Source organism: Fundulus heteroclitus, chromosome 1, assembly GCF_011125445.2.
Source record: "Fundulus heteroclitus isolate FHET01 chromosome 1, MU-UCD_Fhet_4.1, whole genome shotgun sequence".
Lineage (NCBI taxonomy): Eukaryota > Metazoa > Chordata > Actinopteri > Cyprinodontiformes > Fundulidae > Fundulus > Fundulus heteroclitus.
The window spans coordinates 11,136,557-11,208,645 of NC_046361.1; the positions used below are offsets into that span (position 1 = coordinate 11,136,557).

Consider the following 72,089-nt stretch of genomic DNA (forward strand, 5'->3'; position numbering starts at 1 on the left):
GTGGCCCGTATCAAAAACCTTCACTGTTTGAGCTTTTCTATGAATTATACCGAGAACGACTTGTTGTGTGTATTCTTTATTGTCAGTATGAACCTTGCTTTCTCCTCTACAAATTATCTGCCTCCCACTATATAAAAAAATCTGCCCTCTTGAAGATAGCATTAAATTGATATTTTTGAGAGCAGCTTTTCTATTGTGACCATTTCTATAACAAAAAGGAGAATTACGATACTCAGGTATACTGTCATTTATAGTACAATTTTGAGTGGTTTAAAGATGTTTGTGTGGCTGAATAGGAAAAATATTAATGAAGTGCCACAAAGCATAACATGTGTGGACTTAAATGTGGAAAAACAATTAACAGGTAACATACATAGTATAAAAAAATATTTAAAAAGCCTAAATAACCAGTTATGTAAACAACAAGAGATTGTAAAAAAATATATACATTCAACTGCTCAAATAGTATAGCATTTCTAAAGTGCTTCAGTTGTTTGGGGACTTGTCTTCAGTGTCTGTGTGTGTGTGTGCGGCAGACCCGTCTCAACATTCACCTTCTACAGCAGCTGCATCACTTTACCTGCCGCACGTATATTACTTTCATGTTTATCTGTACCTGCATGCCATTCAATTGCAGATTTACCCTGACTGCTTACATCAACATTGCATTGAGAGTGTGCAGAAGCCATGGAAGGGTTCTTGTTTACTTTTCGTTATAAATTCATACTCTTTCGTCTATTCAAAATTAAATGAGGTTTTGCGTTTTGACATGATGCTACCTGTCAATGTCGTATGATGTAGCAGCACGTGGACCCTTGTTTACTTTTTTTAACAAATGACAAAAAGATATTAATCTGACACCGGCACCAGAATAGGATGCCTCCTGGACGCCTCCCTGGTGAGGTGTTCCGGGAGGAGACACAGGGGAAGACCCAGGACACGCTGGAGGGGCTATGTTTCTCGGCTGGCCTGGGAACGCCTTGGGATTCCTCCGGAGGAGCTGGCCAAAGTGGCTGGGGAGAGCGACGTCTGGGCCTCCCTACTGAAGCTGCTACCCCCGAGACCCGACCCCGGATAAGCGGAAGAGAATGGATGGATGGAAAGTCAGGAAAACACAAGTGGGCAGAACTGCTTTCCATTTCAAGTCTTGGTTCTGCACAAATTATAGTAAATAACCAACATGTACAGAGGCGAATATGAAACGTACTCCCTGTTAACACGTTTTCTCTACTGCTTTAAGAGAAAATGCCAGGATATAGGCCAAAGTAAACATTGAAGTTCAACCTGAGGTTTTAAAAAACTAAGATCCTTTCAGAGGAAAGTCAGGAGACGGACCCAAAGCCCTATTTAAACACAGTAGACCTTTAAGAAGATTGGTGTTTAAAACGTAAGCAAATATCACCCAAAGAATAAATGAGAGACTGCTTGCTTTCTATTAAAAGTTTCAGGAATGAGATACTTGCTAAAATGTTAAAAACAAGAGTAACCCTAAAGTAGTAAGACTAAAGTAGACCCCATGCTGGGATAAACTAGGACTGAATGATAACATTTTTAAAAAAAATTATTTACTGTTCAACTAGGATATGTAATACATCCTGCTTTGTTAGTTTTTTTTTCTTTTTGTTTGTTTTCCTTTTGCCATTCTTTCCAAGTAATGCATGAAGAAAAACTTTGGATTTTCTTTTACATCATCGGACAACCCTGAAAATAACAAAAGACCACCAGCTCAGTCACGCTGTTCCAATTAAAATTCAACCACAACCCAATTAAACATATAACTATGTTTAATTGAGGTGGCATCAGAATGAAAAGCAGTTTATGATAGAATAAAAATCCTGCACAGCTCCACAGCTTGTATTTTCACTATTACCTGGAAGAGATAGGGCAGTGAAGCATTACCATATGGGAACAGCCCAGAGAAAGGCGACGTTGAGCAGAGGCAGCGATAAGGTAATGTGCTTCTGGCTGCTGTATCTCAACTCTCTTCTCCGGTCTAAAGCAGCCTTCCAGTCCTTCATCTGATTGTTTGCATATCTGTCTCCCAGACAAACAGACACTCATACTGTCGATAGAACTAACTGTGTTTTCAAGATGATTTTGTGGGCCTTTTATGAGATTGTAGCTACACTCTCTTCCAGCCCTCTAACACAATACCCACTCAGTAGGAATAATTTAATTTGCTGAGATTTTACCACACACATTATCTATAGAAACAACACTTGAGCAATCACTTAGTAATTTTGTTTAGGCTATCCAAAGGGATTAAGGAAATCATTTCTCAGTTGAAAAGTTAAAGAGAAAAAAAAAATAAAAAGTGAGACTCTGGATATTGTCACAGTGTGTGACTTCTCAAAGCTGCACGCTTAATTTGCGTCACTCACAAAAGTTGGTGGCGATTGCTGCTTCTCCACTCGTTCATAATGCCTCAAGAGGAGGGTGGTAATCACTGCAATTATGCTCTTCTAATTAAGGCTTTGCTTGGTAGTGCCTTAATGGACCGCACAATACTGACAAATTAATCCATCCCCGGATAATAAATCTGATTTGACAAAGCACAAAATCATTAACCTTCTGACCCACTGTGTCCAGCAAAGTGAGATGCATGACTGGTGGCAGATGTTGGGATCGGGACTCTTACTGGTGTCCTTCTTACCTCCAGTTCTTAATTAAAGTCTTTTCCCAACATTCTTTTATTCTATAGTCATACATTTTTCATATTTGTGTTTTGATAAAAACTCATTTACACAACAGATTTTTATACTGCGGTTCTTTCAATTGTGTAAACTCATAAATTATGAGCAAGAATTTTCCATCAAGTTTCAGTTTGACCTGCAGCATCTAGGGAAACTATTTATAACCTGTTTATTGTATTTTTTTGGGATTATATGTTATACACCAACAGAACATAGAGCATAATAATCAAATGGAAGGAAAATTAAGTTAAGTTTTTAAACAAAAAAGCTTTTTAATGTGATGTGATGTGCAGTTTTTGTTTTTCTCCAAATATGTTTTGTATGTGGGCTAAAACTTTAATTTTGATCTTGCTTGGCCAGAGCATCTTCATTGTGTTTGCTGTGTTTCCGCGGGGCTTGTAGTAAACAAGAAAATAAACTTTCTTTAAACAAATAATTATTTTGCTACCCATATTGTTGGAGTGCACCAAGAATAGTTGTACTATCAACAGATTATCCTGCCAGACCTGTGGATATCTGCATATCCTCCAGTGTGAGCCTGGGCCAGAGATACCCTGGTCCTCTTGACTGTTTCTCTAATTAGTGCTCTTCTGCCCCAACCTGCCATGTATAGGCTTGCAATGTAGGTGGCTGCACAGTTTTAATTGTTTCAGAGTAAAAGGGGTTTGAGCAAATATTCCAAAAAATGCTTTCAAATGCTTTTTTTTCTGTAAATGTTTTTTAAGGCCCTGGGTCATTCTTCCACTGTACAACTATATACGGCTCTATAACTTAAAATGACAAAGAAATGCATTACATGTTGTATTTGTAATGTGACAAACTGGGGAGAGGTCTAAGAGGTGGGAATACATTTGCACTGTTATGTACACTATGTAGACTACCTTCAACACTTGCCTATGATCTATGCCTCTAACGGCTCCATAGCCCTGCTCCCTCTTGGTCTGTCTCTTTGTTTTGTTTTTGTTTTTTTAAGTGTTTTCCACACTGCTTCTGTCGCTATTACTCCACCTACATGTTTTACAGCACAGATAACCCCTTTTTGCTGGAAGCTGTTAAAAACCCGTTCTGGGAAATATAGGAAATTGCAAAGTGATGCAAAACCTGGGAAAAATGGCAAGCTGGGTGGAAATAGATACATAATAAATGTAAATTACAACACCTACGCGATTGGTAGACAAATAGCAAAGCAGACAAGGCGATTTAGAACAAAGTCAAACAATCTCACAGAGAATTCGGTTAATAAAATACAAGATCATTTCAAGTTTTTGTCAAATGTCAGATGTCCAAGAATAACCACAACACTTGAAGCTTATTGGAATGTAAAACATATTGAAAGAAGTGTGTAATTATGAAGTGAAAAAAAAAAAGAAATATTTTTCGAACTTCTTTACAGATTAAATTCTAAAATGTTTTAAGTGTGTTGTGTTAGTACAATTGCAAGGTCAGTCTACCCAAATTGACTGAAGAAGAAGAGCATTACTCGCAACTAAAGGGCCCATGTTAACTCTGAGTGAGCAGCAAAGATCTACAGCACAGATCAGAGAACCTGTTGACAGGACAGCCATTCATCACTGACAATATAATTCTGGTCTTTAAGGAAGGCATACATAAAGAGTGCCACGGGTAAAAGAGAGCCAAAAGAGATTGTTGTTATAATTTGCAACAAATTATGAAGGGGACACTGGATATGAATAAATTGGAAGTTTTTGGCCAACACACAAAATGCTAGGTGTGATGCTGTAAACTAACACTGCACATCTGAAGTAAGCATCCACATGGTAGTGGTACAATTAGGGTGTGGGGATGCTTCAGCAGGCAAACTCAATCTGGTCAACATTAATGAAAAGATGGATGGAGCTAAATCCAGATCAAACCTGGTAAACCTGTTAGAGGCAGCACTGAGAATGAGGCAGAGGTTCTCAGGTCAACAGGAAAACAATTATAAAAATACTGCTAAATCTACAATTTAATGGTTTGGATCAAAGCAAATTCATATATGGGAATGGCCCAGGAAAAGTCCAGACCAATCTGGCAATACTTGAAAATTGCTATTCAGAGATGCTCACAATTGAAACTGGCAATTTGCACAAAAGCATTGGTAGGAAAGCTAGTAGAGACATACCTCAAAGGATAAATTGGAATGAAAGGTGGTTCTACAAGGCATTGACTCACTGGGACTTAATACAAAAGAAAACCACACAATTATGCACCATTTTGTATAGATCTATCTCATAAAATCCCAATAAAACACATTAAATATAGCAATAATCTGACAATATGTAAATAACTGTGTCATGTAAATCTGTACCTGTACCAGTCTAAGAAGCATCTCTCCTTCAGATGTTAGTTAATGTAGCTGTACCACAATGTATTATTTTTTTTAACTGTATCAGAGGTCTTTGGCAAAAAGGTATACAATGCAAGATTCCTCTTCAAGTCACAATAGATTGAGTTTAAGAGAAAGGCTTTACCTTTCCCACATCATCCCACGAACAGCTCAGATCACGATAAATTGCACAGAAATTGTTAAATTTGGCAGGGGAGACCATGTTTAGTGGTACAAAACACCCAAAGAAAACAGGTCAGCCTGAAAGAGAGATGAGATGCACACCATTCCTTTGAATGCCAAGTTATACTCTGCACAGGCAGATGAGTGGGAGTAGGAATTGTATGTATTTTACCTGGACAACCAAAGTTTCACTGTGGTGGAGAATATAGCACCCCACCACCACTGTGACATCAGACCATATATTGTGTGACATTATTGCTACTGGTTTTAGTAGAGGGATTCCTCATTAATCAACACTTAGTGTCCACTATATTAGGTAGGCCTACAAATTGCTAAAACCAGGTGGGAGCCTCTTTTGTATTCAGAACTGCCTGAAATTCTTTGCAGATTCAGCAAGGCATTTGAAACATTCCTCTGAGATTTTAATCCACATGACTTTAAAGTGTTTTGCAGTTGCTGCAGATTTGTCAGCTCCACATCTATGTTGTGAAGCTCTCATTGCCTCACATCCCAAAGGTCCCAAACCAGGTTGAGAAGGGCTTAGCCTTGTGACATGCTGCATTTTTATTGAATTAGCAGTGAGAAAATGAATAGTGTTCATAACAAGATGGACATGGTCAGCAACAAGTCTCAGATCAGCTGCAGCACTTAAACAATGTTCAGTAGGCACTAAAAGGCCAAAAGTTTGTCAGGGAAATATCACCCCATACCATTACACAACCACAACCAGCCTGAACTGTTAATACAGTACAGTATTTTTCAGACTATAAGGCACATTTAAAATCCTCAAATTATCTCAAAAAAACATGGTGCGGCTTACATATGATCACCGTTGTGCTTAGTGACTGATTTTATGTGGTACAATGTGCTTAAAAATCTGTTGAAATTTGTAAGTACGACTTTGATTAGCAACAAAGCCGCTCAATGGACATTGGGAGCATTATGGTACACTGTGTCACTACCCGAATGGCCCCCTGAGCAGTCTACAAGACCACCCGAATGTAATGTCTAAACTAGAAGTGCATTCATTTAATGCAGCCTGCACCAGAGTATGCACAACTATAGACCAAGTAAGTTAATTCAATATAAAAGTTGTTTATTTTGGCTTTATGTTAGAAACAGGACAGTGTAGTCCAGCTACTCTGTCCTCTCAACACAATGGATAGCTCTCCCTTTCAGGGGAGAGCTGTGTACACGGAGGGGCAGCGTGATATTACACACTTGGGAAGAATATTTAATGCACCTTATAATCCGGTGTGCCTTATGGTCCGAAAATTACAGTACATGATGGAACCATGCTTTGATATTTACACCAAGTTTGAGTGCTATCATGTGAATGTTGCAGCTAAAATTGAGATATATTATATCAGGCTATGGTTTCCCAATCATATGTTGTTCAATTTTGGTGGCCTTGATCAAATTATAGCCTCAGTTTCCTGTTAATGGACAAGAGTTGTACCTGGAGTCTTCTGCTGTTAAAAGCCTGTTCATGGCTCAATATGTTGTGTGTTCCGAAATAGTATTCTGCACACCTTTGACGTAATGAGTGGTTATTTTAGTTACTGTGTCCTTTCTATGAATCTCAAGCGAGTCTTCCCATTCTTCTCTGACATCAACAAGGTCCTTTTGTCCACACGACTGTCAATCACAGATCCTTTTATGTTTTTCAGACCTCTCACTGTAGACCCAAGAGATGATTGTGTGTGAAAATTCCAGTAAATAAGCAGTTTTGAAAACATTCTGCCGTGGTTGGTGGGTTGCTGGACTGAAATGCAGAAAAACCACATATAAAGATGTGAAAAATGTTAATGAAGAAGTGAAGGACTTACAATTTATGGCACAAAGAGAACAAGACATGGAACCAAAGTGAGTGTAGCAGAAGAATCCAGTACTGAACAAAGGAAGCCATGGTGTTTAAATGGAGATTTGATCTGTGAAATAGGAACCAGGTGAGTCTAATCAGCGGGATATTGAATAGCTCTGGAGAGGTTCAAGCAAAGAGACTGAGTAAATGAGATTAATTACACAGTAAGTCCAAAGGGAATTTAACCAAAAGACAAATTAACTACAAGACTAACACTAACATAAAAGATTAAGATGAGTGCAGAAAACAAATATCATAAATAAGTTTAAAGCTAAATACAAAGGAATGCAATAACATGAGATAACCTAAACAACAACAATGGACACAGAAAGGAACTAGATATGGAAGGGCATATGGAAGGGATATGGAAGTAAAGAAATTCCACAAATGATTAGAGAAGAAACACAAATGAAACCCAAACAGTCATGGATCATGACACATTCAGAAACAAAAAAATCTTGATCATGTTTCTGTAAGTCCCAGTTGTACTTTATCCCTAATATGGTCTGATCCAGAGTGACATCCAGAGTGAGCAGGACTCCACTAAAAACTGACTTTTTAAACACATCAGTCCTTTTACTCATAACTTGACTATTCGCTAGCTTTGCTAATGAATATGATAAATAAGAACAAAAAAAAGAAGATACAATATTTGAAGTTTATTTCATTTCATATTTGTATACTGTTAGAATTTTTAATAAGGCCTATATGGATGAACTGAAGGGAACATAAGCGATTAGTATTAATCTAATCTGCAGTGGTCTCACAGTTTTGAAAAAAAAAACACTGAAGTTTCACAGGGATTTTTAATACCTTATATTAATTGCTTACAATTGATTTTTTTAAGTCTTTCATGACATCTGGCCATGAAAGAGTTCAAGACCCAACACTAATGCTCATGTGTGAGCTTGCTCTGCTAGTCCTATTAAAAATTAGTTGATTAAAGAAAACATCACTGACGTATAGGCCAAACTGTCTGTTCCAAGTTATTAAAAGCTTTGTCAAAGGGATTTTTCCTCTCAGATTTCAGCTTTCGGATAATCACAATAACTAAGAAACCTATCACTCATTTAATCTACTTGAAAAGGAATTTTCCACTTTTTTTCAAAGCGACAAACCTTTCCACCTTCACATATGCATTCTTAATAATTCAATATGCTCCCGGGAGCGGAGGAATGATCTACAATATGGCCCATACTGGGAATAGCACTTAGACCTCATCCTAGATATTGTTTGTTTGGTGCATAGTCAATATGGTGGCAGCTCTATCTGTGTGATTGATACCGCCCTCTGTGCGGACCCCAGCTTTCCATTAGTGGAAAATGACTCCAACTGATTTATGGTGTCATGCAAGCTACTCATTTCCTCATGATGCTTTGATTTTTTTAACTGTAGTTACAGCTAGACCCCGCCTCTTCCTCAGCAAAAGTTCTTTTCAGTCTTCTACGCCTTCCTATTATCTTCAAAGAATCCTTTGATAAATCTTTCATGAATCAGTAGCTGTTGAGCTCCTGGGACCCATATGGTGCGTTGAATGTACCTTCTTCATTTCATTTATCTGCTGATTTGTGCCAAAGACGCCTCGCTGTGTCAGGTGGGCTTCCGTGGTCGTGGGCTTGAAGTTTCTCTTGGCAGAGGATCACGAGGGACAGCAGCAAACATCTGTTACTGAAGGAGTGGGTGTTCTCAGAAATGCAGACAGAGCCACCAGAGTTACACTGTGTGTATGTTTGTGTGTCGGCATTTATGCCCACTCAGTCACTTATCAGCCAAGAGGCCTTACTAAAACAGATTTATTCATTTTCCCAGAAATAGATGACCTCCAGCTGGCTGCAAATTCTACAATAGTTTCTATTAACTGCATTGGCTGTCCTTACTGTTGTTAGCGGAAACTATAACGCAATGCATTATTGTTGATAATCCGAGTGAATGGAGTTGTTCATTCACTCTTGTAGTATACCTCTTTGTCCTTGATTTTTAAAGGCAAGAACACTTTAGCACATGTGAGCAAAAGCATATTTAAATCAGAAATTTGTTTTAATGTGCTGGTGCACGTTTTAACTGACATTTCCAATTCATTGCGTGCATTTATGATTGTAAATAATGTGCAGTGATGCACACAGCAGTGTCCCAGGGAGAGGAAACAGTTCCCTTATGGAACCAGTGTTTCTGAGCAAAGGGAAGCAAGGCTAATTAAATTCTCCAGTCCAATGGTTAAAATGTGTGTGTAATGACCAAAGTGCAGCAAATACTTCACTTGTGGAAGGGGTCAGTTAAAGATCAGCCAACCAATTGGCAAAACAATTAACGGTAATTCCAGATTTCACATTTAGACGGTTCTGCTGTTAATAAAACATTGTAGCAACAAGTTTGCCCATACAGGCAAAAGGGAATGAAGACAGTATTGCAAGACAATGACATTTTTCATTTTGAAATTTACATTAATATGTTGAATGTTGATGCGGAGTCTCTTGCCTCATCTTTGGTAGAAAGAACCCATTTACCCCACTGGTATTGCAACTTTTGATGCCCCACATATAGTAGAAACAGTGAGTTTAAAGGGCAAAGCACTGAATAAACAAAGTATTGCATACCCTCACGTTGCCACAATCTGGGTTTGATATTGACAAGATCTTCTTTTTGAAAGCAGAGATGTGTTTGATTTGTTTTCTGACCAACAGCCTATTTACATTTCAAGGCAAAAACGCAAAGCAGTAGTTTTTCTTGTGAGCATGCAGTAAGTAGTTATTTTTCCTATATCTTTTGTCAATGGTTTCCATTCTTTTGGTTAAGGTGTAGAAAAGGAAGCAGGGCAGCAAGAGCTAAGGGATCTGATCTTACAGTTGAGAGCAGATAATGAGAATTTGCAGCAGGAGCAGGCCGCGGACGTGCCTGGCTTGAGTACTGCACCTTCTGCTTCTGCTGCAGCTTTAAAGCACCAAGCCCCTAGTGAGATGCCCAAAGCTAAAGTTGTGCTGTGTAACCATTTTGTTGATCATGTCATTGATGGTTCACTGCGCTGTGAGCTGAAATACTCTGGAAAGCACTGATCGATCACCGAACTGAAGAAATCAGATGGGAGTGTGCCTGAAAGTGTTAGGAGCCAGAGTCATTCTGTTCCCTTGGTTTCAGGTACACAGTATCCCTTAGTTGCACCTCATCCACTTTTGATATCTGAAATGAGGAAGATGTTAAAGCTACTGCAAGAGCAGCTAAATAAAATCTCCCAAAGGATTTGATGTCTGTAAAGTTCTCAGGTTAGTCGCTCCTTTCATCATGGCCCTGCCATGCTGTTAGCAGCCTGGTCATTTTGTTCCTCATCTCTAGTCCATTCTGCCTTCAACAACCTGCCAGGCAGCTCCATCATGCTACAGTCTACAACAACTGCACACCCACAGGTTGGGGGTTGCAGCCTCTGTCCCATGAGCTATTTCTGCAAACTCTGAAGAAGCCTCAAAGCTCATGCCATTTTGTTTCCCACTCAGATGTGAAAATGGGAGTTTTAACTTCTTGCCCATTAGATATTGGTCCCATGGTATCTACCATCACTGAAAGCTTATTTCACCAACATACTGAACTTTGGAGAATTGATAAGTTTCAGTCTTGTGGGTTGGCTATTCAGTGGGTTAGTTTTCCATTATATTGACTGCCTTGAGATTGAAGACGAGCTCCGATGCATAACTCAATGGCACAGTTTGGTGCGTTGGTTGTTAAAAGTTCCCCTGGTGGTGGTCCTCTCTGGTGTCTTGGGGAGGATTTGTTTTCTGCAGGTGTTACCAAGTGCTCGTGACAAGTGGATAAATAAATAAATAAATAAATATGCTCAGACATGATGTTTCTCTCTTGACAGTTTCATTGGCAATCATTTGTTGGGTTCTCTACAAAAGTTTGAAATATCACGCAAATAATCCTAGAAGGCTCTTCAGAATACTTTTTTCTGTCCACAGGCAAGTAAACGGGATAACAGTGCAAAACATTTTAATACTTTATTATTTTTTGTATAATTGCAGGATGTGCCATGTACACATTCAATCCCCCAAGCTTGCTGCAGGTATAATTAAGTAATCATGTATCGCCCACTCATTTCAAGACTCAACGACTCAATCATGAATCATTACAATATTCTATACTATTTTTTTTAACAAGATCAGAACCATTTTAACAGTTTTAAGCAGTTTTGTAAGACTTACTTGTGAATGAACAGTGTCTATCAGTTTTCACTGCCCATTACCCTGTTTTTTAATCAACAATATAATGACAACATCATTCTTTTATTTGACCTTCCCTTCCTATCCTAGGGCCCCAGAGCCTGGTATGCAGGCATTGCATGAGTGCCATCGGGGAAGAGTGAAGAGCCCACAAGGAATCACAGGAGTTGTCAGGGTGTGTGGTATGAAGGCTTGTTGCAACGCTGGAGGCATGATAAAAAAATTTGGAACCTGCTTCAAGCAGTATTCAAGCACAAATGTGTTGCTTGAGCCCTAGGAGTCTGGCCTACCTGCTGGACTGCTTTCCTCTTCTGGTCTGGTACGGGTACAAAAGGCCATAGCTTACAAATTGGTCTTCAATCAACATTTGCTGCTACAGTGAATTCTTAGTCTCTCTATTGTGTTGGATCAGCTGAAGGCTATGGTTCTATCAATAATCAGGAGAAAGGGAGGTCTCTTCTCACAATATACAACCTCATGTCTTTTCAGCTCATGATGGATGGATGGATGGATGGATGGATGGATGGATGGATGGATGGATGGATGGATGGATGGATGGATGGATGGATGGATGGATGGATGGATCCACATCTCCTACATCATCTTTAGTAGAACAACCATGTTTACCCTATCGGTACTGTTATGTATTTGTGTGAAATTACCAAGGTGTCGTCACCTGCCACTTCTGAATGAGAATTGTGGAAACGGTGAGTTCACAAGGCAAAGTATTGAACAAAGAACTGCAGCGCCACTTATGGATCCATGCAGAGTTCTCACAGAAGGTTTGATGTTTTGCAGCAGCGATACAGCGTAAAATCAGTCAGCAACTGAGGTGGCATTGATTAAAATTGTGTAAATAAAGAGAACAAAAAAAAAAACAACAGCAAAGATACAAGGGGGTATACTCAGAAGAACTCTGATCATTTAACATGTGCCTGAGATGAGGGGAAGTGTAAACAATTTACAACTAAAGTTTTTTTTTTTTAGATGGCCATGTTTCATTAAAGAAATATACTACAATAAAACAATTAAATAAAACAGTAAAAGCCAGGATATACTTGGTTATTGTTTTAGAGGAAGCAGCAAGTTGTGGCATAAACAAGATGGAGTGGATGTCTACACTCAAAAAGCAACAAATACCGCTATACTGCTATAGCGACACATTATACTTCATGGCTGGCATATCAGCTGAAAAAAGTTTGAAAGAGTTGTCACAACCAGCATATCAATTGTGACAGCATTTTCTGAAGGTTGTATGGAAATATAACTGCTTGCTATAATCCAATGGCACCCTGTTAACTCATGTCTTCCCTTAAACTGAAAAACCACTTCAACTCTTTTACTTTCAGGTTCCCGGTGTAATGTTTACTTCCTAATTTGTGGAACTACACCATTTCACTGCATTGAATCTTTATAATTGGAAGATGGGGCGAGTTTAATTTCCTGCACAGTGTGTGCACTATGACTCTTATTGCTGGTGTATAATATGAAAGAAATAATTCATAGCTGAAGCCTTTTTATAAAGTTTTCAGTTATTTCTGAAGTTTGACTCTGTATGTAAATATATCACTATTGAATATCTTGCAAATTAATATTAAGAGATCACTAATGCTTCACTCAGAAACAGCCTGGAGGGAGTTGTTCAGACCTTCCTCCTCCCATCGATCTGTCCTAGCACACATGTGTCCCTTGGATGGAGAATGAGATGGAAAGACAGATTGGCAACTTGTCTCCAGAACTGCTTTCACTGCTCTGGTCTAACCTGGTAAAGAAAGAGAGCTGAGTCCAAAAGCAAAGACCACAATTTTCATCTATGGCCAGGAGACTCGGATCAGACATCCAGAGTAAAAGCAGTTGAAAGGAGCTTCCTTCATTGTAGTAGCCTGACTCAGGTTCATAGACATGATGAGGAGCACTATGATTCAATGGATGGATGGAGGAAAAAAAATGTTTATTATTTACAACTATAAGATATAAATGTCAAGTACGTCCCATTTATTGATCAAATCCCTTTTGTAGTGACACTTTTGAGATGTTAATGGACATAAAATGTGATGAACTTATTTTCTTCTTCCAAAATCTCTTCATCTGGGCAAGTTAGTGTATATTTTTCCCATCAGTGCAAGAAAATAGTATCCCTGGAGGGCAAAGTAAGAATAGGAAAGCGTCCATGTTTTCTTTTTCCACTCACCAAGTGTGATATCAAGCCTTGCTGGAATCCTCTGTCCTTGTCCCAGGGGCAGAGTGTTGTGATGTTCTAATGGATTTTGCAACAAGGGCACATCTCTAGGTGGTCTGAGGATGCAATTATGCCAGTAATAGTAGTGCCACTGTAAAATGAAAACATCAGCAGGAGCAAAAATGAGCATATACAAGATCCCAGCAGTGTGACAAGTTTAATCGCGTGTCTCTAGTGCTAACCTCAAATAACATTCTAAGTGCACAGCTGGAGATAGACCACATTGCCCTGATTATGAAGACAGATATTACTTCAAGATTCATATTTCCAATTTCAAAATGAAGCTTTGTTCATAATAATGGCAGTGTTGGAGTAGAGGGAAATTAGTTTTGTCATACTGAAAGCCATTTATGGAACAATCCTCTTACTTAATCAGCATAAATCTTAAGCTTTTATTGTGAATTGCACTTTCAGATGATGAGCTTTGCAGTTTTAACTTCTTTAAGCAAATGTACTGAAAGAAAAAGGGGAAATAGTGATCAGTACTTCACTTGTCAGAATGTGGTTTGTCAAAGAATAAATAACTGCAGCAACTTTAAAGTTCATATTAATAAAAGAACCATGAAAGTGGTAAGAAAGGGAGCCATAACTCTCTTCTTATCAGAAATCATAGAGCTCATTGAAATGGGTTGGTTTCCTGGCACAGGCCTGGCTTTTCAGCCCAGACCACAAATTTTCAGCAGGACTGAGATCGGATCCATTTGATAAGATGAACTGTAGCTTGCATTATCCATTCCAAAACTGTATTCCAGGTGTGTTTTAGGATAAGTGCCATATTAAAAAACAATTGTTTTCAACTTTTAACCATTGAGATGCTTATTTGAGTTGAGGTTAAATAAGTTTTCGTTGTGGAAAGTACCAGTACCACTAGCAGATAAAGAAAAAAAAAAAACTCAGTATGATGCTGCCACCACCATGCTTGAGAATGGGTAACAGGTTTTTATGTCGTTGTTGATGGCTAGAAAAAGCTTGTGAAAAACATTTATCCAAATAATATTGGAGGTGTATATTAACAGTCATATTCAATACATTTGAATGTGCATTCAGATGAGGCTTATTTGCCAGAGTAAAGTACCTTTTGTAAATAACAACCCTTAAAACGGTATTAAACATACATTTCATTAAACCCCAGTTTGTGTTTTAACATTTTCCTATTGGTCTGATATATTTCCAATACATGTAAACAGAAAATCATGATAACAGAATTAAAGGCTAGAAAACATCATTCTTTGTGTAATTAATCAATGTAATATTTTCCACTACTGAAATAAACAAACTTGTTTTAAGACCGTACTGTATATTTGAGACTGTAGCTATAAGTTTGGCCCTCGTTTAATTAGAAAAGAAATATCCAATATAACTTTAAACCTTTGCCAACCTTTGAATTTTTTTCTTTAAGAATCACTAAAGATGCTTGTTGCATCACAACTTCACCATGTTGAAACACCTTAAATGCACAATTAAAGCCTACATTAATAATAGCATTCACGTTCATGATTAGCGCATGTAAACGTATTCCCGGGGCCGTACGGGAAAATTTTATATAGTTTTTCCACCTTCAAGATCACCTAGAACTTGTTTATCCATCTCAAAATGAGTACAAAGAAAGACAAAAGCCAAAGCCTATCTGTCATTCCGGAAATGTGTGCAGCTACACGTAAACACTTGTAAATGAGACAATATGCAGCCATTTATTGAGGCTTTGAAAAGAAGAGGATCTTTTCCACCAAGATATTTTCAGTAATTCCTACTTCAATTCTCAGATCTGTGGCATTTACCAGTAGAACATGTGTGTGGATAGGTGCCCTTGGGAAATAAAGGAAACAATATCCTTAAGCAATTTATGATGAGAAAAAGCGTTGAAAGTATAAGACTTCTGAGGAAATGATAAGGCAGAGCAAGGAAATACTTTGAGATAGGTTTTCAGTGTCTGGTTCTTCGCAGGATTCCTTTAAAAACTCGCCAAAAAATAGTAATGAAGATTCAAGATCTGCATAATCATATTTACAATAGGAAGCCAAAATTAATTTGAAGTATGCAGTGAGTGTATCTGAGACGACAGGTCATTTAGGGCTGCTGGGAAAGAGAAGGCAGTTTCTCCAATTACACTCATAAAGTTTTATAATCATTTTGTCTTAGAATGTTAAGCCGAAAATGAAGGAAAATGTAATATTAAAAACTCACTAACACGGTACAATACACAGTTTTTATGAGTTTTTATTTCACACTCAATCTGCTGAAAATGATGATGAATCCTGTTCTCAAATCGGCAGAGGACCAAGTTCTAGTAATTTAGTGGAGATATTTGAGAAATTAATTTTTTTTCTTGCAGCACTACTTAATGTTCCATTTAGAGAGATGCACTAACTGTTCTTTTATTGTTTGTCTAATGGTGAAAATGATGGAAAGTCGGCACTACACCCAGATAAAAAAAAATCCCAAAATGAACCTAATTATTTGAAAGTCAGAGAGGAAAATTGGCAAACTGACTTATGTAAATCCTAAACAGAGTTTTTGAGTGTTTTGAGAGTTTTTAAACAAAGTAGAGAGTTTTTAAACAAAGTAGATCTTAATATATATATTTTTATTTAGTATAATATTTTAAGAACTAAACTTGGAACAGGTCATCTCAGGGAATAGACTTTAAAATCCTTCTGTTAATCTATAAATCACTGAATGGCTTAGCACCTAAATACATCACAGACTTGTTATCAGTGTATCAACCCTCCAGACCACTAAGGTCTTCTGGCTCCAGCCTACTCTGCATACCTAGAACCAGAACCAAACACGGAAAAGCAGCATTTAGTTCCTATGCTCCACTTATCTGGAACAAACTTCCAGAAAACTGTAAAAATGCTGAAAGCCTGAGTTCCTTTAAGTTAAGATTAAAAACACATTTGTTTAGGATTGCCTTTGACTGTTCAAGTTAAACTGTTTTACTGAAACATCATTAGTTTAAGTTTGTAGTCTAACAGTTTTTAATATTTGCTTTTAGTTTCCATTTTCTTATGTTTTATTTTGTTATTTTTTTTCTACATTTTATTCCAACTTGCTTTTATTCCGTTTTTATTTTCCTATATTTTAACCATGTAAAGCACTTTGCATTGTCTTTGTACTGAAATGTGCTGTGCAAATAAAATTGCCTTGCTTTGTCATACACCCCCCTCTATACTTAAAGGAGGAAGAAGTAAGATATTTTGTGTAAAATCAAGCTAAATCATTATCATATCTCACCCAGGACGGGGGTAGCATTCCTTATAAAGAATCGGTCCTCTCCGTCAACAATGTCAAGTTTTTCTCCTTCCAAACCTAGAGGTACGGTCCAGAACTACTTCGGTTCAGTGTAGCCCGTGTCTACTTTCTGGTTCCTGAGCCAATCACATGAGAGTTCCCAGGGTTCCCAAGACAGAGTACAGCATTTTGTATTTTACTTTGGCAAAAAAAACAGCAGCCTGCAAACATGGAAGCCAGTAAGAGAAGCAGACCAGAAGAAGAACAGGATACAACATCATAGACCTATGATGTAGAAGTAAATATTCAGTGCAACATGTTATGGAAATATATAATGAGTTGTTGTATTAATCAGGTATTTTTCATGAAGCACAAAGAGTTACCTTGTAATCACGAAAACTGTGTGGCTTGGAGTCTACAAAGGAGGAGGTTTGCAGCAATAAATTCATTCAAGCTCTTTTAGATACCAGGCATGAAGAAGCATGGAATACGGTTTGAAAGCTTTTTTTATGGTTCTTAATGTTTATCTCGGTAAACTCCAAAGAAAACCAACTGGGCTATTAATTAAAAGTTAGTTCCTGAGTTGACACTTGAGGATCTGTTTTGCTTGTGGGAAGATGGGCACCTGGAGACTGTGTGCGTGGACCGCACCCCCCAGTCACTCTGTGAGGAGCTGAGCAGCCTATAATAGACATGCGATTGGGGTTTTTTCGGCAGACAGATGCTTACAATGGCCATGGAGGGAGACTTCAGTAATATAAATGAAGCTTTATGGTAACGTTGTGTTTGTCTCCCTTTGGAATTCCAATTGTAATAAAGATATGCATATTATGTGTCTGTGATAATTGGTTTCTTCCTTTGCTGCCAAATCTCCGAACCGGGTGAGGCGGGCCTCCATGAATGAGACAGGAAGAACTAACAGGCTGCCTCATTAAACAACAGACGTTGAGTAAATGGTGGGTCTCAATGAAAGGTATTTAGAGAAACTATAACTAATATTGAAATTTAGGGGTTAAAATTGGAACAACACATATACATTGCCTTTCAGCAGTGTGTTGATTTAATTGAAAAAAAAAAAGACGTAATAAACATACCCCGCCTCTCGCCCATTGAATGCTGTATAACTGCCAACGTTTGTAAACTGTACAAAGTGGGCAGCAAATTTCATGACAACCTGCATGTGATACATCTTATGGGGAAAGTGGACTGCACAAAAATTCTGTTCAGCCCTTTAACAAAATGCAAGGTTTGACCTGGAGAAGGCAATCGAGAAAAAAGGTCATCAACTTACCAAAATGGGGAGTTGGGAAACAGCATAAAGCCAGGAGGCTTTGTACAATAGCTCCCCACTCAATGCTTTCAGGGTGTGATTACTGTAGAAAGACAGCAGAAAAAGATTGTGTGATTGCCACCATCCAAAAAAGATACTTGGCTGCTAGTGGACAGGATGAGCACTCTTCATGGGAGCCACCAGGTAACTGGGTTGTTTTATTTATTTATTCATTTATGTTCAGTTCCCTGGTAATCATCAGTGCTTCCTATGCGAGGAAGAAATCTGGTTTGTTGTGTACACACAAAGAGCTCACTTGAACATTTTCAAGCTGAGTCACTTTCAGAATGTAGGGTTTGAAGGGTAACTTTGATGTCAACGTTTTTGGGACAATAACAGGTTACATACACACTATTATTTTAGGCTATCTCACACTGACCTACAAGGCATAAACATTGCATTGACAATGTTTTTTTTTTTTTGCCTTTTTGCCCTCATAGGAATGACTTTAAAATTACTTCCACCTCAAGGAGACATCCCAGTCTGACAGCCCCACCACGGACTGTACAATTACTGTCAAGGATGCAGTCAGAGCTGCGCGAATTGCTGGAATACAAACTGTTCTTAGCTCCATGTGCTGGGGTGAAAGCAGCAATGGAGAGGCAGGGAGCTGTCAGTTAAATATTAGCCCTCACAAAGACAACATGCAAAAGAAATGTTTTAAGTTAATGTGAGTCAAAAGTTGTTTTGCATGAGTTCAAAGAAATGTGTTGTGAACAGCAGCAAGCAATGCCACAATGGGAAGAAGACAGTTCTATGGACAGTTTGAAATATTTCATTAATTTTTATCTTTTATTTAAATAATTAGTTATTAAAACATTTCAGCAGATTTATTTTCTTTTTACAATAAATGCTCCTTTAAAACAACATTTTAACTTGCTTTATGGAGGTGCAAAAAAACCTGAAAAGAGCTGTTTGTAGATTGCAGCACAAAACGTTCTTGAAAATCAAACCCTTAAATGATGCATGAACGTGAACTCCCTGTATATCTTTCTTCACTATTAAAGTGTGCCCACTTTAAAGGTGAAGATGTACAGTGAGTGCGGTCACCTGATTTTCAAATAGTTGCAGCAAAAAAAAAAAAAAGTATTCTTTCCCCTGTCGATTTGTGTCTCATTGAATATTTCACTACCACTGAACTCTTCAGCCTCCTTTACTGTGAGGAAACATTGTTATCATATTGTCCGCATGATTTGTCCTATCCTGTGGAATGAGAGAGAGAGAGAGAGAGAGAGAGAGAAAGAGAGAGAGAAAGAGAAAGAGAAAGAGAAAGAGAGAGAGAGAGAGAGAGAGAGAGAGAGAGAGAGAGAAAGAGAGAGAGAGTTGGAGCTTGAAGAGTGGATCCCTGAGATAGATGCCAGATTATTCTGCAAAACAAACACCATCACAGATCCACTCTACACACCACAATTTGCCAACCTCATCCCCTGTGGATATACTCACCTCAACAGTAGTAAGACTCTATCCTCCTCTAAGTCTTCATTACAAATTCTCAAACATCACAAGATGATCTCCTATCTCTCCTCCTCAGTGTCGTCTTGGAACCCACTCCTTAACCTGGAAGTAACATTCACTTTTTTACATCAATAAACCCTTCAAACCTCATAATTGTTTTCTGCATAAAGGTCTCACTTCCAAAATTGCAAAACAGATGTCCACTAAAGTACAACAAGTGGCCTTTGTACAACAATTTGAGAACCATAGTATTAATAACACTAATTGCAGCTTCCCACACATTTGTTCTTCATTAGTCGGTGCTGGACAAAGCATGATAAAGAGAATACTGATTTACTGGGATCATTGTTTATATTAAAAAAAATTAAGAGCTATGAAAGTGAATAAATAAAATTAGATAACAACCATTGTTTCAGGAAATTTGTTTGGCCATCGCTGCTTTTGTGAAAAAAAAGAGGAGCATTTCAACCACAGGCCCAGTTTGTGTACATTTTTTAAGTCTATGTTGACATTTCTTGGGTGATTTTTGGTACCTTTCCTGAGCCTGCACCATCAATAACGTTTTTTAGCTTACCAAAATGTTAATTTAGTCTTGCCTAGCCAGAAGGGAAAAAAATAAATAAAATGGCCACTGAGTAAGACTTGAAACGCTGTCAATACCTTATCGTTTAGGCTTCAAAAATGATGCAGCTCATTAACTTAATGAGTTCCAGGTGTTGTCTCATAACAGCCAAGATAATATCTCATCTCACATCTATTTGCTCTGTTTTTCAGTCGTTAAAGAAGAATGTTCAATTTAATCATTATGTGCAGTTATTCTGTTTTTGACTTTAAAAACTCTTCCATGCTTCCTAATATACAGATTTGGCATGATAAAAAAATACAAGCAAATCACAATGAGTTTCTCTCCATGTATTTCTATGAATTTAAACCTTAAAAGAACATGGCCACATAGATTGTACGTTTGTATGTTTGACCAATGAGTTAAAGGTTAAAAGTTTAGTGGACTTAGTTAAGAATCTAGCTAAGAAAGGGCCATCACTTTTTGAATCACTGTGCATGTGCATGACCATCCTACCTGCTCTTTCTCTCCTCAGGGGATCACACCAAATAATTTCCCAATACACTCTGGTCTTATTTCTTTCTTCTGATCTCTTCCTCTGCGTCTCATAAACTTGTAAGACAGTTTGCTTCTTGCGACTCAGCCATTTTCAAAGCATACAGTGAGAGCAGTGGAGCTTGAATCTTGTATACCTCACCTTAAATCCTCCTTACATTTTTTTTTTTTGTGAACAATTTTCCTATCATGTATGTGTTATTGTTGTGGACCAACTTATTCCTTTAGTGATGTCACTTCCTGTGGGTCAAGTTCTGTAGATTTGCATGTCTCTACACAGTCAGAGGGAAGATCTTAGGCTTTGTTAGTGATTGTATTAAAAATACAATTAAAATTCTGAAATATGATTCAACTTAACTCTGAGTAATGTTGTACTCAATTGCAAATCTCTTTAATCTGTTAATGCTATTTTTAATAATATTTTTAAACTGTGGAGCATATTTTCCTTATACTTCAAATTTGCCCTTACATAAAGTTTTTATAACTATGTTATATTGTTTTTACCTTTGTGTGAATCTGTACGCTTCCATTTGTCTTTCACTTTGATGCTGGTAGACCTGAATATTCCCACTGAGGGACAATAAAGGTTATTTCCTTTCTAGTCCTTTATTCTGTTGAGTTATATTTGAGTTTCACTTTTGAAAAGAAATTCCTGAAATAAATTAACTTTTATTTATGATATTCTAATTTATCCAAAAACATCTGGGAGCACAAGTACAAATGGAATGCACCATCATTAGTTGAGGGCATCCAGATAAGCATGTAACCTTAGGATGCATTGCCCAAAAGATTAATAATTTTATATAAATTCTGATGTCACAACAGAATTATAGTATCTCAGCCATTTGATTCCTACCTTCAATAAAACCTAGACTACAGAAGATCTTTTCTCGGATGTGGGTTAAAAATATAACAATAATAAGAGGCAGAGTAGAAGTTTTTCATTATAGTTAAGATTGCAGCAGTGTCCCTGAGGCAGGCCTGTAGAGCAGGTCCTCTCTGCTGGAGCTTCTCCAGGGCATCCTCCCACCACCTGTTCACCCAGCTGTGATGGCTGCTCAGAGCTACCCCCACCCCTACCCATCCCCAAAGCCTTCTGTCATCAGCAAGGAAGGGGAACGAACTTCACTCCAGCTCTATTTGTTTCTGTAAATCAATGGGATGTGATTGAAAGGTGCAGATAATAAAACGGGATAGTGTGGGAGGCTTGATAAAGTGGCTTATCAGCAGATTCTAGATGCTGCGGTATTCCGGCGGGCAAATACCTTATCGCCCTGATTAAGAATTGACTCATATAATCCCGCTCATACAAACAAGTATTTTGTACGTGTTAACCCAGTTCCCAGCTGCTGCTGATTTTTTAAGGCTCTCCAACCGAAGGCTCTTGTTCTGCAGGTGTCGGTATAAGCCGTGTGCAGGAAACCTACATAACAAACATCCTCTTTCATGTCTGTTTGTGTTCTCCCATTTGGATGCTTATCACAGGTGGGATTCTGCCTCCTCTGTGAAACTCTGGCATTTGACTTGACTGGCTCATTACAGGAAGATGCATGAATATTAAAGCACTGTCACAGCTCACTGCTGGTGACTGGCAGATCCATTTGGAGCCGCCTGCTTTGTCATAAATGGGACGGAGAAAGTGAGCATGACGAAGATCAATAATTTCTCTCCGTGCTTGTTGGTTCTAACCAGCAGCTTACTTTCGTGACACTAACATAAAATGAGGCCACATGATGCATATTATTCACAGAAGGAACGTCATATCTTGAGAGAGAAAACATTGCATGGAGTGTAAGACGAGCTAGGCTGCTGTCTACTTTTACTCAAAGAAGCAAAACAATGAGGTGGTCTTATTTTTGGTTTACTGTTGATGGTGGTTAGGGGTAAGAATTTTGGAAAAGATGGATTTGGATTGCTTGGATATGTTTTCGTTTGCAGCCGCAGCATCCGAGTCATTGTGTTAAAGAAACTGAAGAAACAGATAAAAAAAAAAAAAAAGCTGGCTCGGTGCTGTGTGTGCAGGACTGCTCCGGAGCTGATAGCAGGAGGATGAATGTTGCCCAAACTGCTGCGTATAAATGGACAATCAAACACATTGCACAATATACCAATGAACCTACAATGCTGTGAAAGTCTGCAGTAATGACTTTGCAACAAGGATTCATACAGGAGGCGATTCTGGCCTATAACAAAACCCTTATAACAGAGTTTTCTGTTCCAGGAGTGGAGAATTCAACTTTCTGTTTTTTTATTTGAGTTTTATACACAGTTATGGTATAAATACAGTTAAACAACATGTTGAAAAAAAACATTCACTTTTCTTAAATTTCTATGCATTTCTTGGGTTTTAAAAATATTTTATAAATAGAAGTAAAAAAAGTAACCTGTATTGTTTTGACCTTCCTTTACTCTTCGACTTTGGCTTTTAAAACTGCAGCAGAAGATGATTCAAAGTTTTCCCTCAGAGGGCCTCAGTCATTTACATAAAAGTTTTAAAAGCTTTTAGTTTGTTTGCTACCTTCTGTTCTTTATTACATAAAGTAGCAATAGGATACATTTAAGTTTGTGACTATGACAAAATGTGGAAAACTTTTTTTTTTTTTTTTTGGCATGTTGGTCACTTTTTTCAGCAGGTATGCAAAGCGATAAACTATAAATGCATCTATCCATGCACTGCTTTCTTCTCAGTGTCCAAAAGCATCCCCACTACGTTAAATAGTGACTCTAAATATCTCTTACCTTTCAGTGTTTGGGCATTTCTGGTGGTCCCTTGGTGGGTGGAGACCTGTATGAGGTACCCTCAACCTTTCACCAGTTGACTTCCTGGTAAAAGCTTCAATGCCACCTCCAACCTAATTAGGACTAAAAAGGTACAGAAAATGAATGAGCAAGCTTTTTTCCATATGCAATTTGAAAAAGTTGTTGGATTTTTCTCTGAAAGCCTTTCATTTCCAACAAATCAACCATTTATATGCTTTGTCTGTCCTTGTAACTTTAAATAATCCACCCTGTTATTTCAGTTAGGTAAATATATGGTCCTGAACCTGACAGGACATCAACTAATGATGCAGTCCCAACATCATTAGTTGATGTCCTGTCCTGTAAGTCTCCATGGTAACGAATATATACTGGGGGGAGGGGGGGGGGTAGAAATTGGTTGTCTGCTTACTGAGGCTGCTATGTAGTTTTAAATGTCTGTGTTTGAAAAGGTTGACACCATGTAAAACATTCACGGCAGTTTGGGGTCAGCTTCAACACAAGATTCAGGTTACAGTTCAACTTTAGTTTATTGGTTCACTAAGTTCCTTTGGCGGCTTTTATATGCTTGCATACTTGTTACCTGGAAAAGTAAAGCTTGTTATTTCATTGTAAGAGTGTTATTGTATGTTACACTTCAATGATGTTTTATGCAAATTTAATTTAGTTACAACTGTCTTGGCAGTCTAGTCATTAAGCCCTTATTTATTACAATACTGCAACACATGAAAAATGAAACATGCAGTGTTCTTGTGTAATGTCCTAGAAGTATATGGTTTATTTTCAAGAGCACCTAGTACAGAACCTGGATGATATTAAACAAGAACCATGTAGGTTTAGACACTACCTATATTTAATAATGTGTAGTGAAGTTTACAAATGTGTGAAGGTCATCTCTTCATAGGCAACACACCGTTGCCCTGCATTCTCACAATGTTTTCGACTTTATACTGAGATAGCACAGTCAGAACGTATCTGGATCACTACATTTCTAATAATGTTTATCTGCTCAGTAACACTCACCAACTTTGTCAGAAACGGGGCTTAAGAGACATTACAGTTGATGCCAAACAGGGATTTTAGGGTGTATTCACACTAGTCACATTTGGTCTGCTTTAGACGTACGAGATTTTGTTTCCCCCTGTGACGAAGTGGTTCAGTTTGTGTTCACCATTTGTCCCTTATTCTTATTTCTGATTCATTTCCTTTCTGTAGCTGGCCATATTGCTTAAATTTAAACATTAGTTTGCAGCTCTGCTCCACTTACTATCCTGGGTTTGTTTGTGTTAGCATTAGGTTGCAGTTTCCATCTATGTTAAGGTGAAAGCTACTACTGGATTATAGGTTAAACTTGTTTATTTGGTTTCAAAGTATATTCATGATATTTGTTTACCTTTTTACTCACCATTGTTTGTTCCTTGTAGATCTGCAGCAGGGCAGGAGTATGGGAGGGGCCGGCCCAGTACTTCCTGCTTAAATGTCTGAGTGATGTCACTGATTGTCTGGCTGGGTTCTACCAATTAAAGGGTTTCTTTTAAGTATTGCTTTGTTTTTCTATAAAGTAACTTTTTGACTTCTGTTGTATTACATGGTTTATTTTGCAGACCATCTTATTATATACTGGAGTTTGTAGATTAGATTAATAATTTTATTTTTGTTTTTCTGTTTAGTTTTCCTGTGTTTTCCTTTTTCCCTGTTTAATTGTGGTTTGGTCCACTCCAATGCAGGTGTGTTCCCACTTGATTATAATACCGTGAGCTCTTGGAAGCTTAGAGAGAAAAAAAGAGGAGTGTTCAGAATCCTGTTGCAAATAAAAGGCTTCAGAAGCTGCAACTGTTGATGGAGGCTGTTTCTTCGGTTCACCTTGCTGACCCTTGTTCTCACACCGTCCTTGGTCCTTGGTGTTAATACACTCAAGTGAACCCTGGTCTCGACTAAACAACCTGACCAAGATGGTCTGCGTCTGGTGCGGTTCGCTTCTGGTCTGAATACAAAACCGCCTCGATCCGAAGCAACTACAGAAAACATACATCTCTTTGGACTTAACAAGCCACCGTAGCAGACTGACTAATACTGAAATCATACCTGTTGCTTGGCAACGCTGCTCCTAGCATGCAACGAGACTCCTTCGGCTTGCAGGATGCATTCTCCGACACCGTTCCAAAATTAGAAATAAAATGTCTCAAAACCTGTGTTGAATGAGCTGCTCTCGTCAATCACAGTGCTTTAGCAGCTGTAAGACCAGCACAAGTATGCAAAGCTGAGGTTCTGTGCATTGCATTTTCATGGTATTTTTCCTCCATTTCCAGGTCTGTGCCATGTCCCGCCCTAATCATTTCTGTTTAGTGGGAGCAACAATCGTCACATGTGACTTTGTTTCCAAGTTATAGTTCACTTGCAAGAACTACAATGTGAAAGTAAACCACATTAAATGGGAAAAAATAAAGAAAAGTTCGCTTTTGGTCCGGATTGAACAAGTGGATCAAAGGACTTTTCTGGTGTGAATATACCCTAGAGTCATCTAGTGTTTTGTTTTTGTTTTTTTGTTGTTTTTGTCTAAAATACAATTTGATACTACAGGGAGATCATGTTAGTTGAAAAAGGAATCTAAATTCCCTAATTTTCTTTTAACTTTGGATTTTACTGGTTACAAACTACAACTAAACAGAAAAAAATATGAATCCAATCTGCCATAGTTCAATATAGGCCATAATATTTAACAATTATGTGAACATGTTTTGCAAACTTGATTAATTAATAAGGCTGCCCATTATTAGGAAGCTTGTAACTGCAATATTCTTGTTTAATAGTAAGATGGCAATATCACTAGTGATAAACCCAGATTTTTCTGACTCTTTTCTTTGTGTTCCATGATTTCCCCACCATTTTCTATGAGGTTATGTGTTTCAGCCTCCCAAATTTATGTCAGGTCTAGCCATTAAGTACAGTGAGAGACCATGAAACTGGTTAAATCCTAGATATAATAAGCACAAAGTCTCAATATGCATGTCAATTTATGTATAGCAGAATATTGCATCCAAGCAGCCCTTTCCAAATCAATGAATTTTGCAGCTCTATAGTCACAATAAAGACTGTTTTTACATTTAGAATGACAAAATGAAAGGTTGAACGTTCTCAATTCAAAGTAACCTTTGGAATTAAATGGTTTTATTGACTCTATGACTGAAACAACATGATTTAATTATCTTTACAAGCAAATTAATCTTAGTTAGGATTGCTCTTAACTCTAAGAAATGTTTTTTATTATCAGTATGAGTGGAATTATCAACATGGTTTGATATTAATGACCAAATGGAATAAAAGTAATAGTTATGTATTATCAGTTTACAAATTCTTTAAGCCTGGGATAATATCTGCTGCTTTACATAAGCTAAATCTTAATAATCGGATTATAAATACTCAGTACAACTGAATATAAATTTGAATGATTTAAATCATCACAAAGATTTTCATTCTGTGAAGTCATCACTTGTATCACTGTGATCCAAGTTCTAGAACACATTCTGAAAGAGTGAACGTGGCTTGGATCTGTTCAGTTTAACTGGACCTTCTCCACAGTTAGCACAATTAAAACATCCCTCAGACAAAATGATTAAGATGTTTACCACCAGGTTTTTCTCAGCAAAGGTCAGTTTTACTGATTTACTGAATGGTTCTCTGTAGAATTTCTGTTTGTAGTTTGTGTAAACTAAAACGTTGACAGAGTTAAAACTTTGAAGATAGAAAACTATTTCTGTGATTTCTGATGCCACTGAAAGTTATTCAATATTTTGTGAAAGTAATACTGTTTTAACTGTTTTAAACAGAAAGGTGCTGATAAACTCGCTGTCGCCAATCAGATAAAGGCCACTAAATCTCAGGAAAGGTAAGAAAGTTTTCTTTTTGAGTTTAGTTTAGAGATTTCTTACAACTCAGTTTCGAAGGCCATTGAACTTTAAACATGTTTCATCTTTTTTATTTTGTTTCTGCAAATGCAAACAGCATTGCAGTAAAACATCAAACCTTAGATTCAAATTTAATCTAAAGCGTAGATTCCAACTTTTGAAAAAGTATATGGGTGTCTGACTAAAAATAACCAAAGACTGCAAATCTTAGCAATATATTATTTCTGGTTTCTGGTATTTGGTTTAAAGATTTCAGACTAAACTTATTTTCCCTATATTTTTTTCTCAGCAGAGTCCCAGAGAGCAATGATATCACCACAGCCTCAGTCTCTGCAACATCAGCTGAGGCTGGAAAAAATGAAAAACCGAGAAAATCAAAGAAATCATTTTTTAGTTTCTTTCAGGTATATTTTAACTTGTTTTAGATCTCATTTTAGTTTCTGCACATTTAAATCTAAATGACAGATTTTTGAATTAGTCTTTAAGGAACTGTTTTATATTAATTCAACAGAAAACAAAAAGTGAAAAGAAAGCCAAAGCTCCTCAGAAAAGGTAAAATACTTTATTTTGAATTTAGTGACTTTCAATCTTCATGATTTTATCCTTCATGATTTTTGTTTTCTTAAAAGAAAATTCTGGAACATTATGAAACTTGCCCATTGTGTATTGTTCACCACCAGCTAGACTTCTAAAACATTGAAATAACATTTTTCTCTTTCTATCTACATCATTTCAAGTGTTCAAACACCAGAGGATGAGGATATACCAAGTGGGTGTTGGCCCTTCAAATTCTTCAGGGTATGTTTAACAGACAAGTAAAGTGTTTAGATATTTGCTAAATAGAGTTAAATAATAATATGGGGTTATCTCACTAAGTTAGAATATTAAAATTTAAATTTATTTCAGTTACTATTAAAACGGCAAAACGTATTTATTGCAGTGATTCCTTACCAATAGGGTGATATATTTGAGCATTTATTTTTTATATTTTGATGACTGACTTACAGCTAATGATAACCAGAAATTCAGATCCTTATAAAATTTAAATATCATCTGAGACTAAGGGATGTTTGAAAACATAAATATTATTTTATGGTCATTTTATGGCTTATTTAAATAATCCATCTTACTTTATTGTTTAATCATCAACACTTTTCACATAGAGAGCAAATCGCAAAAGGTCATTGCTGAAGTAATGTGCTGTTCTCAGACTGGTGTACCTAAGCATATCTATAGGAAATTGGATAGAAGAAAAAAACAAATTAGAACAAGGTGCAAAAGCAAAAGGAAACCTGATATCTTCGATGCCACAGCTCCAACCAACTGTTTAAAAAAACATGTGCTGTTCAGTACATATACTTACTTTTCAGTAGGCTGACATTTATTTGTTAAAAATCTTTTTAATGGCCTTCTTAATTATTAAAAAATTCAAAATAATTGAGTTTTATTAGCTGTAGACAATGATCAAAATTAACTTTTTTTTTTACAACTTCATAAAACAAATACATTTTTCAATGATTTTCTTATTTATTGAGATACACCTGCACCTTTTCTTTATTAAATGATGATGATTTATCTCCAACAGAGAACAAATAAGGTCACTCCAATTTCATTGGCAGACCCAATCCAGACTTCATCAAATACACCAACAAGGTACTGATATTATTCACTGTTTTCACTTTATGTGACAGTCACATTTATGGAACTTTTTGTATTAATCCTTTAATCAAAATCATATCACAAGCCAAAGATTATGCAAAATATTTAAATGTTTTACCTGCGAGGTGTCACTTTCTGATGGACTTTTTCTTTATCCGCCTTCAGCTCCAGCTCAGATAAACCGACAGATGAGCATCTGCTGAAACTTTTCTCCACATTCTCAGACCGGAGCAAGCCAAATCAAGACACCCTACCCAGGTCTGTCATATAAAGCAGCTTTACGTGAGACCACCTGAGGGCTTCATTGGCTATTCTGCATTTATGTGAATGTTAAGGGGATTGACACACTTAATTTTACAACATGCTATAACAATGAAGTTGTCAATTTCCATTTTCTACAACTAGCGGTCCAGGAACCACGAAAGAGGAAGTACGACAGGAAGTTGCCGTCTCCGGTTCTGAGCAGATTTTACAAACAACGTCTATGCGAATCAGGTTAGACGTAGACCCCAGACCCAAATTAGCTCTGTGAGTCGTTTTTAGATCTTACAATAATGTGTTTCATCTTCCAGTTGCCGTTCAGATGACATCACAGAGCTTGATATGTGGAGACTTTCCACTTCATCCTCAGAGGCGGATGAAACGACTAAAGATGCAGATGCCAGAAATGTTCAACAGTACCTAATGAGAATGGAGAAGCACCCTAACCTCACTGAGGGCTTATTCCAGAATTTCCTCAACAAGCGTAGAAGGTGGGAGATATCACAAAAAGGACATTGTTTTTGTAAATATGTATATATACAGTGTTTTTATAAAAGATAAAGACATGGTTGAACCAGTGCAAACATGAACGGTATAAATCTGGGCAATCTTATCGGTCTTTCACTACCAGTGCTTCCCTTTAACTTTCAGGACCATTCTCATTGGTTGCTGACACAGTGTTTGTGTTTCTTTTTCTAGGAACAATCAAATGCTTTACGAAAACAATTTAAAAAGAAACACCACCAGTCCCAGAGGGTGAGATCATAAAAAAACTATTCATTAAATCAAACTCTTTAGGGGAAATCACCTTAACAACTGGTCATTTAAGAGACTGTGATGCAAACTTGTTGTCATTTGTCCTTACTTTCAGGTTCCCAAACATCGGGAACACCTGTTATATGAACTCAACCCTGCAGAGCCTCTTGAGCTTGGAAGATTTTTTCAGGAGCATCAATTGTATGAAGCCGATCTGGAGTTTACTTCCTGAGGCTCAGCTTTTATGGTAAAACAGCAGAAATCTATGTCAATGTTTGTACCGCATCCACAATAAAACACAAATCTAACTAAAAAAACCTTTATTCTTTGCTGTCTAATTGCAGTAAACTAGCAGAGATTGCAGACTGTCACACCTCGATAGACTCAAAAGTGAAGACCTCCCTCCTGAAATCTTTTAAGAAGGTGGTGTCTGATCTGGCTCCAGAGTTTAGTAACGGTTTGCAAAACGTAAGTCAGTTGTACCTGTTGAGGAGATGGCAAGAAACACTGAAGTTAAACAATCAACAGCAACAAAACAAAACAAAAGTCTTGTTTTTCTTTAGTGGAGATTAGCAATGCAGTGAAGCTAGTCTTTACAGGAAGTTAGAAAAGTACCAGTTTAAAACACTGTGTTTCAACAGTAGGGCCATAACTAATTACTATTTATAGATGTATTCAAAATATTTCACTTTTACTCATTCTGTTACTTTTTACTTTATGGAAGACAAAGAGCTGGATTCAAGAGGTTGTTTTGATTTTATACTTTAAATGTTACTTGAGGGCCAGGTATCTCCAGCTACATGTCAATTATTTGCAAAAAGTAGAATTTCCACATGAAAAAAAAAAATCTAATCCCCGATCCCCGATTTCCAGCTTAAAGCTGGAAATCGGGGATGTTTGGTCACCCTGCTGTAAGCTAGCACTAGTTGTTAGCTTCACAGATAGCCTAATAACAGGGTCCTGTTGCAGTCTGGGCCCTTCGAGCTGCACCATGCAATGCTCTGCTGCGTGAATGCATATTGAAACAGCAAAACAACATACAAATGTGTTCAGACTTTGTTGTCCATAAATTAATGTTTCAATTAATTTTTAAGTGGTACAGAAGCAGGATAGTTTTCACAAGCCTTGCGAGCCCTCTTGTGGCTATAGATGGTAATGTTTACTCCTTGGTTTCTTACTGGTCAATATGAAATACAATTTAAATTTGATATATAAGTCGCACCTGAATATAAGTTGCAGGATCGGCCAAACTATGAAAAAAGGGCAACTTATACGCCACAAAATATGGTACACCTTTTGTTTGTCTTAATTTTTCAAAACTAGTGCAGCTTTTTGTGCAGCTTATCAAGACTTGATGCAATCTGCTGGGTTTCCTTAGATACGAAACCATTTGACCAATCCGTATGATCTGATTGAATTTGAGTTTGAAAAGTGCCTTGAGATGACATGTGTTGTGAATTGCGGCTATATAAATAAAATCAAACAGAATTTAATCATTTACATGTTGTTAATGTTCAGGACGCCCATGAGTTCCTGATAACGGTCCTGTCACAGATCCAGTTTCTTGCCCCTCAACTCCAAGACATTGCTTCCTGCCTGGACACAAGCTACACCTGTCCTGTTGAAGAAAATCTGGTGTTTAGAATGAAGAACACCAGGACATGCAAGATGTTAGAACCTAAAATTAAATACCATTCATTCCGTCATTAGGTCTAATTTGGCTGTGGTTCATTATTGTGAGTCTAGCAGGACCATTTTAATGAAGTGTATTCCTCTAATGTTCAGGTGTGGAGACAGGTCATTGAGGCAGGAGACATTTACCAACCTGTCTTTGGATCTGGTTCCTGGGGGGTCAATTGAAGAGATGCTTGAGAGGTATCTGATGGTAAGAACCAGCAGTCCTCATTCAGGCAGATTTACAATGTCTGATTTTGTGTTGTAGTTGTCAAAGCAGGTTTTTTAACTTACTCTCTCTAGGAAGTTGATTTAGAGTTTAAGTGTGAGTGCGGAGGGAAGACGTCGTGCCAGAGGTCTGCCTTTGCAACCCTGCCTCGGTGAGTGATGACATTTACTATAAATTGTCTGCTGACCTGAGAGGGGTCCAAACTGGTGAACTGACCTTTGATAGATCATGTGTCTCTTTAAATGTTTCTTCCTGCTGTAGCCACTCAGGGTTCACTCTGTATGTATTTGTTTTCTCTTAGATATCTTATCATACACCTCAAGCGTTTTCGGTTTACCCCATCTTTCAATCTGGAGAAGATCAATGATCCTGTTAGGCTTCAAAGGGAGTTGGTAGTGTCATCAGAGCTGGTATAAAAATCTCTGAACTCTCCACACAACACAATGAAACATCAGAAGAATTTACAAGTTAAACACTACTACACTTTGATTTTGCCAGGGTGGCAGTTGCTATAGTCTGATCAGTGCCATCAGTCATTTTGGTTACACTGAAGGAGGACATTACATCAGTGACGGTGTACACCCAGAAGACCGTCCAGATGAGCCAACTGACTTCTGGCTCACCTTCAATGACTCAAATGTTGGTGAAACGACAGGTTGGAAAGTTTGCAAGGAACGGCAAGAGTCAGCTTATGTCCTGTTCTACAAGAATCACGTAAGGAACACCTAACATCCCAACCTGAGACTAACTCGAGTTACATTAAAAAGAACACATTAGACTGGCTAACACCCTTTTTGTATATTTCTGTTTTTTGTATTTTTAGCTGTAGAAAGCATTGGTGCCTGGTTGTGGTGAAAAAAAAATAGGGATCAATGTTATTTAGTTATTTAACCATTGACAGCGTGTTTATTTTCAAGTAAAGTAGCTTCAAACATAGGAGCAAATAACTTTTTTTACATATAGTTCTACCACGTGCATGATTGAGCATTTGTATGTCCTCTCCATGAATGTGTAGTATTTTTTCTCCGGGTGCTCCGGTTTTTAAAAAACATAGATGTTTTTTAAAAACCGGAGCTAAGCTCAATCAACTTTTGTTGATTGAGCTTAGCTCTGAGCTCTGAGTCTAAGTTTGAATGCCCTGATTGTGATAAAAAATACGGGAGCAATGTTTAGTTTAGAGCACATCAGAATAGATCACATATAGTTTGAAGGGCGGGCTGCACAGTGGCGCAGTGGGTAGCGCTGTTGCCTAGCAAGAAGGTCCTGGGTTCAAGTCAGCCCTGGGTCTTTCTGCATGGAGTTTGCATGTTCTCCCTGTGCATGCGTGGGTTCTCTCCGGGCACTCCGGCCTCCTCCCACAGTTCAAAAACATGACTATTAGGTTAATTGGTCTCTCTAAATTGTCCTTAGGTGTGAGTGTGTGTATGAATGGTTGTTTGTCCTGTTTGTCTCTGTGTTGCCCTGCGACAGACTGGCGACCTGTCCGGGGTGTACCCCGCCTCTCGCCCAGTGAATGCTGGAGATAGGCACCAGCACCCTGCAAACCCATGAGGGATAAAGCGGATCAGAAAATGGATGGATGGATAGTTTGAAGGGCACAGCAGCCTTACAACGGTTCGCTCAAGAGAAGGCCCTGGGTCCGAAAGCTCAAGCCTTTTTGTGTGTAGTTTTCTTGTCCTTGTGAATGTCTGGGTTTACTCCGGGTGCTCCGGTTTCCTCCCAAAGTCAAAAAACATGTTTGTTTGTTTGGTTGGTTGGTTGGTTGGTTGGTTGATTGGAGATTTTATATCAGGCTTGAGTGTGTAAATCGTCTCTGTGTTGCTATATTTTCTTTTCCTTGGTAAATTCATCTATACAATTCAGTCCAATTCCAGTGAGAAATTTTGGCATTTCACTGACTAAACAAGCTTTCCGGCTGAATTTATTCAAGTGACCGTGTACGTACTTTGTACTTTCCATCTGAACTATGTGAGGTCGGGCTAAATTTTCTTCTCTGTTCCGTCTGATTTAGAGTGGGTAAAATGCCTGTAACCCTCTAAAGAGACTATTCCATTTCGGTTCTTTTGCGTTTAATTGATCAGAAATAGCTAACAACTAACATCAGGATGAGGGGAACTTTTAATTTCAAATTAGACTGTGGTGGTAGGGCGGTTAGAGGGTAAATTAAAACTTAAAGCTATTCCACTTGCACCACTTGACCAGTCACCTTTGCTAGAGAGGATGTAATAGGGAGAGAGCAAAGAGCTATAGCAAAAAGAATACAGAAGGAGCAAAAGAAACAAGCCGAAATCAGGATCCTTCATGCCATTGCGTCAACCGGAGCAGAGGAAGGTAGCTCCTTGAAAAGGTAAGTGACATATTAACCATCTCTGTGATCTGTTTTCAAGAACTGAATAGGAACTTAAGACGATGAGGTTGAAGAAACACAACGAATGGCTCACCCAGAGTTTCAAGGAACGGTATGTAGCATCTGTACAGGCTTTTTCATTTAATATATTGGGACATGTACTGAATACAAAATACTAAACTTTGTGTCTTCACTTTGTTTTCCTTTCTCACAGAAAATTCTCCCCCTCATGGGGTAGCGGGGGGTGCTGGTGCCTATCTCCAGCATCCCCCGCGACCCCATGAGGGATTAAGAGGTCAGAAAATGGATGGATGGATTGAATTGTCTTTCCATTTCCCCAGCCGGTCGAGGCAGATGGCCGCCCATACCGAGTCTGGTTCTGCTGGAGGTTTTTTCGCTTCCTGTAAAAGGGGAGTTTTTTTCCTCTCCACAGTCGCCGTGTGCTTGCTCAGTATGGGGGATTGACTCAAAGTCAAACAATCCGCTGATTTCTTTAGATTGAATATCAAAATAAAATTATTTGAGTTAAACAGAATTGTATGTTGTTTTCTGGCGTCTTGCACAACATTTGTACAAATTATTTTTTATTAAATGTCAAATACACACACGATTATGAACATAATATCTATCAATGAACTGATAACCCATTCTTCTGATCAAGTACTGTCCACTAAAATAGAAATAAGTTACCAGTCTTTCAGCAACTTCAAAGCAGTTTTACTTCTCACTGTGGTGATGCTTATTCTCAATAAAAACTATCCAAGTAGACATCATACCACTTCCTGCTGAAACGGAAAGGTCAAAATGTTGCCAACCATAAGAACAAATCAACTCCTCTCATTTGACACTGTTTGAAAAGCCATGCTAGCTAATAGATAGCAACTTTAAAAGAGCTCATGGCTCTGGAAAACACTTACATACACTTTATTAAGGTTTGCAGCAAAATGCTGCAGATTGTCTATGAGTCTGTTGTGGAAAACTGAACAAGTTGATGAAGAATGCTGGCTCTGTTCTGGAAACTGACCATGTACAAAGAAAGACATAAAATATACAACATCATAGACAACCCTGAGGATCCACTTCATGAGACTATAATTCGGCAACAGATTCTCTTCAGTCAGAAGCTACTTCCAATCTGCTGTAATCCAGACTACAACAGGACATCTTACCACAAAGAACCATCATCATCTTTAATGACTCTTGGAAGAAACTTGGATATTTTCATAGTGTTTTTACAGGATTTAATTTCCATTTCTGAATGCTAAATTATTTCTGAATTGTACTAATCATAATTACTAACCATTAGAGGGACCTGTTATATTGTGTGGTATTAATGCAAACAATAAGACTATTGTGCACCCAGCGGTGGCTACTTGCTTGTCGCAGCCAGCTACAGATCAGATTAATAATAGGCCAGTGCTGGTAAATGAGCGGCCGGCGCTGGCAAATGAGAAGGAGAGTACTCACTTCCATTAGCTTTGGAGAGGCTAATGACTAGCATGCCTAGGCAGGTCACCTACTGGATTCCCTACTTCCTGTGTCGTCCATTAGCACAGATAGGCTAATGATAGCCTTGGATTCACTGGCTTTATCATTGAAGAGGCTGGCAAAAGCATTGGACTAGTGACTAGCATGCCTTCTTCTTGTGGATGTTATGCCAGATTTTAAAAAATCATTAAAGGTATATAGCCACGTTATATGCTTATTAAAGAATAGGACAAAAGCTATTAGTTCATGATCAAATAAAGTTAGATACACCAAACATCCATCCTTGCAACTGGAAAGCAAAAGACCAGGGAGCGCACCTGTCCCGACAGAACTTTTTTTTGCGGGATAAATCTTGGACCCGTGGGGGAAATGGTCCACGTTACTTAGATTTCTCCTTTTTGGATTTTTTTGTTGTATCAGCAACTACAGAGACTGCTGGCGGTCAATTCGGCCTTGATGAGACTGCTAGCGGCTTACGACGGAATCACTAAGGCGGTGAATGAACAGAATAATAAGGTGGATAAGCTGACTGCGATGGTTGGAAACAGAGGAGAGATGGGATAAATCTGGAAGTGTGAAAGTGAATTAGCCCAACTATTTGGAATATTCGATCCTGGAGCCAGTGATAAAAAGACTTTAAAGCTGAAGGAAAAGTTTGTTCAGCTTGTTCTCAAAACAAATTGTTTTGTGGGCACCGTGTAGGCGGGGTCCAGGGCAGTTTGGAGGAATGCGCCTGACGGCTGCGCTGATGTAGCAGCAGCCGACTGGCTGCGTTCCTTGGCAACGCAAGGCCTCAGTCAATCGTTCCCCCAAAATGTTTGTTAACTGTATGTGATGGACGGTTGTACTGGAACTGAATTTTCGTCTGCAATGCAAATTGTAGTTGACAATAAAATTGACTGATTGATTGATTGATTGATTGATTGATTGATTGATTGATTGATTGATTGATTGATTGATTGATTGGTAATGTTTTGATGGTCCATTTTGTGGAAAAAAACCACAGAGCGCGAAGACCAGATATGAACAGACGTGGTGCCATCAATTTGGAGGATATGTGAATAGAGGCTGCAAAAAGATTGATAGAAGCAGAAACAGGGAAGGTACAGGGGAGGGAGAGGGGAAAGGGAAAGGAGAGGAGAGGAGAAAAGAAAAGTGTCCGTCTTCACCGAGAACAGGAAGAAAAGAGAGCAACACAAATCAAGTTGATCGGATAGAAAGCAGAGCAAAATCAGATCAGAGGATTGATCAAATTCAAAACCCTCAACATTTGAGTCCCTGCTGTCAAATGGATAAGACAACTGCTTGTATGCTAGCTGACCCTTGATGGTGTTGAAACCAGGTTGGTTGGTTTTCCAATCTGATTTGTCTGGGCAGTATTTCAGCAAGATGAGTGAAGGCAGGGCAAGGCAAGTTTATTTATTAAGCACTTTTCAGTAACAAGAGAATTTAAAGTGCTGTGAAATGAATGAACATTGCCTTCACCCTAGACATATGATAAAATTAAATGTATCATTTAAAATACTTTAATCAGAACCCATTATTTCTTATAAATGTTCTCCATAATGTTGGTGGTGCCAATAAAATGCATACTGTTGTGAAAAAATTAGAAAGTCATTGTCACACAATAATGTCTAATCTTTTATTGTTTATCTCTGGAAAAGAAAGTGATTTAATTAGAGGTAAATACCAAAAAATTAACCTTGGTTTACTCATTAAAAAAATCTGTCAACACAAATTTTTATTATGAGTTGAAAGTTAGGGCACTTGACTACCTACTGGTAAATCCTACTACCTTTGGCTGAAATACCTTCAGTGAGAAGCTTCTAATAGCCATCTGACCACTTCTGCCATCTTTATCACGTTAGTCATTGCAATAAATACCACAATACCTTGTGATTAACTGTACTTATATCAATGTATTTTAAGACCTCTTTTAATTTCTCACTAGACTTAAAAGCTGCTACAGTCTTCTTTCTGAAGTGCACAGAAAGCTCTTTAGATCTCTCACCACTCTCACTTCAACAGACCGGAGAACAGAACCAAATCGTTAAGGTTTAAAATAAGGCAAACACCTCCAAGAAGCTGATTTTTTATTGTATTTTAAAGCATTTACTTAAAATGACCAGCATTGCCAAAACTAATATTAAGTATCCATTTGCCAAATATGTTTGAAATGAGCATAGGGTGTCCTAACTTCACCTCTTGGGTCAAAGAGGAAATATTTTCCCATCTGATTTCCTGACATATTTTTGTACACAGATTAAAGGTCTCCATTGAGTTAGATTAGCCATCAGTGGTGGCTAAAGGACCACACTACCTAACACTAACATCAACCCTGTACTGTTGTTTCCTCATTGAGTTCTGTAATGTACCCCTGGCGAACTTTGGGTTTATAACATATTCTGTACATGTCCTATAGGCACTGAGGTACATTTCAGCTTCTTCAGGCTGTGCTCTAACGCCAGCGGGTGGGTGATAGTTTTACAGACACACCTGCTGGGTAATGGTGGGAGGCTTAATTACAAGCTGAAAAAAACAATATGGAGAAACGTTTCACTTGTTACGACATCATCACAGGAGGCCATGGTGTTCCTGAGCCTCCTGCCTGAAAACAACTGCAAGTCAGGGATCTTGTTCCGTGTAGTTCAGTTAGGATGCCGTTCCCATGCACACATTCGCTTACAGAAGTGTGGGCTAAGCCTGTGATAACTTTCTATCATAAAACTAAATGTGTAATGTGTCCATATTATGCCCCACTACCCCAAACACAGCATAAAGAACATGCTTTCCCGTATGGAATATATATATATATATATATATATATATATATATATATATATATATATATATATATATATATATATATATATATATATATATATATATATATATTATTTATTTATTTATTTATTTATTTATTTATTTTTACTTTTTTGTTGAAACTTGTATGTAATGCATCAGACAGTCAAACCAGATACGGGACTCTTAGTAAATTGGTACTAAATTTAACTTATGTAATTTGGGTGCTTATCAGAATAACGTATGATGGTAATTTCACATACAATGTCCTTAGTAGAAAAATGCAATATCAGACATACATGAGCTCCCTTTTACAAATATTTACAGTAATGCGTGTTTAATAGTCGATATACAGTCAAGCTGGACCGTGGACATTGTTTGTACATAAATGGTCTAACTATCTGAGTTGCGTACATAGCTTTGTGAAAGTTGGTGACATACAGCTCAGTTGAGTTCTGATTCAAGAACCTCTGGCCAACTTCTGCACTGTCTAATTACCATCTTTTTTAACATATGTACAAAACTTGTGTGGAAAACATTTGTTAGAATATGATTTACTTATATATCACATACATAGTTTTCACATGATTCTTGTGAAGTTCATTGTATTACATTGTATGTATTAAATGCAAAGTGGCCACTTTCAAAAGGAAATCTTCTAAGCCTTATATGATGTGCAATACATGAAACAAAAACTGAAATGATTGAACGCTTACATTTTTATGTTTTTTTCTATTTTTTTCATATGGACTATGAAGAACAACAGTGACGTAAACAAAAAACCTCTCTACATGTTGAGGATGTAAGAACTCTAAAGCAGTGTTATCCTTAAAAATGTTTTACAGTGATACATTTTTTTAATTATGTAAAGGAGGATGAAAGGTAGCAAAAGGAAAGAGGCGCAAATTAGACAAACAAAATAAGCTTGTAACAGCAAAATACACTCCCCCTTATTTATAATAAGAAATTTGTTCCTACTCCTGGGATTACACTTGTTTCCACTGCAGACTGAAATTACAACAAACTTGGACCTAATATCTAAACTAAATAGTTTATTTTATACATGCTTTGGTGGAAAATACACATTTTACCCAAATCATTTGACATCTAGTTAAATGACTTTTTGTTTTTTTTGTTAAACATAAAAGGTATTTTTATTGTTATAGAAGGAAACTTGCATTACAGATTACCTTTCCTCCTTTGGTGAACTTGCTCTAAACTTCTGCAAACCCATTTAATCAGATCAGGATAAAAAAAGGGACCATACTGTGCTGTACCTCAAAGGATGCTCTTTGTATAAAATGTTCTCTCTTCTTGCCCAAGATATCTGTCCCTTAGCAAGTTGCACCTTGACCAAAGACCTAGCAGGCATCTTTGAGAAAGCTGAAGGTAGACCTATGTAAATAGAGGAATGGACTGAAACACACCGGGGTCAATATGAGCTATACACATAAAGTCATTTTCAGAAAATTCCACAAACGTTAGCCACAAAGACCATCTCTAATCATTAAGCGCCCTATTCACAGAAGCAGCTGATGCAGGGCTGTGGCTACCTCATTTGGTGAGTCTGGGATGTAGCCGTAGCTAGATAGCTTCCACTCCCCTTGCCACTACTGCCCACTGTTGTCACTAAACACACAGACAGAGCAAAATAAAATAAAATAAAAAGTGTTTATTTATATAACACCAATTCAACAATAACACATCATCTCAAGGCACTTTACAAAGTCAATTCAATCAAATCATACAGACAGATTGGTCAAAAGGTTTTCTAAAAAAAACCTAGCAGATTTCATCGAGTCAATGACTTGCAGCATTCACTCCTCTTAGATGTGCACATAGCCTCGGTGGACAGTTGCCTGCATCACATCACATCGTTGACTTTGAAGCAATCTCTTATACCGAGCATGCATGTAGCGACAGTGGAGAGGAAAACTCCCCTTTAACAGAAAGCAAAGCTGAACCAGGCTCAGCGTAAACGGCCAAATGTCACGATCAACAGTTTAAGACGACAGAGCAGAGACACATAAAGAACACATCAGCACTGGGGTACTTTACTGAAGGATCGTTTTTATGGGATAGAAAGTTAAAGGTTGGTAGCAATAGCAGCTCCTGAAGTGGCTTCATCTATGAGAGGGACACAGCCAAGAAGATAAACTCTGAGCCAGCATTCAAAAAAGGCCTCTTAATCTCACTTTGAAGAGTTTTGTTAAAGGGGCTTCAATCTGACCCAAACTGTGTGCCTGAGATAAAAGGAAATTTGATTGGATGTTCAAGAAAAACTGAACTGTGAGTGAATGAGTGAGTAAGCGCTGACAGTAAAAAGAAGCTTCTGTTCCAGTTTAACACCTGCAAGCTTAAAATTTAGAGTTTAACACATAGACAAGACAAACTCCCACTGGAGATAAACTTTAGAACTGTTAAGACTGTTCTTTTTGGCTACAATTACAAGAAGCACATTTGTAGGATTCAAATTGAATATTTTAAAACCTTGCACCAACTGTCTAACATGACGGTGGCAGCATCAAGCTAGACAATTATCCTGAGGGTCTGCTTCACATCCAGTGGTGCTGGTGCTTCGTGGAAATGTAATGAAATTATGAGAATAGAGCATGTAAAACTGGCTGTACATGCAGGACATTGCCTCAAATATCTCACAGCTGAAAGTGAGGAGTGGGTCCAGCTTTGCCCAGACCGAGGGTCTGGACTGGGAGAAGGCTACAAGAAGCTTCTTAGTGGCATTAGTTCAGTCAGAGGGGGTAATATTACCCGTATAGGCTGGGTGTCCTAACTTTTTCCTCTGCTAGAAAATATTTTAAAAATAATTTGCTGTTATTATTTGCTGAGAATAATTTTAAAAAGTGGCTTAATGGATTTTTCTACCATGTTGTGGTTTCAGTTTTCTCATTAGTCATTCATCTCACTGCTGTCCCTCATTAGGTTTGACTTGATTATTATCTTCTTGTAACACTATCAGGTGTGATCCTGATGGGCAAGCCCTGAACAACTGACTCTGAGCTCCTGCTGTTAATCTGCACTGTCAGGTTACTTTTTAAAGACAGAATAATTCATTGTGTTTTATTGTCCAATTATTATCCAAGTCAGCTTTGTTGGGGGCATGATTGTTCTGACAATTTACAAGGCATAAACACACGTCAAGAATACAAATCAGCTTTTTCTCACTTGCTTCTGTTCAGATACATTTTTCACGTAAATCAACGGAATATTTTGTTATAGGTAGCAGATTTAAAGACCAGAATGGGTGCCCTAGATTACTGAATAAGCTGTGCTTTCATTTGAACATTATATAGATGCCATTTGTAGTCTGTCTGCCGCCTCGTCTCCAAACTCTTCGGATCTTGTGTCTGATCTGCTGTTTAATGTAGTTTAAAGCTTAACGCTACATTTGTGACAGTAGCGGTGGGACTGCCCTGACCTACATGTAATATCCGCTGGCACTTATCATCAGTTACATCTTTGTTCCAAAATGTTCATCTCTCATGTCACCTCAGCGGACATGGAACGTGTTGAAGTCTTTAATTTAATCTAACCTTTCCTGTACTGCTTCACTATCTGCTGTTCAAATCTTGCTGTGTACAGTCCTTTGCAAAAGTATTCATATGCCTTCAACGTTTAAGGTTAATCACATCACAGTAAAATAATTGTAATTTATTGTTTTTTATCTTTTTTATCTTGTGCATTTGTGTTCAGTAAGACATGCACATGTAGCAACTGAACGTTTGTGCCCATCCTTCTTCAGGAAATAGCTTATGCTCAGTCAGACTGGACGGAAAGCATTTATGGATATCGATTTTCAAGTCTTGCCCCAATTTCTGAGTTGGCTTTTGGTCTAGATTTCTGGTTAGCTGGATATAAGTTCAGGATTGTTTTGTTAGAAGGGGAACCTGCTCGAACAGGCTCTAGGTTTTTGTTTTTTCTACCAGAATTACTCTGCATTTAGTTTCATCCATCTTTCTTTCAGCTTTGACCAGCTTTCCTCTCTGTGCTGAAGAAAATCATCCCCACGTGGTGATACTATCACCACTACGTTTCCCCATGGGAAAGGCATGTTCACAATGATCTGCCATTATAATTCTCCACTAAGCACAGCATTTTGCATGGAGTTGAAAAAGTTTCGTTTTAGTTTCATCTGATCACAGCATCTCCTTCCAAACATGTGCACTTACTCAGCTTGGTGCAAACTGTTGTATTATGTATTGCCAGCATACTGTTGTTCCTCTCCACTTACCGCAGAGGGTAACGCAATGCATGATGGGACCGGGTATACCACAAGAGCTAAGAAAAAGCATGTACCACAGCCATGTTGGGATCAGCAGTTTAACTCTTCAATAAGGAATTTTATTTAACGTCAAACAGAACACTACTCAAACTGCAAATGGTGCTTTGTAAAATGTTCTTTAAAAATACACACTTCACTGTGGGAGCAAGACAAATTGTCTCAGTTCTCTTGGAGTATGTAGTGACCTCAAGGCCTTCACAGAACCACTGGATTTGAACTGAAATTAAAATGCACACTGGCAGACTCCATTTACCACTTTGGTTACACCTGAGAGCATTTATTTTACTGTATTTTTTTTTATTGGTATCAGAGTGGAGGGGGCTTAAAGGTATATAGCCATGTAACATGCTTGTAAAAAGACCAGAAACTGTTTGATCATGATAAAATAAGATTATACACACCGAGCCTCCGTCTTGATAGTGTTCTTTTTGAGCCAAAAACGAATTCCTTTTCGGGCGCGACAAAACACATATAAACAGACATGGTGACATCTGGCAACAGTATTGCAGAACTATCATATTGTCAGTGTGCTTGATATATGAATCAATTGTAAATAACAATGCACCACGATCGACCCTCTGCAATGCGTTGCAATAAAGTGGCAGCTCGCCGTGATCAAAGACCAACCATTTGTAATATTCTGGTTTCTGTTCGGGTTTTATTTTTGAGTAATTTTACTCTCCTGCTTTAGGTTCTCTGCTTGCTTTGAGTTTTTGTCCTGTCTGGGTTTTTATTTACTCTTAGTTTATCCGGTTTTGTCATCTGTTTTAGTCTAAGCTTTATTTTCTGTTTTAGGTTTTTTCTTTAGAGTGATTTTGTTTCTCAGTAAGTTTGGTGTAGTTTCTGTTCACTTGTCCTGTCAGCTTTTTAGCTTTGGTTTGAATTCATTTCTTGTTTTGATCCTCTGCACTGATGTCTGGTCTAATTACCCACTCTGCACACCTGCCTTACTCCACCCCTGTTGCAATCATCTCTGATCGGTTTCACCTGCCTCCACCTCCATATAAACAGTCGAGACCAGACATCAGTGCCAGGTCGTCATGTTGAGTGTAGGTGAGTTCTCTTCTTGCAAGTTGTTAAGTTTTGCTTTTGGATTTTGAACCACCTTGTCTTCAGAAATCTGTGCCATCCTGTTCCTGTCTGTTCCTGTCCTGCCTGCCCCGTTAATCTGTTTATTTTTGTGTCGTCTTTTGGTTGTGAGGTCTTTTTTGATTTTTGCCTCAGTCTTTGATTTTTGTTAATAAAGAACCTGATCTGAACCTCTGCTGGTCTGGCTGAATTCTGGGTCCGCTTCCTCTGATCATTACACCATTATTAATTAAATAAATCTAACATCAACTTTAAGAGCTTCTCATCAGAACATTTACTAATGTTAATCAACTCTGTGGTCACATCTGAGCCTCGGCAAGTTTAGCGTCTGCTTCAGTGAACACCAACGTTCACACTGTTTTTGCCCTTTTTTTCACTGAACCTTGGACCATTCTTCATTGTTTTGCTGGGAGATGCAAATAGCCGTTAGCCGCTTCCTTGTTTTAACCCCTGCTGCGCATGTGCAGTACGTACTTTCGTTAATATCACAAAGGCTTTATTTACTAACAAATTGAGCAAAAAATAAATCATAAAACAACAAAATAACAAGTAATACGCCAACAGGACGTGATAATCTTTCATAACAACTTTGTGTTCAACCAGAGTGAGCTACTGACATATAGATTTAAAAAAACATTATTTATTTGTTTGATTGACCACGTATATAATTTTCCTCCTCCTTCACAGTTATCCATTAGTTTGTGTTGAGCCATCACATACAATCTCAATGAAACACACTTACGTTTGTGATTGTGACAAATTGAAAGTGGCATATACATATTTTTGAAAGGGAATCTATTTATCAGTTCTAATCATTAGACCTGGTAATAATGATTAGGTGTTTATTTGCTTAGAAATATTCCACTGCCCTTAAACTGTAAGACAAAACAAAGAACAAAAAAATATAGTGAACTGAAGTTAAATACAGTCTACTTTACTGGATCTGCATAAGCCATTATCACAAATGTCCCTCAAGGGAATTTACAGTTTCTACACTCCTAACTTCTTTATGATTAGACCCTTGTTTCAGATGCATTAGCTTTAGATGAGGGAAAACCGAATGTTACTATTCTTTCCACATAACAGGGTTGATTTGGTATTTCTTAAACGTGCTAATCATAAAAGCTGTTGTGTGTATTTTTGATTGAACTGGTCACTTGAATGGATCACATGATTGACTAACAGGGACCTGATGCAAATGGAAAATTCAAGGCAACATTGACCTGAACATTAAAGTCTCAGTGTTTCAAATTGAAAATTTCAGCATAAAGTTCACGACACAGAAAATCACAACAATATCAAACAGCACAGATATCTGATATAGTTTTCAAAGTAGAGACATAGCAGCACTTTTAAAATTATAAAAAGTAAAGTTTGAGTACAACAACCAGCAGATAAACAATGACCCAAGGCTCCAGCTTTATAGTTATCCCAGTCTTTCGGGCTGAAAAAATGCTTTACCTTATGGGTATTGATGGTTCCGACCCAGACAGTCGTGATGTATCGGACAACAGATTCATGAATAAAATATTATTCGCTGTTAATGGTGTGGTTAAAACTGCTGATAAACTCCAAGAAAAAGAGGCAAATTCAATCTAGCCTGTGTGGGTTGTTTTTTTTTTTCTTCTCCCCAGCAGCTCAAAGTCACTTTGTAATCTTTAACAGGAATTACCACAGTATAACTGATCTATAATAGAGGACTGAAATGCCCTCCAGCTTGTTTTCCCCGTGACAAAATGATACTGAAACTGAGCAGTTTCTTGGTTTCAGCACCACGTTAGTCAAGTTTCCTCCTGAATAATGGATAGCAGCACCAGCTTTGGGTACGTTGATGGGAGTTTGTTTTCCAGTCCATTTTACAAATAGCTTTAAAGTCATAGCAGCTGCAGTATTAAATATTATGATTCCTAAACTGCATTTGCAACTCCTCTATGGACAGTAAATACCTCCTGTCATGTGTGTTTGTGCATTGGGGAGAAAAAAAAAACACTCGTCAATTTCTACAGCACTCCCATTGGTGCTTTCTTCAGCTGCTAGTTGCAACTTTTATGTTTGGGAGTTTTATGGAAGCATAGTCCTCTTAACTTTCTTTAATATGAAAAACAGTATGTAATGTTTGGAGGTGGACCGTTTTATTAATCATAACTACCTATTCAGGAACATTAGTGTAATGACTTTATAATATTAGTGTTGTAGGCTCTGTAGAGGCTTTCGGACTGAGTCTTACTGGACATAAATTGCTTAATGGTCAAACAGAAAAGGAGGAAAATTATTCTGTGTCTCCAGAGCAGAGACTCACTAAAGCAGGAAACTAGAATAAGATATGTGTTTGTGTGGTTTAGAGCCGGCTTTGGTTGGACTTTGTAGCCCATGCCACACATACAATATTCCGATACACTGTCCACTATTTGATATATTTTAGATAGAACAGCAGTAAACAGATTTAATATGATTCGATTCACCACTCGACTAAGACGTACTCTGATTCAGCTCTTTGATTCAACAGAATCCATCTGGATTTACTGAGATACTAAAGATTAGGATCAGGCAACAGAATGATGTTTTGCTACTAAATGAGAATAATTTTTACGTCTTTAACAAGAACGCCCTGAATCAAAATTGTTGTACTTGGCTCTTAACTTTTGAAATGCTGATCTTCACTGCAATGATCTGAATGCAATGAGGCAACATATCAACTTTTCAGTATCTCAGGAGAAAGAGGGAAAAAAAGTATTTTCTAAATTAAGAACAATATTTTTTTTTATAAAACTTCACACCTTCACATCTATAAAGAGGGGTCTTTATAGGTGCTCATAGAGGGTAAATATTAGTTGGTCCACATGAGAGCTGTGAATCATTACCCTTGACTGATGAGGCTCAAGAACCAGGGGTCTCATTTAAAAAAAGCTTCTGACTTGATCATAAGCATTCAAAACCGCAGTGTTATTCATGATTGCACTGGTGACACCTAAGTAAGGTGCTTTCAAATAAATTTAAAAAATGCCAATAATGCAACTTAAATCTTAAATAAAAGTCCTTATCAGGGATTTCTACCATCGCATTCCTCTCCCCGATTATCACCAGGGTGGCGTGTACCACAGATTAACAGATTATTGTGACACGGTGTGAGGCAATTACGTTAATTGCTGTAGACAGTCAAACACACCTGTGCGTAATGCTACCCAGGCACTGTAGGAGGTCCTTGCAAATGGGAGAATTAGGAGGGAAAGTGGTTTCAGCGATTAAATATTTCCAGACAAATGATGATGATGATGGCCAATATGCCGCTTTAAACGCTTTAAATTACGTTGTGCTATAACCTACAGGGGAAGGTGCGCTCCGTCATGATTTGGGGTTGTTTGTTTGTGTTTTTGGGACTGATTGATCTTATCCCATTTTAAGCTCATCTCAGCCACAACTCATCCATAATTAGCTCCACCTGCTGCTGCCACTAATTATCCTCACATCATCCCACCTGGTTCACTGCCTATTTATACCTGCCTCACTCACTTCTCACTGTCACGTCACGCTGCCAGAGCTTTTTTTCTCCCCCCAGTCTTTGCGTTGCTCAGCTCGCTGATCCTGTGGACCTGTTCTTGTCCTGCCCTCGCTAGTTTGCCTGTGTGTGCCGGCTGGTTCAGATTGCTCCTGGGTATTCTGTGTCTCGCGTTGCCCTCGCTGGGGACTCATCGGCTGCATCTGGTCTAAGTCTGTCTCTGCCTGCATCATCTGGTCACCAGCCTGTTCCTGCTCCTGTTCCTTTTTATTGACCCCTGTTTTTCTATTGAACCACACGTCGTCGATCGATATATATTATTGTTGAATTATTGTCCAGCCCTAGTTTGAACCTTCATATTTACTCTTTTTAAAGTTGAAAATAGTGCAGGATCTTTTAACTAGTAATTTATTACTATTTCCCTCGCAGAATGATGCGACGCAGAGCCCTGTTTCTATTTGCTACCCATCAAAATTAGAAGGACAAGTGAACATTCTTTTCAAGAGAGGCAGATTTACGTTTATCCTTATAACAATTAACCAGCTATCAGACAAATCGTGTCCTTATCTACAGTCAGAGCAGTAATTTAAAGGCTAAAAACTATTAGAACTGTTACAAAGAAAGCTGAACAATGAACGTTTATCTTACCATCATGAATGTTGAAACGGATGATAAAGGAGGTAAAGAAATTCAAAAGCTTAGACCTGCAGCAAAAACAAGCATCTGTGCGGTCACCAAGTTTCCATACCAATAAATTGTTTTATAGTAAGGATCTTTTATCAGTGGGGCAATAATTGCAGGTGAAACATATAGGATAAATAAAGCTTGTCTGTAAAACTTGTCTTGTATGACATACACAGGGTTAAATAATTAACAGAGACATGGTTCTTAATTTGAAATTTAAAGTGACCTATGATCCTTTCCTTTATTATCTTCAATATTTATATGCAAAATTTGTCATATCAGGCTTTTGAATTATTAAATCATGGCCACAAATGATTTCTCTCAGGTCACAGTTGATGCTTAATTTCAATTATGAAGAAATTTCCCCAAGGTATCCAGGTGATATTCAAGACAGAGGAAAAGATGGATGGAGAGTCTGAGAATATGACATCCAGGAAAACTGCTGCTTTACGGAGGCAGAAAAATTATAAGAGGAAAGATAAATGGGAAATCTTGAACTAGTTTAACTTTTTAAAATCAAAAAAGTATTTTAGGGAAGGATCTTTTATGTGTTGCCCCTTTAGAAACAACACAAAGAGCAAATCAAATAATCCTTTCCTGGAGCATTTGGGTTTAACAGAATACAATGTCCATTTGAATTTACTTAATTAGGTTTCATCCTAAAGCTGTTAATACATACAGTTTCAGTCGGAAGTTTACATACACCTATCATGGGCATTATGTTTTATAGGTTTTAATATTTTAAGGATGCATTCAAATGTACCTGTCTGTGCATGTCTGCTCTAACTCACTTGATTAAAATAATTACATCTTCAGTAGAAGCTATTGAATGACCAATTCAGGTGTGTTGAACCTCTGAAATATGCAGGATAGAAGTTCCCAAAACTGGTATTGGAGGCAACTGCAGTGTAAACAGGCATGCTCTGTCTCCTCCCTCTTTGGTGTCATGTCTCTGTGACTGACATCTTCACCTTCTAGTTTCAGAGCGTCATGTCATTATCTTTTTCTTGTTATTTATTGACCTTATGCGTTTACTAGTATAGCAATATTTGGGGAAAGTAGAAACAATCAGAGATGTACAGTAGATTCTCACCCATGCACAAAGTTAATCACTCGTAAAGTAATGGAGATAACATTTTTCAATAATAAGATAAATTCTACTCTCAAAACATGTTTTTTTTTACCATTACAGAGGGTCTCTTTTGGTTTGTAAATTACATAAAAACTGAGCTGCATGGAGTGATAAAAGGTACAACATTTTACACTGACAGAGTGAGGAGTCCGATGACCAGCGTCATTTGTCATGTGTCAAGGTCTTATAAAAAAGGAGAGCACCTGCACAAGTTTGTTGGCATAGTTGGCACCCAGCCGGGCTAGCGTCCTTGTTTCATTTCAAAAGAAGAAGTGAGGATCATGAAGGACATATGACTTACTCGCATATCATTTGACAGCACATCGGTGAGGTCCCCCCCCTCTGCTCAAAGAATCTCAAGGTCTTGGCAAGTCTGAGAAACTGATGTCCTTCTTTTGTCTGATTTTCTGTGAAACTGGCAGCTTTCACTGGAAAGTTGTTGGACAGGAAAGTAAAGAATGACACGCTTGTACCGAGTCCAGCTGTGATCAGGAAATTCAGCCTCATTACACTGGCTGAATTCCCCACTCACCTGCTTGAGCTACTCTGAGTTTTTTTTGTCACCACATGCATCTCTATAAACTAAATTATCATCAAAAAGTTCAAGCAATGAAACAGATTCTTTACAGACCAAAAATATATATTTCTATGTGATGAAAATGTATTCATTAAGTCAGTTTCTTTCTTTTTTTAGAAAATTGAACCAAACAAAAAATCTTTTTTCTTACAATAGAGGTGTGAAACAGATGCCAATGCAATGTAAAACATGTGCACTACTATTACTTGGCTGGGGCTTCTATTGCATGAATTACTGCATCGATCCGGCATAGCATGGAGGTGATCAGCCTGTGGTTCTGCTGGGCTGTCATGGAAGATTGCTTTAATAGTACAGTAATAATGTAATTTTATCTATTTCAAATCACTGTGTATGAAAACAAATTAAAACCTGGTTTAATTGGAGCCTTCTAGTTCAAAAAGAGGTAATGAGATCTTCAGTATTTTGTTGACAGCATGCTAGTTTCAAATGTTGCTTTTCCACACATTATGTCCCAGTGTTTTTATAGGGGATTTAACATTTTCGGGTATTCTTCTTTGAATTAGAGGAAAATATTAGGGGTCTTGTTTATAAAACTTTGCTCAGAATCCATACTAAAAGAGCACGTATGCCCAAAAAAAGAAACGGTGTACACCAAAGAAATTTCTGATTTTTAAAACCATGTGCTTGCATATTAAGGCAAGGCAGGCATGGCAAATTTATTTATATAGCACTATTCAGTACAGAGACAGTGCAAAGTGCTTTACATGATTAAAATATAGGAAAATAAAATAGAAAGCAAGTAGGGATAGAATGTAGAAACAAAAAAGAACATTAAAACAGTTTAACTAGAACAGTCACAGGCAATTTTAAACAAATGTGTTTTTAATCTTGATTTAAAGGAACTCAGGCTTTCAGCATTTTTACAGTTTTCTGGAAGCTCTATTTTCTTGGTCTTAGTAAGGACACGTGCAGCAGCGTTTTGCCTTTATAGCTTGATCACAGCTGTACTTGAGCGTTTGCTTACTAGGTTCTGCGTCATGTGCTGCCCTAAAATTCAATCATAAATGGTCAATCCAACGCACCTCATGAATGTCAGCTTGTTTTTCATGGGTGAAATGGCAACCACAGAGAAAAAGCCAAGTAAGTGTGAAAAAAAAAACAATCAGAGAGAAGTTTATTAAATGTGAAAAAACTTCCCATCCACTCCTCCCTTCTCACCACAACACTCTAAAATATAATAAATCTATTATTATGGTTTTATTGCTAGCAAAAGTGTTTGTGTTTAAGGATGTCAGACAGGCAAGGCCAAGCTGACCAAAGGCTTTAACCTGGCGGCGCGTCTCAACACAGTGGGACCGAAATAAATAACCACACAGACCATAGAGTGGCAAAGAGTTCACTTTGGCGAGCTGGGATCCAGCTCTTTACCGCCGTACTGCAGCAAAGAAGTCGCCACCAGTACAGCCGCGACACAGAAACGTTATTCAGCTGGCTCAGCTCGTCAGATGGTCAGCCGGATTTTACAGTTACAAACACAGCATTCTTACATTTTACAGGATTTCTGAAATTAAATAAAATTACAGGTAATGAGCCATAAGACGGGTGGGAGGGGGGGGGGGCTGTTTGCTTGATAGTGAAATTCACACAGCCTCATCAGTGCACAACAGCTCATATTAAACCCCCAAAACCTCAGAAAAATTTGTTGTCGTGGCCCCTTTAAGAATTAAAACTGATAGTTGTTTGAAAAATGCAAGCTGTAGTCCGTGTTTATATTCCTCTGAGGTTGTGCGTTCAGATCAACATTTAGAGGATTGAGAGGCTGCCCCGCAGGTTAGGGTTATCTACCCCCCCATGCAAAAAGCCTTTTAGGAAGGCAATGGACGCTGTGCTGCATGTGGGAGAGCAGTAAGCACACCTTCATTGCACTCTGGGGGATGGAGAGTGGCATTTCGGGGAACCTACAGGAGGTTTAGTCACTTCCCCCTGTAGGTTAGAGCAGAATGCAATGCTCAGAGTCTAAAGTGGCATATTGGCCAGCCATTATCATTGGTCAGGAAACATCTCATCCCTGAAACCAAGGTTCCTCCTAATTTTCCCATCTGCAAGGTCTCCCAGCAGTACCAAAGCATCCACCGCTCAGCATTACGCATTAGTGTTTTTGACTATTTACAGCAATTAAAGTAATTGCTGCACACCGTGTCACAATATTCTTTTAATCTGTGGCACATGTCACCCTAGTGACCAGGGAGAGGAATGTGACATTAAAAAAAAACTGATAAAATGTTGTATAGACTTTTATTTAAGATTTAAGATGGTTTTTGGGTATTTCTTTTATTTATTTGAAAGGTCTTTATGTATAGTTATGTGTAACCAGTGCAAGCATGAATAACACTGCAGTTTGGAATGCTTATGATGATGAAATCGATTTATGTTTAAAGTCTGATATGGAGTGAAATTGAAAGTATGAGAGGAATCATCATGCAGTTTGACTGCAATTCACCACATCACCATCAGCACTGCTAATTTCCATGTCTCCAAAATGAGCGTACGCATGGGTCAGAGTTGCCATGAGAAAGTTTTTTTATAGATCCCAATTTTTTTATAGAAGTGACGTACGCAGGTCTTATTTTGTGTGTATATAAGCTTTATAAATGAGACCCCTGATCTGTTCCTTCATTCCTGCCCTTGTGCTTTTTTCAACTTGTGTTTTATTTGTAATTGACATTTGTCGTTTTATTCTTGCCTGAATTAGCAAAATCCCCTAATATTGTTTGTCAATTCAGGCCCTGTGCGATCGACAGAGTTTTTCAGTTAAAATGGAGAACTGGACACCCCAGCGGCGTGCAGTTCTTCTGAAAACGGCTTAATGAACTTTTCTATTCTGGCATTGGGACAAAGCTGTGCCTAATTTCATCAAGATCAGCTGTTTATTTTTAGCTGCACCTCTTCCAAATGTTGTTCTCAGCATAGTGTGTGGGTTTGACTTACAGTTGGCCCACATACAATTTATTGGGATGCTTTAAAATGTTTATGTCAGGCTTACACTCTCTGAACATAAGCATCATAAGTCATTTTTAATTGCCCAGAGGGAAGTAAGAGCCTTTTTAAATAGTGAGGTGTTCAAGAGGCAATTAAATGAACTGGACTGTCAGATACAGTCTTACAGCTTTTTTTCTTATTTTATCCCCATTTCAGGTAGACAGGTTGCCCTCAAACCGTGTTTCCCCAAAGTTTTAGGATAAGAAGATGAAGCAAACAGACGACTCTATATGATTCAGTTGCTAATGTCCAATTAGCATAAGTGCACAAAACTTGACATCCAACAGCCATTTGACAACAGCATCACTGCCAGCTGAGGCACCGATTGACTAAGCATAAACATACAGCTGTGCTCTGTACAAGAAATTGACGCTTGACGAAACAATGACAAATGGTGCTGAATCAATTTATAAAGAGGTAAAGACGAAGAGGAAAAGAAGAAGGACCAGTAATTAGCTAGCTCGGTATTACAACCCACAGTGACTGCTGCTGGGTTAGAGGAAATGGTTGGGTTCGATGCATTTACCTGCACTTGAAAGAAGCTAACATCGATAGCAATTTTTGATCAAAGACAAGAAGTTAGAAAACAGTCCATTACGCATGTGTTGTGTTAAAGAGATCCACGATTAGTTGTAAAAATAGACTTTAACTGAGAAATATCTATATTACATGTAAAAATTTTGCTCGCAAGGCAGCTGGGTTTAGGCTCATTACGGATAAAAATTGTCGGCACAGCAGTTGTTTTTAGCTTACGAGGGTGATGCACACCTGTTGGCTCCTTTGTCAATTTTGCTCATTCAAATGCCTCAAACTCTTCTGGAGAGAAGTGTTGAGAGCACAAATATGGGTCCTTCTGATGTTGTCTTCTTCCAAGGGCTTTTTCCCATTACGCTTTTCTACTTTTTTCCCTATAGGAAGCGCAGAAGACTTACCTCACCATTTCTTTTGTTTTCAGTTTTGAAATTACAGCCAACAGCGACACCGTTTGGCATTGTCTAAATTTGCACCAGTGAACTCAATATAATAATAAAAAAAACTTGGATAATTCTGTAGGTTCCAACATAGACCTTATATACATAGACGTCTCATTATGTGATGGAGCATATCTTGTGTCGCCGCCAACTTGAATGGGTCTCTCCTACTCAAGGCTGACATAGGAACCGACAGAAGTGTATAATATATTAATTTATACATTTATTAAAATATAATAACATGTCTTCTTGTTTAAGAGCATAAAACAAAGTATTTCCACATGAAAGCATGTATTTATTTACATATTTAATAATAAGCCGTAACACATCTGTTTTTGTTAAATAGCATAAAACAAAGTATGAAATCACATATTTCTAAATTAATATGCCATATGTCTGTCTGTTAAAGAGCATACATTTATGAAATACATATTTCAGCATTATCATATCCACATCTCAGCTGTTTGTTCCAAACCAACCGTGTGAAAATCATGTATAAATTCAGTGAGTTATGATTTATTTTAGTTGGCCAAACAACTTCCTCAGTACAAATAAATGCACTGGGGGCAAATGAGAGGCCCATCCAAGATGGCGGCCACGCTGAAACGTCAGCTCCAATGGGCAGCGCCATTCCATGGGGCGTCTATAATGTCTGGTTCCAGTCCAGTAGGGCCTAACTGGGTCATTAACCCAGCATGCATTGTGCAGGTGAAAAGATGGCAACCTACATGGGTGAAAAATATAACAAAGGATATACAATTTTTTAAGTGAAAATACATTGTTATGTATCAGAAACAGCAATTTTTAAGTTAATAGGAAAATTTCAACTTAGTTGGGCCACCAACTAATCGTGGATCCCTTTGAAGACAGGACGCCACTTTAAAACCATCTGTAATCTTTGCATCAACAATCTAACATATTTTCCACGTCTGGGTCACTGATTTGAAGTCAGGGTTCTATTTTTATGTATTGATCATGTGAAATTAAAGTTGAACTTGAAGCTACGGGTGATGTAGCTTTCCACCCAGGGAAGCACGGCAATTAGTGCAGAAAAAAATCTGCTAGTTCCTAAAAAACGCAGGAAGAGGGTCTTGCCAAAGGCAGTATTCCCAACTTCTCTAAGTCTCAACTGGAAAAGTGTGGACTGCTCTCTCTCTCTCAAGGTGGGGGATCAGTTAAAGAATTAGCATAAAGTTTCAAGTGTCGTGGTTTTGTTTCATGATGGAGCAGGAAATGAATAAATGGAATTGGGAGCTTTGTCTGCTGTACCACGGACGGTGCTCTAGCCTGCCTTGGTCGAATAAATGAGCCAGTCATGAGATATGGATCATGACTGAAAGATCAAGATCTGGATACAAGAAGCTCTAATGAGCTTCCTTGATAAGGTGGCTTAGCTCAGCCATCGTTCAAAAAGAATTGAGCTGCTTTTATCCTGATCAGGATGCATCCTGAGCACCTCCTTTTTGAACGTTTCTGGCCACGATGCACTGGGAGGACTGGGGCAGTTTAAGAGCTAAATGCCCCAGCTAAATGCATTTAGAGTAATATGGAGAGCTAACTGGGGACTAATGCCTGAGTTTCCCTCCTGAACTCTGGTTACCATACTGGATAGGCAGGAGACAATGGATGCTTGGATGTCTAATTAAGTTATTACATTTTTTATAGATTTAAAATCTGACCCTACATTTTCCTCTGTTTATTTATTCTGTTAAAGAAGCCAGAAAACAGGGATTCATATAAGATAATGGTGTCTGAAAACAAGAAGCCATTCCTTAATTAGTGACCTACCTTTTAACAAAGGATATGGTGCCCTTTAAAAGTCAGAAAGAAAAACAGGTCTTAAATATTCACCACACAACTGATATTGTTCCAGCTGAGATTATACTGACAGCAGATGGTGGGCTCTGAGGGTCTATCTAATTAGCACCCTTTTTCACTATCCTCAATATATATTTCCCTTTCTGTTCCTTTGATATATCAATTAAATTGCTATATGCTAAAGCTTATAGTTCATAGTAATGCTCTGTGATTATCTATGGGTCATCAATATTTTGACCAAACAGATCTGTGATGCCTTCTAAAGGCTCAAACCTAGTATGAAAAAAGTATTCCTGAACGCATTATTTTACCAACACTTTCTTAACGCTTTGTTAATATAGAGAGATGTGTGGTAGTTATGCAGTAGCCAGAAGTCACATAGCTCTACCTGAGTCACCCATCAGTCGCAAACAGCCACAACATAGCGAACACTAATTCTGCACACACCTCAAACACCGCTCCGGCTGTGCTGCTACCCTCCACCACCCAGCCCACTCTTTTATCAGAACTGCTATATATTAGTATTAATTAATTCAGAGTTGGATGGGCATGCCAATACACTGGCAGTTGTCTTTATAATTGCTGCTTTTAGCATTCTGGAATCAGAGCCACGCACTTTATCATGATGAGAGTGCTCTCTAACTGGAGGCTTTAAACTTGGCAGCGGGCCATTTAGTGCTTTCGTTTAAACTCAAACAGTGACTGTTTTAAAACTTCAATAATGACGCTGAATACATCATTTGCAGGTTTGGCTGTTTGCATTAAAATGATTCACATAGGGGGAAGAAATGTGCCTTACTTACAGAAGCGGCAGGGATCCAAGAATATAAGAGGCAGACAAACAATGAAGCCAATTGTGCTTGTTAATGACACTTTGTCATTTTCTCAGTGGTAAACAATGTAGATGTAATCATGTATATTGATGCACTAAATAAACCTCATATCTGCTGTGGCTCTGATGACAATAAGGACACGAGGAATCATAATACCTAATCATCCAGCAGGTGCTCCTGTAGTGACAAACCAGAACCAGTTAATGCATCTGGACCTCCTGCAGATGTTTAACGATTACTCTTCATTAAACTGTTCATGTTTAAGACCTTATAGGAGCCCGTAATGGCCTGTAACGCCTTCATGTCTCAGAGGCAGGTGTCTTGCCATATGCTGCATCAAATACACTAAAATCTTCAATGACTTTTAACTCTGCTCATTACATGGCTGGGTGGCAGAAGGCTCTCTGTCCCTTTTGTCCATTTCCAACATTATTTCTGCTACATTTACAGCCTGACCAGCAAAGTCTGAAATAATGAAGTAACATTTAAAGTTCAGAGAAGCCCAGGAGGGTGCATTATTGTGCAAAAGTACCAAGTCATTCATAGTTTCTTTATTCTTTACTTCCCTCACTTTAATCCTAAGAAGTGGTCTTCATCAGCAGTCCTCCAGGCAGTCTGAGAGTCAATTTATTTCTTTAGTTGGCCCCTTTGTTACTAGTTTAAAGCTCTTTCGGTGTAGATTGTGTTGCTCCTGTTGTGAAAAATGTTGTCACGTGTTTACGAAAAGGAAGGCTACATTAAAGCTCCAACATAGAAGCAGAAAAATATATCCTCCCTCGGTTATCCATCTACTGTATGTGAAGCTTTTAGCTAGCAGCTGTATGGGAATGATCTTGTTGATGTTAAAGTGCTATTTCATGTCTGTCAAACTGTTTGAAATTCTTTGTTACGCTGTTGTGCGTTATTCCAATTCGTCCTTTAATCCTTTTTATCCCAGATTGATAGGTTATAAATACATTGCATACGTTTCATCATAGTTATTGCCACAGTACACAAAAATCTTTACAGTGTTTATAAAAAAAAAAACAATGTACCATAATTACCAAGCTGCTAAGTAATTGTAAATGACATTACCTCTAACACAATGAAAGACTTTGGGGGCAAGCTATCAGAAAAACACAAAGTGCACTACACTGTATATGGATGATAACATGTCGTGTGTATCAGTAAAGATAAGATCCCAGTGAATGTGTCGTTTGTCAGCCACACAAAATCATAAAGTAGCTTTTTATTTAATGGCTACTGATTTGGTACAAAAGCTCTGCTGAAGTCTAATGTGGAATCCCGTTATTTAATTAAATCAATAACCACTCTCTCCAAATGCTCCTCTTGTATACTTACATAATATTTAGCAGCAGAAATTAAAAAAAATCTCCAGTGTTGAAACCAAACGGTAACATGAGCTTAAATTTACTTTTTAGTACAGCATCATGTTGTAGGGTGAACGGCAACTTTAAACAGACTTATACGAGACTTTGAATGGTGAGACTGACAACAACGTTCATCTGGTTGCATTCAATATGACTTTTCTTTTGTACAGCCAAAAAAAAAAACATTTTGTTGAACCAGTTGCTGGGAAAGATTGGAGTTATTGTGAAGGCACTTCAACATAACAATGCTCATCAGAACTGGAGCAGAAACTGCAAAATCTGTTTGAGTGCTGACAGATTTTTTGTTTTCTTTATTACAATTTTTGGTTAACAAACGTAATTTGGCATTTTGATTAATTACAAGTTGAGCGTGCTTGTCCCAGAGCATTTTCAAATCTCTGGGTAGGGTGTTGGTTTTTCATATCTCCAACTCACTCCTCTTGGAAAACATTTATCCACCTCACTGGACACATCAGCATAAAAATTGTTGCATTACGAGCACTCATTCAAGCTGGAAACTTTCTGTCACTGCTTTCTTCTTGAGTGGCCATTATGTCATGCCGAGATGTAGGGTTGGGTGTTTCCGACAAATGTCATTGCTTTTTGGCAACTTTGCACTGGTTTGTATTTGATATTCTTTCTGACAAGTTTACATATTTATTGTAAAATATAGCCTTTACCAAACAAAATAAAAATTCCTGTAAATAGGAAATAAACTGACAAGTGAAAATCAGCTTAATTCATCCCCAAGAAACTATGGAAGAGTAAAGAAACATTGATCAGGACAACTCTAGAATTTACAGGATTCTAATTCAGAAATACACAAACACACAAAAATACAATTACTGACAATATTCATTTTAAACCCAGATTTCCTTCAGAAAGCTGAAATGTGGGTTGTAGAAATGTTTTTTTTTCCAGGTTATTTGACTGCCCAGACACTTTGGATGGAGCAACATGTGCATCTGAAGAGATTTTACTGCTCTGTGACTTTTAGCACTATTGCAGGAGCCAAGTGGACCCAAGAGAAACACAAGAGTCCTGAACACATCACACCATCTCCCACCTAGTAATCATAACATACTTATTTTAAAAGTCCTCAAAGTCACTTCCACTGTAGAACAAGAAGGTGACAGACAGGAAGTGTGTTTAAGCACCCACTCAGCTGATCCATAAAAAAAAAGTCACTTGTGTTGTCCACAGTGGGTTTCTGTCTGCTTCAAAAGCTGGACTCACATGAATGGGACATGCATGCTTAAATCTGCGCACAAAAGAGAGAGAAATAAACAAAGAAGGTCATTTTCCTGCCAAAGTACAAGATATTGCTGCTTTGATTCTGACCATTCGGTTTTAATCTGTCTCTTGTGAGTCCTTCCGCTTTATGGAGGTGGAACATTAGACCACTGGAGAACCCTTTAGGAAGTGGGCTTTTATGTGTTTCTCTGAGATTTTCCATTAATCTGAAAAAGGCCCTGAATTAGCATTTAGATCATGTGGCATTAAAACCCTCCATTAAATCCAAGTAAGAAAATAATGAAGATGTTTATAGTGCGAAGAGCGTACATGTGAACGTGTTTTTATGTCACCCTAATCTGCAAAGAATAAAATAAATAAATGAATATATATTCACACGGTAACATGAACTCCATTAGTCCGTTCTGATGGCCGGTGCTGATGTGATTCCACTGTGGGAAGTCCTGCTGTTTTATGAACTGTGAGCTTGTCCATACACATCCGATCACTTTCCCACTGAGGGCTGGATAAAGCTCCATTGAATACAGGCACTGGAGGCTGACTGGTGGGGGGTGAATAATAATGTTTAGCTCCCTGTCTGGAAGCAGGACATACAGTCTCTGTGGAGTCAGGGCGGCAAGAGCCGGAAAACCTCCAACTAACAGCATTCTCTACTGTGCAAACAGATAAAACTCTGACTTTTATCTTCATTAAAAGAGCAAAGTGCAGGAATGATGTGAACGCAGCTTAAAAGGTTGCTGGATAGGAAGACCTCCTTCTCTGAACTCTTGCCCTGCTCCTTAACATTTGACTTCCTTTTCAAACAGTGTAAAATGCATCCACCAAGAGCTTCACATATGCAGAAGTGATATTCACAAAGTCAAGGTGGTTTTCTGTATATCCATTCCTATGACCGGGAAAGTTGTACGCTAACACAATAAGTGAAATTAAAGTGCTGTTTTGGAAGCTTTTCCCCAAGCAGGGTACTGTGAGATTATCAATAACCAATTACTCGGCTGCAGGATAATCCCAGAGGACAATCAGGAAGAACTTCTGCTATTAGCTGGACAGCGTGGGATAACATCCTGGGGTGATTTTAGTCATTGCAAAATAACTTCAGTCTCAAAAGACCCATACCTGTTGATACAAACACAATTTTATTAAACTTTTCATGCTTGCAACTGTGGCATTCCCACTGATATTTGCATAGAAGTTAACACCTAACTGGTTAAAATATCTACTGAAGGAGCGAGACAGTGGAGAAATCAATCACTAACAATGTTAGTGGCCATAAAAAATGATTTATTATTGCAATACTGTTTTTGCATCAGATACAGCTGTGTTCAAAAAATAGTCCAACTCATCTAAACAACTCAATCACTGTTGGCAGAAATCATCTTTCTCTGTGGCAACTAATTTATTAAATGTGGAGAAAGAGAAAACAAACTGACCATAGAGTCATGACATGCATGCTGCCGATTCTGTGAGATTTAATTACTAATTAAAAATGTGTGTTTTTCAACATATTAAATAGACGGTGTGGAGTTCAACCAGTGAGATCATTCATACTGAAATAACAGGGATCACACAGGTGGTCCCTATTTAAGGAGAAAGGCAGCAAATGTTGCACACATGGGTTAAAGGGTATTCCTGTCTGAAAGACACTCGCTAAGTTTATTTTTTTATGAAAGCGTTTTGACATCTATCCAGGAGTCTTTGTCGGTTCTGGCGGCTCGCACTTGAGCAAACCAGTAGTTGGAGCGCTGCCCCCCAAGAATGGTTTTCAAGAATGGTAAAATTCTGGCCCTCAAGCAAATGAAGATGATGCAGATGGACATTTTTCATTTTTAGGATGTGATTTTCAAGGTAATGTTGATATTGTCTTGGAATGGTATATATATATATATATTTTTTTTTATTTTTTTTTTTTTGCTTGCATGTTAATATTCTATCAGCCAAAAAACCATTAATTAAACGTGGATAAATAAAGCAAGGCTTTAAAAAAGAAAAAAAAAAAACATGTTTGTGTTTGGTGCAGGGAATAAACAAAAAACTTTTTTTTTACATCAACAAAATGAAAAAGCAAAAACATTTGATCTTTCTTTCATTAAGGGAAATGTTTGAGACCCTTTTTTAATTTAAAATAATAAGTTGTGCTTTTCCCCACTTTCATTAAAATGTTGATGATTAATTGCTGAGCAAATTAAAAGAAAATAAGTCACAATTAAATCATTTTTGGGTTTTTTTATTAAAAACATGTCCACTGAGGACATTGAACTTGCCGATTTTGTCTGGCAGTGCAAAAACTTTGGAAACCACTGGTCTGCAGTTAACTGAACACGGTAGCAATCAGAAGACACCTATGTGAAGCCAAGCATTCTGCAAAAAGCCTCGGCAAAGTCCAATTAGTGAAAAAAAAAATTACCAGCTAAATTAGTATTTGCCATTAAGCACATTAACTGGCTTAGGGAGAAATTGCTGAACATTTTAAGCACAAGACTCTTGCTTTAGGGAGGTTACTTATACTGTTGTATTAAGCCTATTGATTGCATTTCAGAAATCAAGAATCAGTTTGAATACATCAGAATACCTAAAGTGGTTAAGTTTGCCTTCTGTCCTTTTCAACAAGAGGAGAATTTTAAAGACACAAGTAAGCAAGCAGCATCTTGGCTGCAGACCAGCTAAAGTTCACATTGTGGATTATCCAGCACCATCTGAGGCACCTTTTAGGTGACATCAAGCCGTTTCTGAGGCCAAACCAAGAACCGCAGAAGAACTGGGAACGGTGATGGTCCAATCGTCATTAGAAGCTGTTCACCTCAATTCAACACATCCATCCATCTATTTTCTAACATGTCTATCCCTGTTGGGGTCGCGATGGGTGCTGGTGCCTATCTCCAGCTGTCAATGTGCAGAGGCAGGGTTCACCCTGGACAGGTCGCCAGTGCATCACAGCAGTTTAACACAGTTATGAATTATATAAAACTAAACTTCATTTCAGTGATTCATGAGAAAGCTGAATCCTAAAGCGTTTTCATTTTATACAGTACAAGCTTGAGTTAGAGATAAAAATGCTTTAACTGCTTAACAGTCTAATAATTGTTTTATCGCACTTTGTGTAGATTCACCAATATAATAATTTTTATTCATGTTTTGGAACAGAATGGCTGCTTTTGTTTAGCATGGAAATAAGGTATTATAAAGATATTTACCCTTACTATGTAGACACACTGCCATGATTCCAGCTGTACTGACTCTGAGTGAGTTTTTAGTAATTTAAGCAGTTTTTTTAAAGCTATTATCAGTAACATCTCTATCACCAGTAGCATTCAGATGTAATTTCTCAGTGAGTTTTTAGAAGAGCAAATAAATCCTCAGAGCTGTTAAAGAGTTAGTTTGATGGACTCCTTTTTTAGCTAATTTTAGCAAGTTACAGAAACTTATACTCAACATGTGTCTATCCTGAGGATATACAGCAGACTTTCACAAGAGGCAAGTTTGTCCCCATTTTCTCACTCAAAGAACTCCAACATTACCACAAGAAGTTACTTTGGATGTGGTTGCATCAATCCACTTTATCCCCTGTGACTTGCCAGTCCGTTCTAAGACCACCAAGAGTGCAGTGAACCACTAATGTGACTGTGTAATAACACAGAACTGGTTCCGCTAAGAAATCCTCTATCAAATGTCTGTACTGCTTTACCCACAGAGGGCTGGTACCTATCCTATCTCAAGCTTTCATTGATTGAGATGCTTAGCTAACCTAACACGTATGTATTTGAGCTATAGGCGGAAGCTGGAAAACCCTGCAATACTAGATCTTCTTTCAGCAAAACAGCAGCACTACCAGCTGAAGCACCTTTAACATGTCTTAATATACATATTAATATATATTAATATATCTCTTGCATGGGAACATTTTCAGTTTGAGTTGTACTAGAGCTAAAACGGGGGGTCTGGCTGAAAGTTAGCTTCCACTGCTCTGAGGAGGTATTTGGTTTTGTAAATATTCACTTCTATGGACAGATGACATCTGTCCATAGAAGGTGGGGCAAAGACTACAAATATTAACTTGACAGAACATCACTTTAAGAAGTCCGAATTCCTTTAAGTCTTCATTGGAAGAGAAACTTGTCGATTGAGCCCCAGAGTCAAGTCATCCCAGACAAAAGCAGAAGCAGCCAGCCCATTCAGCCAACAAAGACATCAAGCGCAGATTGTTATTGACAGCAGAAGGTCCTGCAGAACCGCCTCAGCAGAGACACTTCAAGAGGTCTAATTTTCTCCATGATTAGACCGCATAGACAGCCGGAAATCCAGAAAGAGGTAAAAGCTTCTGATTGAGAGTTGGTTTTCACTAAAGGAAGAGTTTAGGCTTCTGCCTCTCATAAGAAACTGCCTGAGCATTGACCCTTAGCTTGATAAGGTGGATACACAGGACAAGACCCAGTTTATCTCTCAGAGACCAGCTGCTAACTCATGAATATTTACAGTACGTCCAAGCAGTGCACTTAGGTCAACTGGAGTGCCCCCTGTAGTTGACTTTGAAGCCGCAGGTTAAAAACAGCAATTTACGGCGTTTTATAGGCAATTGGATTAAGAGGAAACTTCCAGTTGTTGCTGCTCATAAGGAATATGTGTGAAGAATACTGTGATGGTAAATAGGGTCGCTGCCTGTCTCTGATGCCTGTCTCTACTTTGACTTTAAATGCAGAGAATATAAAAAGTACAAGGCACAGGCAGGGGTTGTCTGTGTGTAGATCCCAACCTCACTAAGTAGCTCTAATGTGCTCTGGTAAAAAAGAGAAGCGGGAACATCTCCAATTTAGAGCCAAAGAAAAGAATGAGGCAGGAAAATGAAAAAAAAGAAAAATCAGCAGAGGTCTTGGCTGCGAACACAAGTGCTCCCTGTTTCTATTGTACCGCCATTCCTAATTATGCCATAGCCCTGCTGCTGACTGAGAGAGCACCTAGTCAGGGCTCCATATTTAATTTCCCCTCTCCATCCCTTTTAGCAGTCGGTATATTAAACTATAAATCCTGTGGCTGATTTTCAAAAAGGCTTGATTAAATCCAGGAAATGGGACATGATTTCCCATTTAAAATTCATAACGGGCTAGCACTTGAGTAATTTAAATCCCCTCTACCGCTCGAGCAGCTTGGATCTGCATCAGATTGAATAATTTCTCCTTAACAACATCAATACATTTCATTTGAGTTTGATAGCAAGCAAACTCGGTGGGAGGACGCTTGTGGGTTTGTTTTCGCTAAAAGGTCTGGCAGTCGAGACACGAGGCCCCAAAATGTACCGCTGCTTGTAATTCAATTTTCCTTGACCCTCCAGGTGGCTCTAATTGAAAAAGGGCTCCATATGTGACACAATAATAATCTTGCACACACTGCAGTTGAAAAGCTGCTCTCAGTACCAATTGCAGTTAATCTTTCGCATGCCATGAAGTACATAGTTTCTCCACAAATTCCTTTGGTACACAAACCTACAGTAATAATTGTGCATCCAATCACAGACGTGTTTTCAGCCCAGAAGGGTCATCCTATCTCCAGCAACTGTGCTAGGGTTTCCTCCCAGCAAGCCTCCAAAAAGGAGGCATCCTGGAGGCTTTCCCAAAAGATGCTTTCTTTTGGTGCAGAGGAGCAGAGGCTCTACTTCAAACTCCCACCTGCTGATGAAGCTTCTCACCTCTCCTCACTGTGTCCTCAGTCCTGCTCTCTTCACCAATGACTGCTCTGCTATCCACCCCACGAACATGGTTGTGAAGTTTGCAGACGATACCACTGCAGTGGATCTCATATGTAATTCATATTGTCCGCACAGAGACTGATATCACACTTTTTTGGACTTACAAATCATAACAACAAATTGGATACAAATCTTTTCACACAACATGCACACATTAAGCTCCTCAGAATGTGTGTTTGTTTAGTGCAATCAACTGATGCACCCTGAGCTGGTGTCTGCTTTAAAAAAAAAGTTTACCATGGTATCCCATGGTGACAAAGATTCCTGATACAGAGGAAGCTGGCTTCAGCCACTTGCATCCAGGTTAATGATTTTAGGTCAAGATCCATATCAGATGACAAAAGGTGAGGATCAGAATAGGGAATTGAGAGCCTAACTTTTAGGCTCAGGTATTTCTTCATAACAGATAGGTAAACCTCCACATTATACCAGACATTTCCCAGAGCACATCCCTCAGTCCTGCCCTCACTGGTGAATGAAGACACTTAAACTTTGGGGCAAGGAGCTGACCCTGAGCACTCCACCAATTTTCAGCTGAGAACCATGGCTTTAAATTTGGAGGGACTGACTCTCCTACTGGCCACTCCACACTTGGCTGTGAATTGCTTCAGTTCCCTCCAACCCAACAGAACCACATGATCTGCAAAAGGCAAAAATAGGAGCATGACGTTTCCAAGGTTCGACCAACAATAGCACAGAGGTGGAGAGCATCCATACAACAAGGTTCCTAGGAATCCATCTGACATAATGAGACAACACTATGCCTGTTAGGAACTGCAGCGTTTGAACTTCCTTAACAGACTGAAGAAGGTGAACGTTTCCATCTCTTCCATGACAACAGCCAGAGCCACCAAGTAAATATGAGAATGTTCTGTTATTGCCCCGCTCATTCATTCTAACCAGACAACCTCCTCTCCACGACTATGACTTGAAATCCTTCCCATGATCATCCCATGGAGTTCAACACTCACTGGTAACAGGTTTGACTTTGTGCAGACACAGTAGTTGTGTTTGATATACACGGCCCAGATGGTTCTTACTCCCCACATCCGCATCTCAAACAAAAATGTGTTTAAGGAAAGTTGCAGAACAGAGAGAGCAGCATTGTAATGGGGCGGTTAGAATTGGTGTCCTACAGCAGGGAAGTCTCAGATTTCACCCCCAGCCTGCTGGATTTTTCTCCAGTTGTTTACAATACTCTCCTTACCATAAACTTTTACATTTGGGCAAAGAAACTGCAGCCATCTCATTCCCCTGCACAGCTGCCATCAGACGCAGTTACATTTATGGCTTAGATTGTTTATGGGCTCTCAGAACTGCCATTGCAGTAAAAGCTGCTGAAACGTTATTATGCCACAGCATGAATTATTTGCGTACTTCCCAGCAAGGAAAACTGGAAGGTTGAAACCTTGTCATTCCTGTAAAGTCGTTTTTTTTTTCCCTTCCTTACATGTGCCCTGGTTTCAGACAGTGGAACGGACACAGCTGTATCACTGGTGTTTTTTCAGTGGTACCAATGATGAGAGGACAAAGTTTGTAATATTTGCAGGCTGACACCTGCATTTATCTTAAGTTTAGTTTAACGACTTCTGCACGTCAAGTGAATGCAAAACACCTGAACTCCCAGGGGTGGAATGTTTGTTAAGATATTGCAAGATTGTTGATTCTCCAGTCGCCATACGACAGTCCCCTGAGGACCTAGCCTGTTTGGCGCCCTGGGCGAACAACTAAACCGCGCCCTCACCCCCTCCACCATCACAGGCATCACACAAAATACTGAAATATAGAAACCTTAGCCCAAAAAAGAGAGTTTATGTTAAAAAACACCCAAAAAAAACACAACCGCCAACCCACAAAAGTTACAGGTGAATTTAGAGAAAAACAAGCCCAACGTCACTTATTATTAGCAGACTAATGAATTGTATGATGTTGTTTTAACTGAGAAAAAGGCAAATAAATGTAGCCTACCTTCAGAGACGTCACAGTCACTGGTTTCAGGTCTAGGCATTCATGTTTTGGCTCCTTACCATAGAGGAAATGTGAGGATCACATAGGTGTCTTTGGTCAGTTTCCTCAGTAAAGTCCTCTCGGTTACAAGCTCATATCCAACACTGACATTTCTTGCCAATCCTCTAGGGATTAGGAAAATCAATGTAAAAAAAAATCCAAATACCCACAGCTGGACTAGTGCATTAGGTGCTATCAACATTGTCAGTACTGGGGGGGATCTCATGCCGCCCCAGATGAGAAGCTGCCTTGGCCACTGCCTGAGGAAATGCTCCCGCAGTTCTCCCTGTGGCTTTTTTATCAGTATAGTGCTGTGATAAACGATTTGCTATACGTACAGATTTTTTTTTTTCAGTTTTTGCATTTTTGTCATGTTTACATGGTTCAGATTATCAAACAAGTTTTAACATCAAACAAAAACAGATACATGTTTTTTAAATGATGAGGTCATTAATTAAAGGTATACTATGCAACAGGGGTTGATTTTCCAGCGAGGCTCCACCCAGAGGGCGAAAGTAAAAGTGCACTGTCGTAAAGATGCTGGGAGTGGGTAAGTGCTGATTGACAGCTGTTCACGTGCGTACATGCATGTGCGGCTGGCCCGGCTATGTAAACAAGAGACTGGAGAACCACACAGAGAGATGGTGTGTGATGTTTAACCATAGTCCATCTAAAAAGACACCTTTAGTTCTTCACAAAACTATTCTTTAGTTCTTTCTATCTAAAGTAATAAAGTTCCGCTTATTGCTGCTTTAAATAATGAATTATAAGCAAACAATCACATTTTCTGCCACTTGATGTAAATTTTAATAGCCACACCTGGCCTGATTACTGTCTGAGTTGTAGAAGCTTAAGCTAAGATGACCTTATACTATGCAGCAGGACAATGAACAGTTAATTTTTGCATTTACACAGGTTATTCTTGTGTGAAAATAAAATGTATTTGATTACCTGAATAAATTAAAGTACGAACAGAGCAAAAACAGAAGAAATCAACAAGGACGCAAATACTTTGATCACAGCACGGTGTGTCGGTTTAAAGGAGCAACACATTTACTGCTAAATTAACATAAATTATTATTATTTGTCACCTGGGATGGAAGCAACATCCCCTATAAACAATCGGTCCTCTCCATCAACAAAGTTTTGGTCAATGTTTTCTTCTTTCAAACTCCCAGGGGTACAGTCTGGAATGACTTCGGTTCAGAGTGTAGCCTGAGTTAACTTCCTGGTTCCTGAGCCAATCATATGAGAGTTCCCAGAACAGAGCACAGCATTTGGTATTTTATGTTGGTAAAAGAGCTGCACCCTGCTAACATGGAAGCCAGAAGGAGAAGCGGACCAGAAATAGAACAGAATACAACATCATATTCCTATGATGTGGAAGTAATAATTCAGTGGAAATTGACACCAACAACAGACCATTAAGAAATGCCTGTTCTCCTTGAATGTGTTGTGCATGTGTTGTTCTGATTTGCAACACATAGGTGTGAGTATGGCTTATTGCTCCTTTAAAATAAGCTGAATTAATGTAAGTGCAACAATTTAAGGATGCCTGTTAAAAATTCTGTTCTGGATATAAAAAAAAAAAAAAAAAAGAAAAGATTTTCTTCAAAAATTAATGAAAAGTTTCCATAACTAATAACCATTAAATGTTTAACTATTATTACATATATCTATTTTTTTAAAGCGATGTGAATAATCATCAATTTAATAAATGACAATCTTTAAATAATGTACGACTGCTATTAATTGAAGTTATTGAACTATGTGAAATTTTATGAGCAACTGGTGCTGAGTAAAAAAACTAAATCTACTTCAATGCATTCCTTGCAACCAACAAGAATATTGGTTTGTGAATAAAAAGGAGAAACATTGTGTGGGAAGAATATTTGATTAATACTGGGGATGTCCGGCTGCCAAGTCTCTGACTGAGGTTCTGATCAAAGCAATTTTGAATGATCGATGACGCTGAAACCAGATATATACATTTACTGTATAAAAATAAACAACCATTTGTCTCCCTATGCCACATTAAATCAGACTGAACCTTTTCTGTTTTAGGTCACTTAGGAATTAAATTACCAAAATCATTTATAATTACAAAGTTCCAGAATATGAAAATGTTTTACTCTCTTAACAATCTGAAGTTTATGTGCATTTTGGGAATGCCCAGATGATGATACCATGGGATTTCTGAAATTCGGACGGTTATTTCTGGACATCTGAGATGAGTGGAGGCACACCTATGGAGTTAGTTCCAGACAAAACATCAAACTCACTCCTGCTTTGTCTGATATCATAGAATAAGACAAGATTATTATATAATATGATATCAATAATTGCTGCATGTAGCAAAGTGTGTAACTATTCCATACTTTATATATAAACTATTGTGGGTTTTTTTTCAAGGGGCCCAAAATTCCTGCCAGCACCCATGGTAAGAGAGTCAAATCCTCTGAAAAGGTCAAGCAGAGAGTAAAAAGACATTTGCCTAAAATACAAATGTTTGCAATTGCACTTACAGACTAAACCTTTTGGGGTCCTGCTTTGTCATCTGGTGTAACTAACATTTATTTTGTTTTTTGGCCATAATAACCTCTGTTAGATTTGGAGGAAAAAGAGGAAAGGTCACAATCCTGGCAACATAAACCCAACTGCGAAGTACAGAAGAGGTAGCAGCATGCTATGGGCGCATTTTGCAGCAAGCGGGACTGACACACTTCCAAAGGTGTGCGGCATCATGTGGAAATATCGAAGCAACACTTCAAGACATCAGCCAGGAAGTTTGAGCTTGGGAATAAGTGGGTCTTTCTACGAGCTTTCTCAACGAGCATAAAAACAGCCAAATTAGCTGCATTGTAACCAATGAACAAAAAAAGTTACTTTTTAGAGAGGCCTGAGCTCAGTTGCACAGAATATGTGGGGTAGGTAGAGCTGTTTCTGTGAGCAAGGTGGCCTACAAACACCTCTCATTAATACCACTTCTCTCAGGAGGAATCAAAACAAATTACAGCAAACTAGTTTGAGAAGCTTGTGGAAGGATAACCAAATTGGTTGAATTAAAAGGTAATTCGGCCAAATGCTAAGGAAATGTTTCAACTTTGATTTTGGTGAAAGCAAAAAAAAAAAAAATAATCTCTCCTCCTGCTCTTCTGGCATTTAGGAAACAGAAATAATTCTAGTAATCCTAACTGGCCAAACACATTAAAACCTCATTCTGAGTACATTTCTGACAGAGGGAAAATAAAAAGTTATGCATCTTCTTATACTGGTGGCGTATCTTTTTTTTAAAAAAAAATATATCTATGGAAATATAAAGCGATGCTGCAGAAACCCCAGTTGGAACAAGATATCTGTTGCTGTCAGGAAAAACAGAGACTTTAGTATCTGGAAGTGAGTTAAGTGGGACACAGTGACAATAAAATGATGAAATGTGGTGTGTGTTATTTTACTGCACTGTACAGCAACTGAGATTTCAAATCTATACATGGCTTTGATTTAAAAGTAAAGGACCAGGACTTGTTAAAATAGGCTTATTTTTGATTGGCACTATCTGACGAAAAAAGGTTGCAAGGACAGAACTGTAAGTCAATAAACAAAGAAATACTTCGGCATCAGGAAGACTCCAGTAAGCGTCAAAGGAAATGAAAGCCCTGGCATATTTCAAAAGGTAAAGTAATCCACAAAAATGAGAGGCGGAAAGTTTAGAAAACACAGAGCAAACACTATCTGAGACCTTTTGCCAAAATGGGGTTACAAAGCAGTGACTCAGTGGGGCGGCCACACTTTGCTACATGCAACAATTATTGTCTGACATTTCGAATGTTTAAAATTCATGAACTAAAAAGTAGCAGTGCATTACCATCAGAAGAAAGCTTTGTTGTTTTTTTTTATGTCTGTTTGCTGCTGGGGGTTTTATTTACTTTATGACACTTCACAAAAAGAGCAAAACATGGGATGTGCCTCAGTAGGGGTTTATTTCAGCTGCAAATTTATGCCGCCATCTGCATTTCTGTGTATTTGTGCGACAGTCGAGCTGTCATTGGTGGACATGGCTGAGTTGTTAAAGCTTTCACTTCAGAGCAAATCATTAGCTGTGCAGCCCTCGTTAAAAATATTGGCACTATTCAACTGTATAACTTTTTTCATTTTGCTGAATTTCTTTAAATAGTGGGGTTCCTTGCTAATCTTTGTCTATGGAGCTCCACTTGGTCCAGAGTATATCATATATTTAGAACTAAAACAAGGCCTAAAAGCTCCTTAAACCTTTTGGGTAGGATTCTTTTTTTTCCGCAAACTTGTTGAACTTGTTTGCTTTAATATTGATTTTTTTTTTATCTTTTCCTATTAGCCTGGATCAAATCTTAGATGAAAGCTGAATTTAGGTGAATTTAGGTGAAACTATGATAAACTCCCAAATAGTGACATTCCAAAGAGCAGATTTTTATCTCACAAATATCTTCTGAATATAATTATTTTTAGCCTTTGGTATTCACCCCTGTATACGACTGTCCCATGGTGTGGCGGTGCACCACAGTGTCTTAATTCCTGCATGGATGCACTGAAATGTACACATTTAAATCTCTGCAGCAAAATCATGCATAAAAACCAAAAGAACAATTGCCTTCATCCCTTATCATCATGCACTTTGTGTAACTGTGTCTGTCAGAAAATCTTTAAGGCAGTGCTGGCCCACAGTGTTATATTGGTTTATCATAAGATGGGCCACATTTTATAGCTGCAGGAATTATGTTTTCCAGCATCCGAAGCAAGCAGCCAGTAATGGAGTTTTTCACTTTCCAACAGAACTGTGGCCTTAAAGCCAAAATGGAGGGTGGGGGCGATCAATCTTCCTGCTACAGCTTTTGGTCTTGCTCACCTCCCTCTGTGATTTGCCCTTTTCTTTTTCAACTCGAGCTAATTTGCACTTTCGCTTTGGTCTTAGCTTATGACCCTAATCAAAGTTAATAACAAAGGAGGAAGGAAGGGTCAGAAACTTTTCAAGGACATGTAAAACAAGGGGGCTGCCATTGATGTCTTTCACAGCTCGTGTTTTCTAAATAGTTGGATTGAGTTTCCGTTAAAAGGTTACAAACAGCTTATCCACCGTTAGGCATTTTTATTTAGACTGAATCCTGATCAGTGGCTCCCAGATGATGAAGCTCTAGGCATTGACAAAGAAGCTGCTGATGACACAGGAAATGGAGGAAGGAGGCGGTGCGCCACAAACAATCTTCCTGCGTGAGACACACACTGAGAACAGAACAAAGTAAACATCTTACATAAAACTGTAA

At 38.2% G+C, this 72,089-nt stretch overlaps 1 protein-coding gene and 1 long non-coding RNA gene across 6 annotated transcripts; one reads left to right on the forward strand and one right to left on the reverse strand.

Annotated features, from left to right (window-relative positions):
- Positions 1-13,478: 13,478 nt before the first annotated feature.
- LOC110368769 lies at positions 13,479-23,502 on the reverse strand. Of its 2 annotated transcripts, XR_002428388.2 has the most exons (4): positions 23,386-23,502; positions 19,518-19,631; positions 18,036-18,117; positions 13,479-13,604 (listed from the first exon to the last, which is right to left on the reverse strand). It is a non-coding gene; the product is annotated as an uncharacterized LOC110368769 (long non-coding RNA). The 2 variants fall into 2 exon arrangements; XR_002428387.2 differs by lacking the exon at positions 18,036-18,117.
- Positions 23,503-26,914: 3,412 nt separating this feature from the next.
- Positions 26,915-33,192, forward strand: LOC105929104 (ubiquitin carboxyl-terminal hydrolase 37-like). 4 transcript variants are annotated; one of them, XM_036133837.1, is made up of 16 exons: positions 26,915-27,051; positions 27,231-27,289; positions 27,598-27,712; positions 28,046-28,106; positions 28,894-28,961; positions 29,133-29,225; positions 29,373-29,462; positions 29,540-29,719; positions 29,928-29,984; positions 30,100-30,231; positions 30,329-30,452; positions 31,503-31,654; positions 31,770-31,869; positions 31,962-32,038; positions 32,189-32,297; positions 32,386-33,192. In XM_036133837.1, exons 3-16 carry the CDS (start codon positions 27,615-27,617, stop codon positions 32,614-32,616), a joined length of 1,572 nt encoding a protein of 523 aa, XP_035989730.1. In that variant the 5' UTR covers positions 26,915-27,051; positions 27,231-27,289; positions 27,598-27,614; the 3' UTR covers positions 32,617-33,192. The 4 variants fall into 4 exon arrangements, with proteins under 4 accessions (XP_035989730.1, XP_035989771.1, XP_035989832.1 ...); XM_036133878.1 differs by having other exon boundaries at positions 26,915-27,712; positions 32,386-32,601; positions 32,711-33,192; XM_036133939.1 differs by having other exon boundaries at positions 26,915-27,860; positions 28,046-28,961.
- Positions 33,193-72,089: the final 38,897 nt, after the last annotated feature.

What these genes read in the sequence shown, in the direction of transcription:
- LOC105929104 (XM_036133837.1), top strand. Translation starts at nt 27,615, where the DNA reads ATGATATCACCACAGCCTCAGTCTCTGCAACATCAGCTGAGGCTGGAA. An exon ending in GGCCCTTCAAATTCTTCAGG is followed by an intron (nt 28,107 to 28,893) that starts GTATGTTTAACA and finishes TATCTCCAACAG; the next exon opens with AGAACAAATAAGGTCACTCC. An exon ending in TTAGTAACGGTTTGCAAAAC is followed by an intron (nt 30,453 to 31,502) that starts GTAAGTCAGTTG and finishes GTTAATGTTCAG; the next exon opens with GACGCCCATGAGTTCCTGAT.